The 55,115-nt window shown below is 61.0% G+C and overlaps 5 protein-coding genes across 13 annotated transcripts; 2 read left to right on the top strand and 3 right to left on the bottom strand.

Moving 5' to 3' along the window:
- Nucleotides 1-424: 424 nt before the first annotated feature.
- On the top strand, nt 425-17,973 carry LOC137677278 (E3 ubiquitin-protein ligase BRE1B-like). Its single transcript, XM_068424566.1, has 10 exons — nt 425-932; nt 1,489-1,610; nt 2,874-3,400; nt 5,504-5,621; nt 7,566-7,715; nt 8,444-8,656; nt 10,649-10,774; nt 12,757-12,897; nt 15,128-15,229; nt 16,284-17,973. The coding sequence occupies exons 1-10, from the start codon at nt 425-427 to the stop codon at nt 16,458-16,460; spliced, it is 2,184 nt and encodes a 727-aa protein (XP_068280667.1). The 3' UTR covers nt 16,461-17,973.
- Nucleotides 17,974-18,803: 830 nt separating this feature from the next.
- On the top strand, nt 18,804-34,367 carry RUSF1 (RUS family member 1). 5 transcript variants are annotated; one of them, XM_068424568.1, is made up of 15 exons: nt 18,804-19,040; nt 19,114-19,256; nt 19,635-19,709; nt 21,139-21,253; nt 22,648-22,693; nt 23,526-23,558; nt 23,671-23,776; nt 25,108-25,209; nt 27,279-27,349; nt 28,709-28,962; nt 29,395-29,452; nt 29,665-29,735; nt 30,422-30,586; nt 32,777-32,854; nt 34,152-34,367. In XM_068424568.1, exons 1-15 carry the CDS (start codon nt 19,025-19,027, stop codon nt 34,265-34,267), a joined length of 1,449 nt encoding a protein of 482 aa, XP_068280669.1. In that variant the 5' UTR covers nt 18,804-19,024; the 3' UTR covers nt 34,268-34,367. The 5 variants fall into 5 exon arrangements, with proteins under 5 accessions (XP_068280669.1, XP_068280672.1, XP_068280671.1 ...); XM_068424567.1 differs by having other exon boundaries at nt 18,807-19,040; nt 19,632-19,709; XM_068424572.1 differs by having other exon boundaries at nt 18,808-19,040; nt 19,632-19,709; nt 28,802-28,962.
- LOC137677276 (BUB3-interacting and GLEBS motif-containing protein ZNF207-like) lies at nt 30,726-32,150 on the bottom strand (the record flags this gene model as incomplete). The annotated part of the gene is made up of 3 exons (XM_068424565.1): nt 32,138-32,150; nt 31,668-31,743; nt 30,726-30,792 (listed from the first exon to the last, which is right to left on the bottom strand). Coding segments are annotated over exons 1-3 (156 nt in total), but the record flags the coding sequence as incomplete, so codon positions are not given.
- A 3,087-nt stretch (nt 34,368-37,454) lies between the features above and the next one.
- Nucleotides 37,455-54,676, bottom strand: LOC137677274 (sodium/glucose cotransporter 2-like). 5 transcript variants are annotated; one of them, XM_068424563.1, is made up of 15 exons: nt 54,654-54,676; nt 51,723-51,794; nt 50,133-50,237; nt 49,271-49,330; nt 48,729-48,833; nt 48,088-48,193; nt 47,241-47,321; nt 45,097-45,296; nt 44,212-44,347; nt 42,004-42,111; nt 40,340-40,490; nt 39,631-39,799; nt 39,341-39,556; nt 38,081-38,174; nt 37,455-37,890 (listed from the first exon to the last, which is right to left on the bottom strand). In XM_068424563.1, the coding sequence occupies exons 2-15, from the start codon at nt 51,735-51,737 to the stop codon at nt 37,703-37,705; spliced, it is 1,734 nt and encodes a 577-aa protein (XP_068280664.1). In that variant the 5' UTR covers nt 51,738-51,794; nt 54,654-54,676; the 3' UTR covers nt 37,455-37,702. The 5 variants fall into 5 exon arrangements, with proteins under 5 accessions (XP_068280664.1, XP_068280660.1, XP_068280661.1 ...); XM_068424559.1 differs by lacking the exon at nt 50,133-50,237 and having other exon boundaries at nt 54,654-54,669; XM_068424560.1 differs by lacking the exon at nt 50,133-50,237 and having other exon boundaries at nt 44,212-44,269; nt 54,654-54,669.
- LOC137677275 (uncharacterized) lies at nt 45,817-46,739 on the bottom strand. Its single transcript, XM_068424564.1, has 3 exons — nt 46,359-46,739; nt 46,174-46,243; nt 45,817-45,893 (listed from the first exon to the last, which is right to left on the bottom strand). Exons 1-3 carry the CDS (start codon nt 46,509-46,511, stop codon nt 45,817-45,819), a joined length of 300 nt encoding a protein of 99 aa, XP_068280665.1. The 5' UTR covers nt 46,512-46,739.
- Nucleotides 54,677-55,115: the final 439 nt, after the last annotated feature.

Here is a 55,115-nt window from a genome sequence, read left to right as displayed (position 1 = left end):
GGCTCCCTGGGGTGTCCTGTTGGACGTGGAGGTCATGGGACGTCATGGTGGCCAACTGTTGGCCATCCAAGATGGCCGCCTCAATCTCATGGAGAACATGGAGGTGGGTCAAGGTGTCCCCAAGGTGTCACAAGGGTCCTTGGGGCTCCCTGGGGTGTCATGGAGGTCATGGGACGTCATGGAGGCCAACATGTCCACCATGTTCTCCATGTCCTTCTCGTCCCCCACGTCCTCCACGGTCTCCATGTCCTCCACGTCCTCCACATCTTCCACGTCCTCCACGTCCTCCACGGTCTCCATGTCCTCCACATCTTCCACGTCCTCCACGGTCTCCATGTCCTCCACGTCCTCCACGTCCTCCACGTCCTCCACGTCCTCCATCTCCTCCACGTCCTCCACGTCCTCCACATCTTCCATGTTCTCCATGTCCCCCACGTCCCCCACGTCCCCCACGTCCCCCACGTCCCCCACGTCCCCACGTCCTCCACGTCCTCCACGTCCTTCTCGTCCCCCACGTCCTCCACCTCCTCCACGTTCTCCACATCCTCCATGTCCTCCACATCCTCCATGTCCTCCACATCTTCCATGTTCTCCACGTCCCCCACGTCCCCCACGTCCCCCACGTCCCCCACGTCCCCCACATCTTCCATGTTCTCCACGTTCTCCATGTTCTCCACGTTCTCCATGTCCTCCATGTTCTCTATGTCCTCCATGTTCTCCACATCTTCCATGTCCTCCATGTTCTCCACGTCCTCCATGTCCTCCATCTTCTCCACATCTTCCATGTCCTCCCCAGAGCGACGAGCTGGGGGTGCAGAAGCGCCTGCGCACCGAGGTCATCCAGCTGGAGGACACCTTGGCCCAGGTCCGCAAGGAGTACGAGATGCTGCGCATCGAGTTCGAGCAGAACCTGGCGGCCAACGAGCAGGCGGGTGAGACCTCCTGGGACCTCCACCCACCGGGGCCACCAAACCCCCAGGGAGGACCACGGTGGGGGGTGGGGGCGCTCTGAGATGGTCCTTGTAGACCTTCATGGTGGGTTGGGTGCTCTAGGATGGTCTTCTGAGATCTTCATGGTGGGTTGGGTGCTCTGGGATGGTCCTCCTGGAGCTCCATGGTGGGTTGGGTGCTCTGGGATGGGCCTCCATGGTGGGTTGGGTGCTCTGGGATGGTCCTCCTGGAGCTCCATGGTGGGTTGGGTGCTCTGGGAAGGTCCTCCTGGAGCTCCATGGTGGGTTGGGTGCTCTGGGATGGTCCTCCTGGGCCTCCATGGTGAGTTGGGTGCTCTGGCATGGTCCTCCTGGAGCTCCATGGTGGGTTGGGTGCTCTGGGATGGGCCTCCATGGTGGGTTGGGTGCTCTGGGATGGTCCTCCTGGATCTCCATGGTGGGTTGGGTGCTCTGGGATGGTTCTCCTGGAGCTCCATGGTGGGTTGGGTGCCCCTGGGTGGCTCCGTGGGTCACCTGGGTGCCCCCCACCCACCCCCAGGTCCCATCAACCGGGAGATGCGCCACCTCATCTCCAGCCTCCAGAACCACAACCACCAGCTCAAGGGCGATGTCCAGCGCTACAAGCGGAAGCTGCGGGAGGTGCAGGCCGAGATCAACAAGGTGGGCGGGGCTTCCGGAGGGGGCGGGGCCTCCGGGGAGGGGCGGGGCCTCGAGGGGGTGTGGTCCCTTTAAGAAGGGGCGGGGCAAACCGGACCCCCCCCCCACGTCAGTGGTCAATGAGGAGGTGGTGGCATTGCCCCTTTAAGAGGTGGGGGGGCGTGGGGAGGGGGCGGGGCCTCTAAGGGTGTGGCCCCTTTAAGGGGGTGGGGCCTCTAAGGGCGTGGCCCCTTTAAGAGGAGGGGGCGTGGCAGTTCTAGGCCCACCCTAATGATGAGGGTTTGGCGGCGTGACCCCTTTAAGAGGGCGGGGCTAAGAGGGTGTGGCCACTTTAAGGGGTGGGACCTCCAAGGGTGTGGCCCCTTTAAGGGGTGGGACCTCCAAGGGTGTGGCCCCTTTAAGAGGATGGGGCCTCCAAGGGTATTGCCCCTTTAAGGGGTGGGGCCTCCAAGGGTGTGGCCCCTTTAAGAGGGTGGGGCCTCCAGGGGTGTGGCCCCTTTAAGGGGTGGGGCTAAGAGGGTGTGGCCCCTTTAAGAGGGTGGGGTCTCCAATGGTGTGGCCCCTTTAAGAGGGTGGGGCCTCCAGGGGTGTGGCCCCTTTAAGGGGGTGGGGCCCCCAGAGGTGTGGCCCCTTTAAGAGGGTGGGGCCTCCAGGGGTGTGTCCCCTTTAAGAGTGAGGGGGTGGGGCCTCCAAGGGTATTGCCCCTTTAAGGGGTGGGGCCTCCAAGGGTGTGGCCCCTTTAAGAAAGTGGGGCCTCCAGGGGTGTGGCCCCTTTAAGGGGTGGGGCTAAGAGGGTGTGCCCCTTTAAGAGGGTGGGGTCTCCAATGGTGTGGCCCCTTTAAGAGGGTGGGGCCTCCAGGGGTGTGGCCCCTTTAAGAGTGAGGGGGTGGGGCCTCCAAGGGTATTGCCCCTTTAAGGGATGAGGGGGCGTGGCCCCTTTAAGGGGCGGGGCTAAGAGGGTGTGGCCCCTTTAAGGGGGTGGGGCCTCCAAGGGTGTTGCCCCTTTAAGGGTTGAGGGGGGCGTGGCCCCTTTAAGGGGCGGGGCTAAGCGGCTGTGGCAGCTCTTAAAGGGGCAATGACATCAATGAGGGGGTGGGGCCCACCAAGGGGGCGGAGCTTGTGGGGAGGAGGGCGGGGCCTGGGTGGGGTGTGTCCCATAAGTGGGCGTGGCCTTAAAAGGGCCACACGTGAGTGGGTGGGGCTTGGGAGGGTGGGTGTCTCTTAAAAGGGCAACGCCACCCGCTGACTCCGCCCCCTCCCCTCTAGCTCCGCCTCCAAGCCAGCGGCGCCCCGCCCCCTCAGCCCACCGCCCCGCCCCCTCAGGGCCCCGCCCCGCCCCCTCCCCCCCCCCCAGCAGCTCCCACCCCCCCGGAGGACCCCCCTGGCCCTGGGGGCGGAGCCTCCTCAGCCCCCGCCCCCCTGAAAGAAGAAGAGGGCGGAGCCCCGCCAGGCCCCGCCCCCCCGGACCCCAAGCGCGAGGCGGCCATGACACCCGCCCCCCCCCGACGCCCCCCTCCCCCCCCCCGCAGCGGCGCGACGACGACGAGCCCACCCCCACCCCAACCCCCACCCCTGCCCCTCCCCCCCCCACCCAGCCCCTCCCCCCCCACACCCCCCGCCTTAAGGAGCCCCCCCCGGGGCCCCCCCCACCCCCCCCCCCGCCCCGGGGCGTCCCGGGGGGGGCCCGAGAGGGAGCGGGAACGGCTGCGGGAGCGCGACCGCCCCAAGGGACCCCCCGAGGAGGGCAAGAAGAAGGACTCGGAGGTCCTCAAGCAGCTGCGGGGGGAGCTCAAGTGAGGGGGGGGGGGCTGGGGGCAGTTATGGGGGGGCTGGGGGCAGTTATGGGGGGGCTGGGGGCAGTTATGGGGGATCCTGGGGGGGTTGGGGGCAGTTATGGGGGGTCTGGGGGCTGTTATGGGGGGTCTGGGGGCTGTTATGGAGGGGCTGGGGGCAGTTATGGGGGTCCTGGGGGGGGTTGGGGGCAGTTATGGGGGATTGGGGGCAGTTATGGGGGGTCTTGGGGTTGTTATAAGGGGGTCTGGGGAAGTTATGGAGGGTCTGGGGGCAGTTATGGGGGGGCTGGGGGCAGTTATGGGGGGTCTTGGGGTTGTTATGGGGGGGCTGGAGGTTGTTATGGGGGGTTTTCGGGGGGGCTAGGGGCAGTTATGGGGGAGCTGGGGGCTGTTATGGGGGTGTTGGGGTTGTTATGGGGGGTTGGGGGCAGTTATAGGGGGGCTGGGGGCAGTTATGTGGGGGTCTTGGGGTTGTTATGGGGGGGCTGGGGGTTGTTATGGGGGGTTTTGGGGGGGTTAGGGGCAGTTATCGGGGGGCTGGGGGCAGTTATAGGGGGTCTTGGGGTTGTTATAGGGGGGTTGGGGGCAGTTATGGGGGGCTGGGGGCTGTTATGGGGGGGCTGGGGGTAGTTATGGGGGGTCTTGGGGTTGTTATGGGGGGGCTGGGGGTTGTTATGGGGGTCTTGGGGGTTGGGAGCTGTTATAGGGGGTCTGGGGGCAGTTATGGGGTGCTGGGGGCTGTTATGGGGGGGGTGGGGGCAGTTATAGGGGGTCTTGAGGGGGTTGGGGGCAGTTATGGGGGGGCTGGGGGCTGGTATGGGGGACTGGGGGCAGTTATGGGGGTCTTGGGGGTTGGGGGCTGGTATGGGGGGCTGGAGGTTGTTATAGGGGGGTTGGGGGCAGTTATAGGGGGTCTGGGGGCAGTTATGGGGGGGCTGGGGGCAGTTATGGGGGCTTTGAGGGGGGGTTGGGGGCAGTTATGGGGGGCTGGGGGCAGTTATGGGGGGGCTGGGGGTAGTTATGGGGGGTCTTGGGGGAGTTATGGAGGCGCTGGGGGCAGTTATGGGGGGGCTGGGGCCAGTTATAGGGGGGCTGGGGGTAGTTATGGGGGGTCTTGAGGGGGGTTGGGGGCTGTTATAGAGGGTCTTGGGGTTGTTATGGGGGGGCTGGGGGCTGTTATGGGGGGGCTGGGGGCTGTTATGGAGGGTCTGGGGTTGTTATGGGGGGTTTTGGGGTTGTTATGGGGGGGCTGGGGGCAGTTATGGGGGGTCTTGGGGGGGCTGGGGGCAGTTATGAGGGGTCTTGAGGGGGGCTGGGGGCTGTTATGGGGGGTCTTGAGGGGGGGCTGGGGGCAGTTATGGGGGGCTGGGGGCTGTTATGTGGGGCTGGGGGGGGTTGGGGGCAGTTATGGGGGTCCGGGGGGGGGGTTGGGGGCTGTTATAGGGGGTCTTGGGGCAGTTATGGGGGGGTTGGGGGCAGTTATGGGGGGGCTGGGGGGAGTTTGGGGGGGTTGGGGGCTGTTATGGGGGGTCTTGGGGTTGTTATAAGGGGGTCTGGGGGCAGTTATGGAGGGTCTGGGGGCAGTTATGGGGGGGCTGGGGGCAGTTATGGGGGTCCTGGGGGGGGTTGGGGGCTGTTATAGGGGGGTTGGGGGCTGTTTTGGGGGGCTGGGGGCAGTTATGGGGGGGTTGGGGCAGTTATGGGGGGGCTGGGGGCAATTATGGGGGGTCTTGGGGTTGTTATAGGGGGGCTGGGGGTTGTTATGGGGGGTTTTGGGGGGGTTAGGGGCAGTTATGGGGGGTCTGGGGGCTGTTATAAAGGGGTCTGGGGGCTGTTTTGGGGGGGCTGGGGCAGTTATGGGGGGGCTGGGGGCTGTTATAGGGGGGCTGGGGGCAGTTATGGGGGGGCTGGGGGCAGTTATGGGGGGGCTGGGGGCAGTTAAAGGGCCGTGGGGTACTTGGGGGGGGTGATTTGGGTGGCGGGGGGGGCAGTTAAGGGGGGTTTGGGGGGGGTATTGGGGGTCATTAGGGGAGCTACGGGGGTGCGGGTGTGCGTGTGAAGGGGCGCTATGCAAATGAGATGCAAATGAGGGGGGCGGGGCAGGAAGGCGCAGGAGAGCCAGAAGGAGATGAAGCTGCTGCTGGACATGTACAAGTCGGCGCCCAAGGAGCAGCGGGACAAGGTGCAGCTGATGGCGGCCGAGAGGAAGAGCAAGGCCGAGGTGAGGGACACGCTAATGACACGCTAACGACACGCTAATGACATGCTAATGACATGATGACACACTAATGGCACGATAATAGGGAGATAATGGCGTGAGACCATGCTAAGGGCAGGCTAAGGGCATGATAACGCTGTGATAACATGCTAATGACACGCTAATGACACGCTAATGACACGCTAATGACATGCTAACGACATGCTAATGACATGATAGCATGCTAACGACACGCTAGCGGCACGCTAATGACGTGCTAACGCGCTAACGGCGCGATAATAGGGAGATAATGGCGTGATGACATGCTAAGGGCATGATAGCGCTGTGATAACATGGTAATGACACGCTAACGACACGCTAAGGACACGCTAATGATATGCTAATGATACACTAATGACACAGTAACATGCTAATGGCGAGATGACAGTGATAACATGCTAACAGCACGCCTATGGCATGGTAACGGTGTGATAATGTGCTAACGACACGCTAATGGCATGCTAATGACACGCTAATGACACAGTAATGACATGATAACATGCTAGCGGCACGATAATGGCACGATAACACACTAACGACACGCTAATGGCACGCTAGCAACACGCTAATGACGTGATAAGACGCTAATGGTGCAATAAAAGCGAGATAGTGGCATAATAACATGCTAATGACATGCTACTGCATGCTAACGACACACTAATGGCATGCTAGCATGCTAATGATATGCTAATGGCACAATAACGGCATGCTAATGGCATCCTAGCAACATTAACATACTAATGGCATGCTAATAGCATGCTAACTTGCTAACGACATGCTAATGGCAGACTAACAACACACTAACGACACGCTATATATACGCTATATAACGGTATGATAGGGCATGCTGACATGCTAATGACATGCTAATGACGTGATGACACGGTATGATAACAGCGAGATAACAGCGAGATAACAGCATAAGATACCGGCATGGTAATGGCATGATGACATGCTAACAGCATGCTAACGGCACGCTAATGATATAACATGCTAACAGCATGCTAATGACACTCATAACGGCATGATAACGTGCTGACGGCACAGAAATGGCATGTTAGGGCACGCTAGCATGGTAACGACATGCTAAGGGCACGCTAATGGCATGCTAGGGCACGCTAACATGCTAATTGCACGCTAAGGACACACTAATTCACCCCGTGACCCCACGCCATGACCTCTCATGACCCCACTCCATGACCTCATGACTCCACCCCGTGACCTCTTGTGACCCGGTAACAAGACACGATATGACACAGTAACAACATGCTAATGACATGATAACATGTTAATGACACGCTAATGGCATGATAACACAATAATGGCATGCTGGGGCACACTAACGGCATGCTAACATGCTAATAACATGCTAAAGGAATGATAACGGCACGCTAACGACATAACACTAATGCCACGCTAATGGCATGCTAGGGCACGTTAACATGGTAACGACATGCTAATGACATGCTAGTGACGTGATAACACTAATGGCATGCCAGGGCACGCTAATGACACGCTAATGACTTGCTAAGATACAACATGCTAATGGCAGACTAAAAACACAGTAACATGCTAACGACACGCTAATTGCATGCTAGGGCACACTAAAGACGCTAATGGTATGGTAGGGCACGCTAACATGCTAATGACACGCTAATGATGTGATAACATGCTAATGGTGCAATAACAGCAAGATAACGGCATGATAGCATGCTAATGACATGCTAATGGCACGCTAACAACATGCTAAGGGCGTGGCAGGGCACATTACCACCACTAACGGCGCGGTGGGGCACGCTACCGACACTGATGGCACGTTAGGGCACGGTAATGACACCGACGGTGTGCTAGGAGGTGTTAGCACGTTAATGAGATGCTAATGAGATGCTAATGAGATGCAAATGGCAGGCGGAGGAGCTGCGGGCGCGGGCGCGGGAGCTGGAGGAGCGGGAGCGGCGCGAGAGCAAGAAGCTGGCGGACGAGGAGGCGCTGCGGCGGCTGCGGCACAGCGAGGAGCAGATCGAGCACCTGCGCGGCAAGCTGGCGGCTACCAAACAGGTGGGGGGGGCTACCGGGGGGCGGGGCCTAGAGGGGGCGGGGCCTGGGGGGGCGGGGCCAAACGGGGGGATTTGGGGGCCAAACTGGGGGATTTTAGGGTCAAACTGGGGGATTTTGGGGCCAAACTGGGAGATTTTGGAGCCAAACTGGGGGATTTGGGGTCAAACTGGGGGATTTTGGGTCAAACTGGGGGATTTTGGGGTCAAACTGGGGGATTTTGGGGCTAAACTGGGGGATTTGGGTCAAACTGGGGGATTTTGGGTCAAACTGGGGGATTTTGGGTCAAACTGGGGGATTTGGGGCCAAACTGGGAGATTTTGGGGTCAAACTGGGGGATTTTGGGGCCAAACTGGGGGATTTTGGGGTCAAACTGGGGGATTTTAGGGCCAAACTGGGGGATTTTGGGGCCAAACTGGGGGATTTTGGGTCAAACTGGGGGATTTTGGGGCCAAACTGGGGGATTTTGGGGCCAAACTGGGGGATCGTGGTGGGTCATTGGGTGGTTGGTGATGACGTCACTTATGATGTCACTATGACGTCACGGCGGCCATGTTGTTGTGGGCGTGGTCCATGGGCCTCATAGGCCCATCTTATGACATCACACGTAGGTTGTGGCATCTCAAGGGCGTCGTGGTTGGGTGGTGGGCCCCATCTCGTGGTGGGTCATTGGGCGTTGGGTGATGACGTCACTTATGACGTCCCGGCGGCCATGTTGTGGGCGTGGCCAGGAGGAGGAGGCGCTGCTGTCGGAGATGGACGTGACGGGCCAGGCCTTCGAGGACATGCAGGAGCAGAACCTGCGGCTGCTGCAGCAGCTGCGCGAGAAGGACGACGCCAACTTCAAGCTCATGTCGGAGAGGATCAAGGCCAACCAGATCCACAAGCTCCTGCGCGAGGAGAAGGACGAGTTGGCCGAGCAGGTCCTCGCCCTCAAGGCCCAGGTGGGTGGCCCAGGTGGCCCAGGTGGACCCAGGTGGCCAGGGGAACCCAGATGGTTGAGGGGCTGGAGGAACTCAAGATGTTCTGGAGAAGGTTGAGGTGGTGGAGAAGGTTGAGGTGGTGGAGAAGGTTGAGGTGGTGGAGAAGGTTTTCACCATGAAGGTCCAGGTGGGACCCAGGTGGCCATGGGAACCCAGGTGGTTGAGGGGTTGGAGGAACTCAAGATGTTCTGGAGAAGGTTGAGGTGATGGAGAAGGTTGAGGTGGTGGAGAAGGTTCTCACCATGAAGGTCCAGGTAGGACCCAGGTGGCCAGGGAGGACCCAGGTGGTTGTGGGCTGGAGGAACTCAAGATGTTCTGGAGAAGGTTGAGGTGGTGGAGAAGGTTGAGGTGATGGAGAAGGTTGAGGTGGTGGAGCAGGTTGAGGTGGTGGAGCAGGTTCTCACCATGAAGGTCCAGGTGGGATCCAGGTGGCCAGGGAGGACCCAGGTGGCCATGGGAACCCAGAGGGCTGGAGGAACTCAAGATGTTCTGGAGAAGGTTGAGGTAGTGGAGAAGGTTGAGGTGGTGGAGAAGATTGAGGTGGTGGAGAAGGTTGAGGTGGTGGAGCAGGTTGAGGTGATGGAGCAGGTTGAGGTGGTGGAGAAGGTTCTCACCATGAAGGTCCAGGTGGGACCCAGGTGGCCATGGGAACCCAGGTTGTTGTGGGGCTGGAGGAACTCAAGATGTTCAGGAGCAGGTTGAGGTCGTGGAGCAGGTTGAGGTGGTGGAGCAGGTTGAGGTGGTGGAGCAGGTTGAGGTGGTGGAGCAGGTTGAGGTGGTGGAGAAGGTTGAGGTGATGGAGAAGGTTGAGGTGGTGGAGAAGGTTGAGGTGGTGGAGAAGGTTCTCACCATGAAGGTCCAGGTGGGACCCAGGTGGCCATGGGAACCCAGGTGGTTGAGGGGTTGGAGGAACTCAAGATGTTCTGGAGAAGGTTGAGGTGGTGGAGAAGATTGAGGTGGTGGAGAAGGTTCTCACCATGAAGGTCCAGGTGGGATCCAGGTGGCCATGGGAACCCAGGTGGTTGAGGGGTTGGAGGAACTCAAGATGTTCTGGAGAAGGTTGAGGTGGTAGAGAAGGTTGAGGTGATGGAGAAGGTTGAGGTGATGGAGCAGGTTGAGGTGGTGGAGAAGGTTGAGGTGGTGAAGAAGGTTCTCACCATGAAGGTCCAGGTGGGACCCAGGTGGCCATGGGAACCCAGGTGGTTGGAGGGTTGGAGGAACTCAAGATGTTCTGGAGAAGGTTGAGGTGGTGGAGAAGGTTGAGGTGATGGAGAAGGTTGAGGTGGTGGAGAAGGTTGAGGTGATGGAGAAGGTTGAGGTGGTGGAGAAGGTTCTCACCATGAAGGTCCAGGTGGGACCCAGGTGGCCATGGGAACCCAGGTGGTTGAGGGGTTGGAGGAACTCAAGATGTTCTGGAGAAGGTTGAGGTGATGGAGAAGATTGAGGTGGTGGAGCAGGTTCTCACCATGAAGGTCCAGGTGGGATCCAGGTGGCCAGGGAGGACCCAGGTGGCCATGGGAACCCAGAGGGCTGGAGGAACTCAAGATGTTCTGGAGAAGGTTGAGGTGGTGGAGCAGGTTGAGGTGGTGGAGAAGGTTGAGGTGGTGGAGCAGGTTGAGGTGGTGAAGAAGGTTCTTACCATGAAGGTCCAGGTGGGACCCAGGTGGCCATGGGAACCCAGGTGGTTGAGGGGTTGGAGGAACTCAAGATGTTCTGGAGAAGGTTGAGGTGGTGGAGAAGGTTGAGGTGATGGAGAAGGTTGAGGTGGTGGAGAAGGTTGAGGTGGTGGAGCAGGTTGAGGTGGTGGAGAAGCTTCTCACCATGAAGGTCCAGGTGGGACCTGGGCGTCCGTGGAGGACCCAAGTGTCCAGACCAGGTGGGACCCAGATGTCCAGGTCCATAAAGACCTGGATGTCCAAGATGAGAAGACCCAGGAGGTCGGTTGTCCCCCAGGTGGACGCCCAACTGCTGGTGGTGCAGAAGCTGGAGGAGAAGGAACGAGGCCTTCAGAGCAGCTTGGCCGCGGTGGAGAAGGAGCTGGCCCTGCGCACCCAGGCCTTGGAGCTCAACAAGAGGAAGGTGGGACAAGGGTGGGGGCACCCGAAGGTCCATGGGTGGGGGCACCCAGGTGGCCAGGAGAAGACCTGGGTGGCCAGGAGAAGATCTGGGTGGCCATGACCAAGATGTTGGGGGGGAAGAAGACTTGGTGTTGGGTTGGGGACCTTGGTGGACCTTGATGGTGGGGTGGTGGCACCTCGACGTTGGGTGGTGGCACCTCGATGTTGGGGTGGTGGCACCTTGATGTTGGGGTGGTGGCACCTCCACGTTGGGATGGTTGGACCTTGACGTTGGGGTGGTTGGACCTTGATGTTGGGGTGGTGGCACCTCCACGTTGAGGTGGTTGGACCTTGACGTTGGGGTGGTTGGACCTTGATGTTGGGGTGGTGGCACCTTGACGTTGGGGTGGTGGCACCTTGACGTCGGGGTGGTGGCACCTCCACGTTGGGGTGGTGGCACCTTGACGTTGGGGTGGTTGGACCTTGACGTTGGGGTGGTGGCACCTCAACGTTGGGGTGGTGGCACCTTGACGTTGGGGTGGTGGCATCTCAACGTTGGGGTGGTGTCACCTTGACGTTGAGGTGGTGGCACCTCCACGTTGAGGTGGTTGGACCTTGATGTTGAGATGGTGGCACCTTGATGTTGGGGTGGTGGCACCTTGATGTTGAGGTGGTGGCACCTTGATGTTGGGGTGGTGGCATCTCCACGTTGGGGTGGTGTCACCTCCACGTTGGGGTGGTGGCACCTCGACATTGGGGTGGTGTCACCTCGACGTTGGGGTGGTGGCACCTCGACGTTGGGGTGGTGGCACCTCCACATTGGGGTGGTGGCACCTTGATGTTGAGGTGGTGGTACCTCGACGTTGAGGTGGTGGCACCTTGATGTTGGGGTGGTGGCATCTCAACGTTGGGGTGGTGGCACCTTCACGTTGGGGTGGTGGCACCTTGATGTTGGGGTGGTGGCATCTCAACATTGGGGTGGTGGCACCTCCACGTTGGGGTGGTGGCACCTCCACGTTGGGGTGGTGGCATCTCCACGTTGGGGTGGTGTCACCTCGACGTTGAGGTGGTGGCACCTTGACATTGGGGTGGTGGCACCTTGACGTTGGGGTGGTGCCACCTCGACATTGAGGTGGTTGGACCTTGACGTTGAGGTGGTTGGACCTTGACGTTGGGGTGGTTGGACCTTGATGTTGAGATGGTGGCACCTTGATGTTGGGGTGGTGGCACCTCGATGTTGGGGTGGTGGCACCTCGACGTTGGGGTGGTGTCACCTCCACGTTGGGGTGGTGGCACCTCCACGTTGGGGTGGTGGCACCTCCACGTTGGGGTGGTGGCACCTTGACGTTGGGGTGGTGGCACCTTGATGTTGGGGTGGTGTCATCTCGACGTTGAGGTGGTGGCAGCTTGACGTTGAGGTGGTGGCAGCTTGACGTTGGGGTGGTGTCACCTTGACGTTGGGGTGGTGGCACCTTGACGTTGGGGTGGTGGCACCTTGATGTTGGGGTGGTGTCACCTCGACGTCGGGGTGGTGTCACCTCGATGTTGGGGTGGTGTCACCTCCACGTTGAGGTGTTGTCACCTCGACGTTGGGGTGGTGTCACCTCGACGTTGAGGTGGTGGCACCTCGACGTTGGGGTGGTGGCACCTTGATGTTGGGGTGGTGGTACCTTGACGTTGGGGTGGTGTCATCTCCACGTTGGGGTGGTGGCACCTTGACATTGGGGTGGTGGCACCTTGATGTTGGGGTGGTGTCACCTACACGTTGGGGTGGTGTCACCTTGACGTTGGGGTGGTGTCACCTTGACGTTGGGGTGGTGGCACCTCCACGTTGAGGTGGTTGGACCTTGACGTTGAGGTGGTGGCACCTTGACGTTGGGGTGGTGGCACCTTGATGTTGGAGTGGTGTCATCTCGACGTTGAGGTGGTGGCACCTTGACGTTGGGGTGGTGGCACCTCCACGTTGGGGTGGTGGCACCTCCATGGTGACCCCTCTGGGCGCAGGCGGTGGAGGCGGCCCAGTTGGCCGAGGACCTTCGGGCGCAAGGTGACCACGTCCAAGGGCGTCTCCGGGAGCTCCAGGCCTGCGCCGCCGAGAACCGGGCGGCCAAGGACAAGGAGTCCCTCAGCCTCAAGAGGGCGCAGGTATGGGGTGTCCCCTATGGGGTCTATAGGGTGGGGTGGGTGGGGGAGGTCCTTATGGGGCGCTGTGGGTGCTGGGTGGGTGCTGGGGCACCCTATGGGGTGGTTGGAGGACCCTATGGGGTAGTTGGAGGACCCTATGGGGTGGTTGGAGGACCCTATGGGGTGGTTTGATGACTCTGGAGAAGATTATGGGCACCCTGGGGGGTCTAGAGGGTGGCTGGAGGTCCTTATGGGGTCTATAGGGTGGGTGGGGGTGGCTATAGGGTGGGTGGGGGGACCTATGGGCACCTATGGGGTCTATGGGCACCTATAGGGTCTGTGGGCACCTATGGGGTCTGTGGGCACCTATAGGGTGTCTATAGGCACCTATGGGGTCTACAAGGACCTATAGGGGTCCATGGGGACCTATAGGGTGTCTATGGGCACCTATGGTCACCTATGGGGTCTATGGGCACCTATGGGGTCTACGGGTACCTATAGGGTGTCTACGGGCACCTACGGGGTCTACGGGCACCTATGGGGTCTGTGGGCACCTATAGGGGGTCTCCGGGCACCTATAGGGGGTCTATGGGCACCTATGGGGTCTATGGGGACCTATGGGGTCTACAGGCACCTATAGGGTGTCTATGGGGTCTCCAGGCACCTATAGGGTGTCTATGGGGTCTATGGGGTCTACGGTCACCTATAGGGGGTCTACAAGGACCTATGGGGTCTATGGGCACCTATAGGGTCTGTGGGCACCTATAGAGTGTCTGTGGGCACCTATGGGGTCTGTGGGGGTCTACGGGCACCTATAGGGTGTCTATGGGGTCTATGGGCACCTATGGGGTCTGTGGGCACCTATGGGGTCTACGGGCACCTATAGGGTGTCTATGGGCACCTATGGGGTCTACGAGGACCTATAGGGGTCCATGGGGACATATAGGGTGTCTATGGGGACCTATGGTCACCTATGGGGTCTATGGGCACCTGTGGGGTCTGTGGGCACCTATAGGGTGTCTGTGGGCATCTATGGGGTCTATGGGCACCTATGGGGTCTATGGGCACCTATAGGGGGTCTGTGGGCACCTATGGGGTCTATGGGCACCTATAGGGTGTCTACGGGCACCTGTGGGGTCTATGGGCACCTGTGGGGTCTATGGACACCTATGGGGTCTGTGGGCACCTATAGGGTGTCTATGGGCACCTATGGGGTTTACAAGGACCTATAGGGGTCCATGGGGACCTATAGGGTGTCTGTGGGGACCTATGGTCACCTATGGGGTCTATGGGCACCTATAGGGTGTCTGTGGGCATCTATGGGGTCTATGGGCATCTATAGGGTGTCTATGGGCACCTATGGGGTCTATGGGCACCTATGGGGTCTATGGGCACCTATAGGGTGTCTACGGGCACTTATGGGGTCTACGGGCACCTATGGGGTCTGTGGGCACCTATAGGGTGTCTATGGGCACCTATGGAGTCTGCGGGCACCTATGGGGTCTGTGGGCACCTATGGGGTCTATGGGGACCTATGGGGTCTGTGGGTTTCTATGGGGTCTATGGGCACCTATGGGGTCTGTGGGGGTCTACGGGCACCTATAGGGTGTCTATGGGGTCTGTGGGCACCTATGGGGTGTCCGGGCACCTATAGGGGGTCTATGAGGACCTCTGGGGTCTGTGGGCACCTATGGGGTCTATGGGCACCTATGGGGTCTGTGGGCACCTCTGGGGTCTCCAGGCACCTATAGGGCGTCTGTGGGCACCTATGGGGTCTACGGGCACCTATGGGGTTTGCGGGCACCTATAGGGGTTCTATGAGGACCTATGGGGTCTATGGGCACCTATGGGGGGTCTATGGGCACCTATGGGGTCTGTGGGCACCTATGGGGTCTACGAGGACCTATAGGGGTCCATGGGGACCTATAGGGTGTCTATGGGGACCTATGGTCACCTATGGGGTCTATGGGCACCTATGGGGTCTACGGGCAACTATGGGGTCTGTGGGGGTCTACGGGGTCTCCGGGCACCTATAGGGTGTCTATGGGCACCTATGGGGTCTGTGGGCACCTATGGGGTCTATGGGCACCTATAGGGTGTCTGTGGGCACCTATGGGGTCTACGGGCACCTATAGGGCGTCTATGGGCACCTATGGGGTCTGTGGGCACCTATGGGGTCTGTGGGCACCTATAGGGGGTCTATGGGCACCTATGGGGTCTGCGGGCACCTATAGGGCGTCTCCCCCTGCAGGAGGAGCTGTCGCGGCTGCGGCGGAAGCTGGAGAAGCAGCGGAAGGTGGAGGTCTACGCCGACGCCGACCAGATCCTCCAGGAGGAGATCAAGGAGTATCGGGTGCGGGGGGGGCACCCATGGGTGCTGGGGTGGGGGCTGGTGGACATTGGGTGGGGTTGGAGGACCTTGGAAGGGGCTGGAGGACTTTGGGTGGGGTTGGAGGTCTTTAGATGGGAGTTGGAGAACCTCGGGTGGGTCTTGGAGGACCTTGGGTGGGGTTGGAAGACCCATGGGTGGGTGCTGGAGGACCTTGGGTGGGGTTGGAAGACCTTGGGTGGGGTAGGAGGACCCATGGGTGGGTGCTGGAGGGCTTTGGGTGGGGTTGGAGGTCTTTAGATGGGAGTTGGAGGACCTCGGGTAGCCTTGGAGGACCTTGGGTGGGGTTGGAGGACCCATGGGTGGGTGCTGGAGGGCTTTGGGTGGGGTTAGAGGACCCATGGGTGGGTGCTGGAGGCCTTTGGGTGGGGTTAGAGCACCCATGGGTGGGTGCTGGAGGACCTTGGGTGAGGTTGGAGGACCTTGGGGTGGGGTTGGAGGACCTTGGGTGGGGTTGGAGGTCTTTAGATAGGAGTTGGAGAACCTTGTGTGGAGCTTGGAGGACTTTGGGTGGGGTTGGAGAACCTTGGGTGGGAGTTGGAGAACCTTGGGTGGGGCTTGGAGGACCTTGGGTGGGGCTTGGAGGACCTTGGGTGGGGTTGGAGGACCCATGGGTGGGTGCTGGAGGACCTTGGGTGGGGTTGAAGGTCTTTAGATGGGAGTTGGAGAACCTTGGGTGGGGTTGGAGGACCTCGGGTGGATGTTGGAGGACCTTGGGTGGGGTCTGGAGGACCTTGGGTGGGGTTGGAGCACCTCAGGTGGAGGCTGGAGGACCTTGGGTGGGTGCTGGAGCACCCATGGGTGCTGCAGCTCACCCCACGGAGCCACCAGCCATCTTGTCCCACCATCCCGTTGCCCCTCCACCATCTCCCGTAGGGTTGTAGGCCCTCAAGTTGGGTTTGGAGAACCTCAGGGTGGGTTTAGAAGACCATGGGTGGGTTTAGAAGACCATGGGTGGGCCCGCAGCACCCATGGGTGCCCCCACGAAGCTGACGGCCATCTTGTGTCCCCCCCCCAGGCCCGCCTGACCTGCCCGTGCTGCAACGCCCGCAAGAAGGACGCCGTCCTCACCAAGTGCTTCCACGTCTTCTGCTTCGAGTGCGTGAAGAGCCGCTACGACACCCGCCAGCGGAAGTGTCCCAAGTGCAACGCGGCCTTCGGCGCCCACGACTTCCACCGCGTCTACATCAGCTGAGCACCCACAGCACCCATGGGTGCTCCCCGGCCAACGGCGGCCGCTCTTTGTCCAACCACGGGTCTTGGAGGTGGGTCTACACCACCTTGGAGGACCATGGTTTGCTTTGTGTCTACGTTAGTTGAACCTTGTGATGATTCTTGACCACCCATGGGTGCTCCATGAGACCTATGGGTGCCCCAGAGCAACCCACGTCACCCATGGGTGCTCCATGGTCAACCACAGGTCTTGGAGGTGGATCTACACCACCTTGGAGGACCACAGTTTGCTTTGTGTCTACGTTAGTTGAACCCCGTGGTGATCCTTGACCACCCGTGGGTGCCCCATGAGACCTATGGGTGCCCCAGAGCGACCCCCAGCACCCATGGGTGCTCCATGGTCAACCATGGGTGCTGCTTGTCCAACCACAGGTCTTGGAGGTGGGTCTACACCACCTTGGAGGACCATGGTTTGCTTTGTGTCTATGTTAGTTGAACCCCATGGTGATCCTTGACCACCCATGGGTGCTCCATGAGACCTGTAGGTGCCCCATAGCGACCCACAGCACCCATGGGTGCTCCATGGTCAACCACAGGTCTTGGAGGTGGGTCTACACCACCTTGGAGGACCATGGTTTGCTTTGTGTCTACGTTAGTTGAACCCCATGGTGATCCTTGACCACCCATGGGTGCTCCATGAGACCTGTAGGTGCCCCATAGCGACCCACAGCACCCATGGGTGCTCCATGGTCAACCACAGGTGCTCTTCATCCAACCATGGGTCTTGGAGGTGGATCTACACCACCTTGGAGGACCATGGTTTGCTTTGTGTCTACGTTAGTTGAACCTTGTGATGATCCTTGACCATCCATGGGTGCTCCATGAGACCTGTAGGTGCCCCATAGCGACCCACGGCACCCATGGGTGCTCCCTGCCCAATGGCGGCCACTCTTCATCCAACCATGGGGCTTGGAGGTGGGTCTACACCACCTTGGAGGACCATGGTTTGCTTTGTGTCTACGTTAGTTGAACCCCATGGTCATCCTTGACCACCCATGGGTGCTCCATGAGACCTATGGGTGCCCCAGAGCGACCCCCAGCACCCATGAGTGCTCCATGGCCAACCACAGGTCTTGGAGGTGGGTCTACACCACCTTGGAGGACCATGGTTTGCTTTGTGTCTACGTTAGTTGAACCCCATGGTGATCCTTGACCACCCATGGGTGCTCCATGAGACCTGTAGGTGCCCCATAGCGACCCACAGCACCCATGGGTGCCCCATGGTCAACCACAGGTGCTCTTCATCCAACCATGGGTCTTGGAGGTGGGTCTACACCACCTTGGAGGACCATGGGTTGCTTTGTGTCTACATTAGTTGAACCTTGTGATGATCCTTGACCACCCATGAGTGCCCCATGAGACCTATGGGTGCCCCAGAGCGACCCACGGCACCCATGGGTGCCCCATGGTGACCTATGGGTGGCCCCGCCCCCTTCCCCCCCCTCATCCCACCCAATAAAGTGCTTGGAGCTGTGGCCGTGGTTGCGTGGAGGGTGCTTGGGGGGGGGACACCCAAGGTGGGGGGGGTCACCCAAGGTGGGGGGGGGACACCCAAGGTGGGGTGGGACCATAGAGAGGTGGGGGAGGGGCTCCAGAGGGGCCACGTGACCATAGAGGTGGGGGGAGGTGGCTTGGAGCCACCCCATGGTACCATAGAGATGTGGGGAAGAGGTACCAGAGCGTGACCATAGAGACTGAGGAGGCCTAGAGCGTCCCATGGAGACCATAGAGCGCTGGAGGACCGCCCTCGTAGCCCGCCCCATGGCGACCATAGAGCGCTGGAGGACTTCCCTCCTAGCCCGCCCCATGGAGACCATAGAGAGCTGGAGGACCTCCCTCCTAGCCCGCCCCATGGAGACCATAGAGCTCTGGAGGACCTCCGGCCTAGCCTGCCCCATGGAGACCATAGAGCGCTGGACGACCTCCCTCCTAGCCCGCCCTATGGAGACCATAGAGAGCTGGAGGACCGCCCTCCTAGCCCGCCCCATGGAGACCATAGAGGCGTGGAGGACCTCCCTCCTAGCCCGCCCCATGGAGACCATAGAGAGCTGGAGGACCTCCTCCTAGCCCGCCCCATGGAGACCATAGAGCTCTGGAGGACCTCCGGCCTAGCCTGCCCCATGGAGACCATAGAGCGCTGGAGGACCTCCGGCCTAGCCCGCCCCATGGAGACCATAGAGAGCTGGAGGACCGCCCTCCTAGCCCGCCCCATGGAGACCATAGAGCCCTGGAGGACCTCCCTCCTAGCCCGCCCCATGGAGACCATAGAGAGCTGGAGGACCGCCCTCCTAGCCCGCCCCACGGAGACCATAGAGGCGTGGAGGACCTCCTCCTAGCCTGGACCATGGAGACCATAGAGCGCTGGAGGACCTCCGGCCTAGCCCTCCCCATGGAGACCATAGAGAGCTGGAGGACCGCCCTCCTAGCCCGCCCCATGGCGACCATAGAGAGCTGGAGGACCTGCGGCCTAGCCCGCCTCCACGCCCACCATAGAGTCGCGCCGTCGCAGCGCGCCACCCGGAAGCGATGGCGCAGCCGGACGGTACCAAGGCCGGCCCGGGGGGGGGGGGGGGGGGTATGAGGCGACCCCCGTGACCCCCCTCTGTCCCCCCCAGGCCCCCCCCCGCCCCCCCCGCTCTGCCGCGAGCTTTGGGGTCCCCACGAAGCCGCCCGGTACCGGGGGGACCCTCGGGGGGGGCTCGACCGCTTCGTGCCCCCCGGGGCCTACTCGGGCTCCGGCCTGCGCCGCGCGGCCGCGGTGAGGGGCTTGGGGGGGGGTATTGGGGGTCCTTGGGGGGGTTTAATGGGGTCCGGGGGGGGTATTGGGGGGGTTGGGGGGGGTATTGGGGTGCGGGGGGGGGTTTAATGGGGGTATTTGGGGGGGGGGTTGGGGGGTATTTGGGGTCCTGGGGGGGGGGGGGCATTGGGGTGCTGGGGGGGTCCAATGGGGGTATTTGGGGGGGGTTGGGGGGTATTTGGGGTCCCTGGGGGGGGTTTAATGGGGGTATTTGGGGGGGGTTGGGGGGTATTGGGGTGCTGGGGGGGGTATTTGGGGTCCTGGGGGGGTTGGGGGGTATTTGGGGTCCCTGGGGGGGTATTTGGGGTCCCTGGGGGTATCTGACCCCCCCCCCAGCAGGTGCTGCTGCCCCAGGGGTACCCCGAGAGCGTGAGCCCCGACTACCTGCAGTACCAGTGCTGGGATGGGCTGCAGGTGGGACTGGGAGGGACTGGGAGGGGGCTGGGAGGGACTAAGGGATACTGGGAGGGGACTGGGGGGCACTGGGAGGGACTGGGAGGGGAGTGGGATGGACTGAGGGATACTGGGTGGGGATTGGGAGGGACTGGGAGGGACTGGGTGAGGATTGGGAGCTACTGGGAGGGACTGGGAGGGGGCGGGGGTGAACTGAGGGATACTGGGAGGGGACTGGGATGGACTGGGAGGCACTGGGAGGGCACTGAGAGGCACTGGGAGGGGACTAGGGGGCACTGGGAGGGGACTGGGGGAGAATTGGGAGCTACTGGGCGGGACTGGGAGGGGACTGGAATGGACTGGGAGGGGATTGGGAGGGACTGAGGGATACTGGGAGGGGACTGGTATGGACTGGGAGGGGACTGGGAGGGACTGAGGGATACTGGGAGGGGACTGGTATGGACTGGGAAGGGACTGGGATGGACTGGGGGGCGCTGGGAGGGGACTGGGGGGCACTGGGAGGGAACTGGGAGAGGATTGGGGGTTACTGGGAGATAACTGGGATGGACTGAGGGATACTGGGAGGGGACTGGGGGGCACTGGGAGGGAACTGGGAGAGGATTGGGGGTTACTGGGAGATAACTGGGATGGACTGAGGGATACTGGGAGGGGACTGGGATGGACTGGGAGACATTGAGGGGGGAACTGAGAGGCACTGGGAGGGCAGTGGGGGGCACTGGGAGGGACTGGAAGGGGACTGGGATGGGCTGAGAGATACTGGGAGGTGATTGGGATGGACTGGGAGACATTGAGAGGGGACTGGGGGGCGCTGGGAGGGGACTGGGAGGGGCCTGGGATGGACTGGGAGGGACTGGGGGGCAGTGGGAGGGGACTGGGGGGCAGTGGGAGGGGACTGGGGGCCACTGGGGGGTACTGGGAGAGGATTGGGGGCTACTGGGAGGTAACTGGGATGGACTGAGGGATACTGGGAGGGGATTGGGATGGACTGGGAGGCATTGAGAGAGGACCGGGAGGGGACTGGGGGGCACTGCGAGGGACTGGGAGGGGACTGGGAAAGCATTGGGGGCTACTGGGAGGTAACTGGGATGGACTGAGGGATACTGGGAGGGGACTGGGATGGACTGGGAGGCATTGAGGGGAAACTGAGAGCCGCTGGGAGGGGACTGGGGAGCGCTGGGAGGGACTGGGGGGCACTGGGAGGGGACTGGGGTGGACTGAGGGGTACTGGGAGGGGACTGGGAGGCACTGGGAGTCACTGGGAGGGACTGGGAGAGGATTGGCAGCTACTGGGAGGTGACTGGGAAGGGATTGGGATGGCCTGAGGGATACTGGGAGGGGATTGGGATGGACTGGGAGGCATTGAGAGGGGACTGGGGGGCACTGGGAGGGAACTGGGCTGGACTGGGCGGTAACTGGGCGCACTGGGCAGGCGCTGTGCAGCACCCTGACGGGGGCACTGGCCACCCGGGCCGTGCTCCAGGCCGTGGGGGTGGGCGACGGCGCCGCCACCGTCACCGGGGCCACCCTGACCTGGGTGCTGCGGGGTGAGTGGCACCCACCCCCCCCACCCCAGACCTCCCAGTATGACCCCAAACCTCCCAGTTTGACCCCAAAACCGCCCAGTTTGACCCCAAAACCGCCCAGTTTGACCCCAAATCCCCCAGTTTGGCCCCAAAATTCCCCAGTTTGGCCCAAAATCCCCCAGTTTGGCCCCAAAATTGATGATTTTTGACCCCCAAACCCCAGTTTGACCCAAAATCCCCCAGTTTGGCCCCAAAATCACCCAGTTTGACCCAAAATCCCCCAGTTTGACCCCAAAATCCACCAGTTTGGCCCCAAAATCCCCCAGTTTGACCCCAAATCCCCCAGTTTGGCCCCAAAATCCCCCAGTTTGACCCAAAATCCCCCAGTTTGACCCCAAAATCCCCCAGTTTGACCCAAAATCCCCCAGTTTGACCCCAAAATCCCCCAGTTTGGCCCCAAATCGCCCAGTTTGGCCCCAAAATCCCCCAGTTTGACCCAAAATCCCCCAGTTTGGCCCCAAAATCCCCCAGTTTGACCCAAAATCCCCCAGTTTGGCCCCAAAATCCCCCAGTTTGACCCCAAATCCCCCAGTTTGGCCCCAAAATCCCCCAGTTTGACCCCAAATCCCCCAGTTTGGCCCAAAATCCCCCAGTTTGACCCAAAATCCCCCAGTTTGACCCAAAATCCCCCAGTTTGACCCCAAATCCCCCAGTTTGGCCCCAAAATCCCCCAGTTTGACCCCAAATCCCCCAGTTTGGCCCAAAATCCCCCAGTTTGACCCAAAATCCCCCAGTTTGACCCCAAATCCCCCAGTTTGGCCCAAAATCCCCCAGTTTGACCCAAAATCCCCCAGTTTGACCCCAAATCCCCCAGTTTGGCCCCAAAATCCCCCAGTTTGACCCCAAATCCCCCAGTTTGGCCCAAAATCCCCCAGTTTGACCCAAAATCCCCCAGTTTGGCCCCAAAATCCCCCAGTTTGGCCCAAAATCCCCCAGTTTGACCCAAAATCCCCCAGTTTGGCCCCAAAATCCCCCAGTTTGACCCAAAATCCCCCAGTTTGGCCCCAAATCCCCCAGTTTGACCCAAAATCCCCCAGTTTGGCCCCAAAATCCCCCAGTTTGGCCCCAAAACCTCCCAGTTTGACCCCAAAATCCCCCAGTTTGGCCCCAAAATCCTCCAGTTTGACCCCAAAATCCCCCAGTTTGACCCCAAAATCCCCCAGTTTGGCCTCAAAATCCCCCAGTTTGACCCCAAAATCCCCCAGTTTGACCCCAAATCCCCCAGTTTGACCCCAAAATCCCCCAGTTTGGACCCAAAATCCCCCAGTTTGACCCCAAATCCCCCAGTTTGACCCCAAAATCCCCCAGTTTGGCCCCAAATCCCCCAGTTTGACCCCAAACTGGTTTCCCCGCAGACGGGGTGGGGATCGTGACGCGCATCACCTTCGCCTGGGTGCAGGGGTGAGCACTGGGAGGGACTGGGAGGAACTGGGATGGACTGGGAGGGGATTGGGGGGCACTGGGTGGGTACTGGGAGGAGACTGGGATGGACTGGGAGGAAATTGGGGGGACTGGGAGGCACTGGGAGGGACTTGGTGGGTACTGGGATGGACTGGGAGGCACTGGGATGCACTGGGGTGGGACTGGGATGGACTGGGAGGCACTGGATGGGTACTGGGATGGACTGGGGGGAGACTGGGTGGGTACTGGGAGGGACTGGGATGGACTGGGAGGCACTGGGTAGGTACTGGGAGGATACTGGGATGGACTGGGAGGAGACTGGGAGGGACTGGGAGGAGACTGGGTGGGTACTGGGAGGTACTGGGATGGACTGGGAGGCACTGGGTGGGTAGTGGGAGGCACTGGGATGGACTGGGAGGAGACTGGGTGGGTACTGGGAGGTACTGGGTGGGTACTGGGAGGATACTGGGATGGACTGGGAGGGGACTGGGAGGAGACTGGGTGGGGACTGGGAGGCACTGGGAGATACTGGGACTTACTGGGAGAGTGACTGGGAGTCACTGGGACTTACTGGGAGCACTGGGAAGTGGCTCTGGGAGTCACTGGGACTTACTGGGAGCACTGGGAGGGTGACTGGGAGTTACTGGGACTTACTGGGAGCACTGGGAGGGTGACTGGGAGTCACTGGGAGTTACTGGGAGCACTGGGAAGTGGCACTGGGAGATACTGGGAGTCCCTGGGACTTACTGGGAGCCACTGGGCAGCACCACTGGGAGCTACTGGCTCTTACTGGGAGCTACTGGTTCTTACTGGGATCCCCCCCCCCCACCAGGAGCCGCCTGGACTGCGAGGCCAAGCAATGGCGGTGAGGCCACGCCCACACCCATAAGCTCCGCCCTTTGCGGCGGCAGGCCACGCCCACCCGCGGTGGCAGGCTCCGCCCCCCCCGTCGGTGACGCGCAGGCCCCGCCCCCCAGGCTGGCCGCTGACGTCATCAATGACGCGGCGCTCGCGCTGGAGCTGCTGGCGCCCGCCTGGCCGCGCGCCGGCCCCGCCCTCCTGACGCTGGCGGCCGCCGCCAAGGTACCGCCCGCGGCCACGCCCCTTCCGGCCGAGGCCACGCCCCCCAGCGGCCAGGGCCACGCCCCCCAGCGGAGGCCACGCCCACCGGGGCGGGGCGGGGCGGTGATGGGGGGACTGGGGGATACTGGGAGGGGAGGGGGGGGCACTGGGAGGGACTGGGGTATGCTGGGAGGGACTGGGGTGATACTGGGGGATACTGGGAGGCACTGGGAGGGTTACTGGGAGGGGAGGGAGGGGCACTCCGGGGGACTGGGGGATACTGGGGGGATGCTGGAAGGTGCCAGAAGGGTTACTGGGAGGGACTGGGGGATACTGGGAGGGACTGGGAGATACTGGGAGGCACTGGGAGGGGAGGGAAGGGGACTGGGGGATGCTGGAAGGTGCCAGGAGGGTTGCTGGGAGGGACTGGGGGATACTGGGAGGGACTGGGAGGGTTACTGGGGGGGATTGGGGTGATACTGGGGGATACTGGGAGGCGCTGGGAGGGATTGGGGGATACTGGGAGGGACTGGGGGATACTGGGGGGGACTGGGAGTGGAGTGGGGGATACGGGGAGGGACTGGGGAGATACTGGGAAGGACTGGTGTGGTGCTGGGGGATACTGGGAGGTGTTGGGAGGGTTACTGAGAGGGACTGGGGGATAGTGGGAGGGACTGGGAGGGGAGTGGGGGGCACTGGGAGGGACTGGGGGGATACTGGGGGATACTGGGAGGGTTACTGGGAGGGATTGGGGGATACTGCGGAGGGACTGGGGGGATACTGGAAAGGACTGGGATGGGAGTGGGGGGCACTGGGAGGGACTGGGTGATACTGGGAGGGACTGGGGGGATGCTGGGGGATACTGGGAGGTGTTGGGAGGGTTACTGAGAGGGACTGGGGGATACTGGGAGGGGAGTGGGGGGCACTGGGAGGGACTGGGGGATACTGGGGGATACTGGGAAGGACTGGGGTGATACTGGGAGGCACTGGTGTAATGCTGGGGGACATGGGGTGACAGTGGGAGACACTGGAGTGGCACTGGGTGATACTGGGAGGCACTGGGAGTGGCACTGGGTGATACTGGGAGGCACTGGGGGGATACAGGGAGGGACTGGGAGGCACTGGGGTATACTGGGGGATACTGGGAGGCGCCGGGAGGGTTACTGGGAAGGACTGGGGGCTACTGGGAGGCACTGGGGCATACTGGGAGGGACGGGGGATACTGGGAGGCACTGGGAATGGCACTGGGAGGCACTGGGTTGATACTGGGGGATACTGGGAGGTGCCAGGAGGGTTACTGGGAGGGCCGGGGGGCTACTGGGAGGCACTGGGAGCTACTGGTGCCCCCCCAGTGCGTGGTGGGCGTGGCGGGCGGGGCGACGCGGGCGGCGCTGGCCGTGCACCAGGCGCGGCGGGACAACATGGCCGACGTGGCCGCCAAGGACAGCAGCCAGGTGGGACTGGGAGCACTGGGAGGGACTGGGAGGGCACTGGGAGGGGATTGGGGGGCACTGGGAGGGACTGGAAGGGGATTGGGGGGCACTGGGAGGCACTGGGAGGGGATTGGGAGGGACTGGGAGGGGATTGGGGGGCACTGGGAGGGACTGGGAGGGGATTGGGAGGGACTGGGAGCACTGGGAGGGCAACTGGGATGGACTGGGAGAGATTGGGAGGGACTGGGAGGGGATTGGGGAGCACTGGGAGGGACTGGGAGGGGATTGGGGGACACTGGGAGGGACTGGGAGGGGATTGGGGGGCGCTGGGAGGGGATTGGGGGGCACTGGGAGGGATTGGGGGCACTGGGAGGGCAACTGGGATGGACTGGGAGGGATTGGGAGGGACTGGGAGGGGATTAGGGGGCACTGGGAGGGACTGGGAGGGGATTGGGAGGGACTGGGAGGGGATTAGGGGGCACTGGGAGGGACTGGGAGGGGATTGGGGGGGACTGGGAGGGGATTGGGAGGGACTGGGAGGGGATTAGGGGGCACTGGGAGGGACTGGGAGGGGATTAGGGGGCACTGGGAGAGACTGGGAGCACTGGGAGGGCAACTGGGATGGACTGGGAGCACTGGGAGGGCAAGTGGGATGGACTGGGAGGGCAGCTGGAGTGTACTGGGAGCTCTGGGAGGGCAACTGGGATGTACTGGGAGCACTGGGAGGGCAACTGGGATGGACTAGGAGCACTGGGAGGGTAACTGGGATGTACTGGGAACTCTGGGAGGGCAAGTGGGATGGACTGGGAGGGCAGCTGGAGTAGACTGGGAGCACTGGGAGGGCAACTGGGATGTACTGGGAGCTCTGGGAGGGCAAGTGGGATGGACTGGGAGGACTGGGAGGGCAACTGGAGTGGACTGGGAGGGCAACTGGGATGGACTGGGAGGGCAACTGGGAGTCACTGGAGGGCACTGGGATGTACTGGGAGCTCTGGGAGGGCAACTGGGATGGACTGGGAGGGCAAGTGGGATGGACTGGGAGCACTGGGAGAGCAACTGGGAGCACTGGGAACTCTGGGAGGCCAACTGGAGTGGACTGGGAGCACTGGGAGGGCAACTGGGAGCACTGGGAGCTCTGGGAGGGCAACTGGGATGTACTGGGAGGACTGGGAGGGCAACTGGGACGCACTAGGGGGCAGTGGCGGGCGGTTACTGGGGCTATACTGGTGTTACTGGTGCCATACTGGTGCTATATTGGTGTTACTGGTGCCATACTGGTGTTACTGGGACTATACTGGTGCCATACTGGCGTTACTGGGGCCATACTGGTGCCATACTGGTGTTACTGGGGCCATACTGGTGTTATTGGTGCCATACTGGTGCCATACTGGTGTTACTGGGGCCGTACTGGTGCTATACTGGTGCTACTGGGGCCATACTGGTACCATACTGGTGTTAGTTGGGCCATACTGGTGCCATACTTGTGTTACTGGAGCCATACTGGTGCCATACTGGAGCCATACTGGGGCCATACTGGTGTTACTGGGGCCATACTGGTGTTATTGGTGCCATACTGGGGCCGTACTGGTGTTACTGGGGCCATACTAGTGCCATACGGGTGTTATTGGGGCCATACTGGTGTTACTGGTGCCATACTGGTGTTACTGGTGCCATACTGGCGTTACCGGAGACATACTGGTGCCATATTGGCGTTACTGGTGCCATACTGGCGTTACTGGGGCCATACTGGCGTTACTGGGGCCATACTGGTGCTATACTGGTGTTACTGGGGCCATACTGGTGTTACTGGTGCCATACTGGTGTTGCTGGGGCCATACTGGTGCCATGCGGGTGTTATTGGGGCCATACTGGTGCTACTGGTGCCATACTGGTGTTACTGGGGCCATACTGGTGTTACTGGGGCCATACTGAGGCCATACTGGCGTTACTGGGGGCCATACTGGGGCTATACTGGTGCCATACTGGTGTTACTGGGCCATACTGGGGCCATACTGGTGTTACTGGGGCCATACCGGTGTTACTGGGGCCATACTGGTTCATACTGGTTCATACTGGTTTATACTGGGCAGGAGACGCTGGTGAACGGGGCGGGGCTGCTGCTGGCGCTGCTGCTGCTCCCCCTGCTGGACGGGAGGCCCTGGTGAGCCCCGGGGCATGCTGGGAAGGGGGCGTGGCTTGGGGGGAGGGGGCGTGGCCTGTGAAGGGGGCGTGGCCTGTGGGAAGGGGGCGTGGCCTGGGAAAGGGGGCGTGGCCTGTGGGAAGAGGGTGAATGGGGGCTTGGAGGGGGCGTGGCCTCGGAGGGGGCGTGGCCTCAGAAGGGGGTGGAGCTGCGGGGAGGGGGCGTGGCCTCGTGGGGGCGTGGTTTGGGAAGGGGCGGGGCCTCGGGGGAGGTGGGGGCGGAGCTTAAGGGGAGGGGCGGGGCTTAGGGGGTATATTAAGGGAAGGGGCGGGGCTTAAGAGATGGGCGGGGCTTAAGGGGCTATATTAAGGGAAGGGGCGGGGCTTAAGACGATGTATTAAGGGGGGGTGGAGCTTAAGAGAAGGGGCGGGGCTTAAGGGAAGGGGCGGGGCTTGGGGGGTGGGGCTTAAAGGGGTATAGAAAGGAGGGGGCGGGGCTTAAGGGAATGGGCGGGGCTTAAGATAATGGGCGGGGCTTCTGAGAATGGGCGGGGCTTAAGGGGGCGGGCCTTAAGGTACTATTAAGGGAAGGGGCGGGGCTTAATGGGAGGGGCGGAGCTTAAGGGAAGGGGTGGAGCTTAACTGAAGGGGTTGGGCTTGGGGAGGGGGCGGGGCTTAAGGGGGCGGGGCTTAAGGGAAGGGGCGGGGCTTAAGGGGATGGGGTGGGGCCTGGGGAAGGGGCGGGGCTTAAGGGAAGGGGCGGGGCTCACAGGGATATATAAAGGGGGGCGGGGCTTAAGGGAAGGGGAGGGGCTTAAGGGGAGGGGTGGGGCTTAAGAGAAGGGGCGGGGCTTGAGAGAATGGGCGGGGCTTAAGAGAATGGGCGGGGCTTAAGGGGGCTGGGGTGGGCGGGGCTTAAGGGAAGGGGCGGAGCTTAACTGAAGGTCAGGAATAAAGGGGCGGGACTTAAGGGGTGGAGCTTAAGGGAGGGGGCGTGGCTTAAGAGAGGGGGCGGGGCTTGGGGGCGGGGCTTGGAGGACCTGGGGGGGGCAAAGTCCTCCTGGAGCCTGTTGGGGGGGGGGGGGGGGGGGGGGGCTTTGGGGCGCCCCAGGGGCTGCTGGGATTGGGCCGGCGCCCCCTGGTGGGGGGGGTTGGGGTGTCCCCACCCTCCCGCAGGGGCTGCTGGGAAATTTTTGGGTGTCCCCAAAGGTGGGGGGGTCCCGGGGGGATCCCAAAGGTGGGTGGGGGGGTCCCAAAGGAAGGGGGGGGGGGGGGGGGGCGGGGTTTGGGGCGCCCCAGGGGATGATGGGATTGGGCCGGCGCCCCCTGGTGGGGGGGGTCGGGGTGTCCCCCCCCCGGTGACACCCGTGGGTGGGCGCAGGGTGACGGGGGCGTTGGTGGCGCTGCTGGTGGGCACCCACCTGGGGGCCAACGCGGCGGCCGTGGGCGCCCTGCGGCTGCCCACCCTGAACAGGCCCCGCCTGCGGCTGGCGGTGGGCGGGGCCCTGAGGGGCGGGGCCAGCGCGGGGGGCGGGGCCAGCGCGGGGACACGCCCACAGGGGGAGGGGCTTGGCCAGGGCGTCGTCACCGTGCCCGGGCCCGAGGAGGTGAACCCCCGCGAGCCGCTGCTGCCCGGTGAGTGCCCACCCAGTGCCACCCCCAGTGTCACCCAGTATCACCCAGTGTCACCCAGGGCCACCCCAGTATCACCCAGTATCACTGGATGTCACCCAGTGTCACCCAGTGTCACCCCCAGTGCCACCCCAGTGTCACCCAGTATCACCCAGCATCACTGGGTGTTACCCAGGGTCACCCAGTGTCACCCCAATGTCACCCAAGTGTCACCCCAGTGTCACCCAGTATCACCCAGCATCACCTGGTGCCACCCAGTGTCACCTGACATCACCCAGTGTCACCCAGGGCCACCCTAGTGCCACCCCAGTGTCACCCAGTGCCACCCAGTGCCACCCCAGTGTCACCCCAGTGCCACCCAGTGCCACCCAGGCTCACCCAGTGTCACCCAGTGTCACCCTGACGTCACCCACTGTCCCTCCCCCCCCCCCCCAGGCTTCAGCACCCGCCTCACCCTCCACCTCGGGGCGCCCCTGCACCGCCTGGTGCACAGGTGAGGGGGGGCACCCATGGGTGGGGGGGGCACCCATGGGTGGGGGGGGCACCCAGGGGTGTGGGGGGGGGCACCCAGGGGTCTGGGGGGGCATCTATGGGTGGGGGGGGACCACAGGGGTCTGGGGGGGCACCCATGGGTGGGGGGGGGGACACAGGGGTCTGGGGGGGCACCCATGGGTGGGGGGGCACCCATGGGTGCCCCCCCCCCAGCGAGGCGGAGTTCACGAAGGCGCTGGAGTGCGGCACCCCCGACTACCTCATCGTGCTGCGCCCGTCACGAGGTGGGTGGGGGGGCACCCATGGGTGCAGGGGGGCACCTACCTCTTGGAGGGGCACCCATATCTGGGGGGGGGGGGGGGCACCCACGTCTGGGGGGGGCACCCAAGGGTGTAGAGGGGGCACCCAGGGGTGTGGGGAGGGTCCTAAGGGGGGGGGGCCAGGGGTCTGGGGGGCACCCGGGGTCCTGGGGGGGGGCACCCAAGGGTCTGGGGGGGCACCCAGGGGTCCTGGGGGGCACCCAGGGGTCTGGGGTGGCACTCAGGTGTCTGGGGGGGCACCCAGGGGTGTGGGGAGGGTCCTGAGGGGGGTCCCAGGGGTTTTGGGGGGGCACCCATGGGTGCAGGGGGGGGCACCCACATCTGGGGAGGGCGCCCACACCTGGGGGGGGGGCACCCAAGGGTGTAGGGGGGCACCCAGGGGGTCTGAGGGGGCACCCAGGGGGTCCTGGGGGGGCACCCAGGGGGTCTGGGGGGGCACCCATGGGTGCAGGGTGGGCACCCACATCTGGGGGGGGGCACCCAGGGGTCTTGAGGGGGGGTCCTAGGGGGTCTGGGGGGCACCCAGGGTGTATGGGGGGACACCCAGGGGGTCCTGGGGGGCACCCAGGGGTCTAGGGGGGCACCCAGGGGGTCTTGGGGGGGCACCCAGGTCTTGGGGTGCCCCCCTGACCCCCCCCCCCCACCCTTAGGTTGGGTGGGGGTGGGCCTGCGGCGGGGGTCTCCGCCCGTCACCCCCCTGCTGGCCTGCGCCCACGCGCTGCTGCTGGAGGAGCTGCTGCTGGGCCCCGACGTCCCCCCGGGGGCACCCATGGGTGCTGCCCTGCGCCCGCTCCAGCGCCGCCTGCGCCGCTGCCGTGGGTCCCTGGGGGGGGGTTGGGGGGGGGTTTTGGGGGTCCCTGGGGCAGTTTTGGGGGTCCCAGGGGCAGTTTTGGGCTCCCTGGGGCAGTTCTGGGGTCCCTGGGGCAGTTTTGGGGTCCCTGGGGGCAGTTTTGGGGTCCCCGGGGGCAGTTTTGGGGTCCCTGGGGCAGTTTTGGGGTCCCCGGGGGCAGTTTTGGGGTCCCTGGGGGCAGTTCCGGGGTCCCTGGGGCATTTGGGGCTCCCTGGGGGCAGTTTTGGGCTCCCTGGGGCAGTTCTGGGGTCCCTGGGGCAGTTCTGGGGTCCCTGGGGGGGTTTCTGGGGTCCCTGGGGTCAGTTTAGGGGTCCCTGGGGGCAGTTCTGGGGTCCCTGGGGGCAGTTTTGGGGGTCCCCTGGGGCAGTTTTGGGGTCCCTGGGGGCAGTTCTGGGGGTCCTTGGGGCAGTTTTGGGCTTCCTGGGGGCAGTTCTGGGGCCCCTGGGGGCAGTTTTGGGGTCCCTAGGGGGGGTTTAGGGTCCCCTGGGGCAGTTCTGGGGTCCGTGGGGCAGTTCTGGGCTCCCTGGGGGCAGTTTTGGGGTCCATGGGGGCACTTTGGGGGTCCCCGGGGCAGTTCTGGGGTCCCTGGGGGCAGTTCTGGGGTCCCTGGGGTCACTTTGGGGGTCCCTGGGGCAGTTCTGGGCTCCCTGGGGGCAGTTCTGGGGTCCCTGGGGCAGTTTTGGGGTCCCTGGGGGCAGTTCTGGGGGTCCTTGGGGCAGTTTTGGGCTTCCTGGGGGCAGTTCTGGGGCTCCTGGGGGCAGTTTTGGGGTCCCTAGGGGGGGTTTAGGGTCCCCTGGGGCAGTTCTGGGGTCCCTGGGGCAGTTCTGGGCTCCCTGGGGGCAGTTCTGTGGTCCCTGGGGCAGTTTTGGGGGTCCCTGGGGCAGTTCTGGGGTCCCTGGGGGCAGTTCTGGGGTCCCTGGGGCAGTTTTGGGGTCCCCGGGGGCAGTTCTTGGCTCCCTGGGGTCATTTTGGGGTCCCCTGGGGGCAGTTCTGGGGTCCCTGGGGTCATTTTGGGGTCCCTGGGGCAGTTCTGGGCTCCCTGGGGCAGTTTTGGGCTCCCTGGGGTCATTTTGGGGCTCCCTGGGGGCAGTTTTGGGGTCCCTTGGGGGGGTTTAGGGGTCCCTGGGGCAGTTTTGGGGCCCCTGGGGGCAGTTATGGGGTCCCTGGGGGCAGTTTTGGGGTCCCTGGGGGCACTTTGGGGGTCCCTGGGGGCAGTTTTGGGTCCCCTGGGGCAGTTTTGGGGTCCCTGGGGGCAGTTTGGGGGTCCCTGGGGGCAGTTTTGGGTCCCCTGGGGGCAGTTCTGGGGTCCCTGGGGGCACTTTGGGGGTCCCTGGGGGCAGTTCTGGGCTCCCTGGGGGCAGTTTTGGGGTCCCTGAAGTGGTTCTGGGGGTCCCTGGGGGCAGTTTTGGGGTCCCTGGGGGCAGTTCTGGGCTCCCTGGGGGCAGTTTTGGGGTCCCTGGGGGAGTTTTGGGGGTCCCTGGGGGCAGTTTTGGGTCCCCTGGGGGCAGTTCTGGGCTCCCTGGGGTCATTTTGCGAGTCCCAGGGGCAGTTTTGGGCTCCCTGGGGTCATTTTGGGGGTCCCTGGGGGCAGTTCTGGGGTCCCTGGGGCAGTTCTGGGCTCCCTGGGGGCAGTTTTGGGTCCCCTGGGGCAGTTCTGGGGGTCCCAGGGGCAGTTCTGGGGTCCCTGGTGGGGGTTTGGAGGGTCTCTGGGGCAGTTCTGGGGTCCCTGGGGTGGGTTTGGGGGGGATCTGGGGGCAGTTCTGGGGTCCCTGGGGTCATTTTGGGCTCCCTGGGGGCAGTTCTGGGGTCCCTGGGGTCATTTTGGGGGTCCCAGGGGCAGTTCTGGGCTCCCTGGGGGCAGTTTTGGGGTCCCTAGGGGGGGTTTAGGGTCCCCTGGGGCAGTTCTGGGGTCCGTGGGGCAGTTCTGGGCTCCCTGGGGGCAGTTTTGGGCTCCTTGGGGGCAGTTCTGGTGTCCATGGGGAGCATTTTGGGGTCCCTGGGGGCAGTTCTGGGGTCCCTGGGGGCAGTTCTGGGCTCCCTGGGGCAGTTTTGGGGTCCCTGGGGGCAGTTCTGGGGTCCCCTGGGGCAGTTCTGGGCTCCCTGGGGCAGTTCTGGGTCCCCCCGGGGCAATAACGGCGTCTCCCCCCCCCCCCAGCTCCGGGGTCGGTGCCGTGGGCGGCCATCGCCGAGAGCTCCCGCCTGTGGCGCGCGCTGGGCCCCGCCTTCCTGCGCGGTGCGTCACGCGTGTCGGGGCGTGTCGGCGCGTGTTAGTGCTTGGGTCACCCCAATAGTCCCCTAATAGCCTCCTAATAGCCTCCTAATAGCCACTAATAGCTTTCTAATAGCCCTTAATAACCCGCCAATAGCCTGTTAATAGCCTCTAATAGGCCCTAATAGCCTCTAATAGCTCCTAATAGCCTCCAATAGCCTCCTAATAGCCCCTAATAGACACTAATAGCACCTAATAACCCCCTAATAGGTCCTAATAGTCTCCTAATAGTCCCTAAGAACCCCTAATAACCCCTAATAGCTCCTAATAGCTACTAATAATCTCCTAATAGCCCCTAATAACCCCTAATAACACCCTAATAGGTCCTAATAGCCCCTAATAACCCCCTAATAGCCCCAAATAACCCCCTAATAGCCCCTAATAGCCTCCTAATAGCCTATAATAGCCCCTAATAGCCACTAATAACCCCCTAATAGCCCACTAATAGCCCTTAATAGCCCCCTAATAGGTCCTAATAGCCCCTAATAACCTGCTAATACCCCCTAATTACCCCTAATAGCCCTTAATAGCTCTTAATAGCCTCCTAATAGCTTCCTAATAGCTCCTGATAGCCACTAATAACCCCTAATAGCCCCTAATCCCTAATAACACCCTAATAGGTCCTAATAGCTTCCTAATAGCCCCTAATAGCCCCTAGTAGCCCCCTAATAGCCCGTAATAGCCCCTAATAGCCTCCTAATAGCCCCTAATAGCCACCTAATAGCTTTTAATAGCCCCTAATAGTCTCCTAATAGCTCCTAATAATCCCCTAATAGCCCCTGATATTGCCTCAGTATTGCTCTAACAGCCCTAATAACCTTCTAATAGCCCCTAATAATGCCCTAATAATCCCTTAAATCCCTAACAATGCCCTAATAATCCCCTAATAGCCCTAATATTGTCCTAATAACACCCTTAAATCTCTAATAATGCCCTAATAACCCCCTAATAGCCCTAATAAAGTCCTAATAACACCCTTAAATCCCTAATAATGTCCTAACAACACCCTTAAATTCCTAATAATGCCTTAATAGCCCCTAATAATGCCCTAATAGCCGTAATAATCCCCTAATAGCCCCTAATAATCCCCTAATAGCCCTAATAATCCTCTAGTAGCCCCTAATAATGCCTTAATAGCCCTAATAACGCCCTAATAACACCCTAATACCCCTAATAATGCTCTAATAACACCCTAATAGCCCTAATAATGCCCTAATAACCTCCTAATAGCCCTAATAACGCCCTAATAACGCGTGCCCAGGTCTGACCGCCGCCGGCTGGGAGACGCAGCGCCACCTGCTGGCCCCGGACGAATGGCAGCTGGACTGGGCGGGGCCGGGGGGCGGGGCCTCGGAGGAGAAGCCCCGCCCCCAGTAACCGGCCCCGCCCCCTTCTGGACTGACCCAAAATGGGGCTGCGGGGGGGGGCGGGAGGGGTAAAAATAGCGATTTTTCAACAACGGGACCAAAAAACTCCATTTTTGGGGTCGTTTGTGAAAATGGGCAGTTTGGAGGGGGGGGGAATTGGGGCATTTTGGGGGATTTTGGGGCATTTTGGGGGAATTTGGGGATTTTCGAGAATTTTGAGGCATTTCGGGGAGAATTTGGGGCTTTTTTGGGGGTAATTTGGGGGATTTTGAGGCATTTTGGGGGAATTTGGGACATTTTAGACTCATTTTGGGGCATTTTGGCTCATTTTGGGGAGTTTCAGGCTCATTTTGGGGCATTTTAGTCTAATTTTGGGGCATTTTGGCTCATTTTGGGGAGTTTTGGGGGTTTGGGCTCATTTGGGGGCATTTTAGTCTAATTTTGGCCAATTTTGTCTTATTTTGGGACATTTTGGGGAGTTTTGGGCTCATTTTGGGCCATTTTTGTCTTATTTTGGGGCATTTCAGGCTCATTTTGGGGCATTTTAGTCTCATTTTGGGGCATTTTGGCTCATTTTGGGGCATTTTAGTCTCATTCTGGGGCATTTTGGTTCATTTGGGGGCATTTTAGTCTCATTCTGGGGCATTTTAGCCTCATTTTGTGGCATTTTGGCTCATTTTGGGGAGTTTTGGGGTCATTTTGGGCTCATTTTGGATCATTTTAAACTCATTTTGGGGCATTTTAGCCTCATTTTGGGGCATTTTGGCTCATTTTGGGGAGTTTGGGGGTTGTTTTGGGCTCATTTTGGGGCATTTTAGTCCAATTTTGGCCAATTTTGTCTTATTTTGGGGCATTTTGGCGTCATTTGGGGAGTTTCAGGCTCATTTTAGGGCATTTTAGTCTCATTTTGGGATATTTTGGCTCATTTTAGGGCATTTTGGCGCCATTTGGGGAGTTTTGGGCTCATTTTGGGGCATTTTAATCTCATTTTGGGCCAATTTTGTCTTATTTGGGGGCATTTTGGCGTCATTTCGGGAGTTTCAGGCTCATTTTGGGGCATTTTAGTCTCATTTTGGGACATTTTGGCTCATTTTGGGGAGTTTTGAACTCGTTTTGGGCTCATTTTGGGGCATTTTAGTCTACTTTTGGCCAACTTTGTCTTATTTTGGGGCATTTTGGTGTCATTTGGGGAGTTTCAGGCTCATTTTGGGGGATTTTTGATTCATTTTGGGGAGTTTTGGGCTCATTTTGGGGAATTTTAGTCTCATTTTGGGGAGTTTTGAGGCATTTAATGTTCATTTTGAGGCATTTTAGTCTCATTTTGTGACTTTTTGGCTCATTTTGGCTCATTTTGGGGTCGTTTTGGGGAATTTTTGGGGCATTTTAGTCTAATTTTTGCCAATTTTGTCGTATTTTGGGGCATTTTGGCATCATGGGGTCGTTTTGGGCTCATTTTGGGCATTTTAGTCTAATTTTGGGACATTTTGGCTCATTTTCGCTCATTTTGGGCTCATGTTTGGGGATTTTAGTTAATTTTTGGGCAATTTTGTCTTATTTTGGGGCATTTTGGTGTAATTTGGGGAGTTTCAGACTCATTTTGGGGCATTTTAGTCTAATTTTGGGACATTTTGGCTCATTTTGGGGAGTTTTGGGGTCGGTTTGGGCTCATTTTGGGGCATTTTAGTCCAATTTTGTCTTATTTTGGGGCATTTTGGCTCATTTTGGGGAGTTTTGGGCTCATTTTGGGGCATTTTAGTCTCATTTTGGGGAGTTTTGGGGTTTTGGGCTCATTTTTGGGCATTTTAGTCTATTTTTGGGACATTTTGGTCTAATTTGGGGCATTTTGGCTCATTTTGGGGCATTTTAGTCTACTTTTGGCCAATTTTGTCTTATTTTGGGGCATTTTGGCATCATTTGGGGAGTTTCAGGCTCATTTTGGGGCATTTTAGTCTCATTTTGGGGCATTTTGGTTCATTTTGGGGCATTTTAGTCTCATTCTGGGGCATTTTAGCCTCATTTTGTGGCATTTTGGCTCATTTTGGGGAGTTTTCGGGTCATTTTGGGCTCATTTTGGGGCATTTTAAACTCATTTTGGGGCATTTTAGTCTCATTTTGGGACATTTTGGCTCATTTTGGGGAGTTTTGGGGTCATTTTGGGCTCATTTTTGGTCATTTTAGTCTAATTTTGGCCAATTTTGTCTTATTTTGGGGTATTTTGGCATCATTTCAGGAGTTTCAGGCTCATTTTGGGGCATTTTAGTCTCATTTTGGGACATTTTGGCTCATTTCGGCTCGTTTTGGGGTTGTTTTGGGCTCATTTTTGGGCATTTTAGTCCAATTTTGGGGCATTTTAGACTCATTTTGGGGCATTTTGGCTCATTTTGGGGCATTTTAATCTCATTTTGGGCCAATTTTGTCTTATTTTGGGGCATTTTGTTGTAATTTGGGGAGTTTCAGACTCATTTGGGGCATTTTAGTCTCATTTTGGGATATTTTGGCTCATTTGGGGTATTGTGGCATCATTTTGGGTTCATTTTGGGGCATTTTAGTCTAATTTTGGCCAATTTTGTCTTATTTTGGGGCATTTTGGTGTAATTTGGGGAGTTTCAGGCTCATTTTGGGGCATTTTAGTCTCGTTTGGGGGAGTTTTGAGGCATTTAATGGTCATTTTGGGGCATTTTAGTCTAATTTTGGCCAATTTTATCTTATTTTGGGACATTTTGGGGAGTTTTGGGCTCATTTTGGGGCATTTCAGGCTCATTTTGGGGCATTTTAGTCTCTTTTTGGGGCATTTTGGCTCATTTTGGGGCATTTTAGTCTCATTCTGGGGCATTTTAGCCTCATTTTGGGGCATTTTGGGGAGTTTTGGGGTCATTTTGGGCTCATTTTGGGGCATTTTAAACTCATTCTGGGGCATTTTAGTCTCATTTTGGGACATTTTGACTCATTTGGGGGAGTTTTGGACTCATTTTTGGCTCATTTTTGGTCATTTTACTCTAATTTTGGCCAATTTTGTCTTATTTTGGGGTATTTTCGTGTCATTTCGGGAGTTTCAGGCTCATTCTGGGGCATTTTAGTCTCATTTTGGGACATTTTGGCTCATTTAGGGTCGTTTTGGGCTCATTTGGGGGCATTTTAGTCTCATTTTGGGCCAATTTTGTCTTATTTTGGGGTATTTTGGCATCATTTGGGGAGTTTCAGGTTCATTTTGGGGCATTTTAGTCTCATTTTGGGACATTTTGGGGCATTTTGGCACCATTTGGGGAGTTTCAGGCTCATTTTGGGGCATTTTAGTCTCGTTTTGGGGAGTTTTGAGGCAGTTTTGGCCCATTTCGGAGCATTTTCATCACATTTTGGGCCACTTTGGGTTTATTTTGGGGTGGTTTGGGTCCGTTCGGGGTGTCCCGCGCTCGTTTTGGGGCCGTTTCAGTGCATTTGGGGGGTCTCAGGCGAAGTAACCCCAGAGGAAGACGGCGCCGGCCATGAGGATCAAGGCGTTGACGTCCACCACGCGCTTCCACACCGGGTCTTCGGGGGGCGGGGCTGGGGGCATGGCTCCGCCCCCTGATCTGCATGGCCCCGCCCCTTGGCCAACAGGCTCCACCCCTTGGCCAACAGGCTCCGCCTCCACATCTGGGAAGACCAAGGGAGGAGGGGGATGAGCTCCAGACCCTCCCAAGACCCTTGGGTCAACCTCCAAGACCCTTGGGTGCCCTCCAAGACCCTTGGGTGCCCCCCTAGACCCATAGGTGCCCTCCCTAGACCCATGGGTGCCCTTCCCCGTCACCAGGGTCCCCTCCCTGGTCATTGGGTGGTCCCTTACCCTGAAGTTGAAGGTCCCCAACCCCATCTTTGGGTTGGTCAAGGTCAATGCGTGGCTCTTGGCTATGGCGGAGGCTGAAGACCAAGCGATGGAGCTGGGGGGCAACCAGATGGGTGGGTGTCACCTCCCCTGGTCACCTGGGTCCCCATTGGTCACCTGGGTCCTTCCTGGTCACCTGGGTCCCCACCCTGGTCACCTGGGTCCCTTCCTGGTCACTTGGGTCCCCTCCTGGTCACCTGGGTCCACCCTGGTCACCTGGGTCCCTCCTGGCCACCTGGGTCCACCCTGGTCACCTGGGTCCCTCCTGGCCACCTGGGTCCACTCCTGGTCACCTGGGTCCCTCCTGGTCACCTGGGTCCCCTCCTGGTCACTTGGGTCCCCTCCTGGTCACCTCCTGGTCACCTGGGTCCCTACCCTGGTCACCTGGGTCCCTCCTGGTCACCTGGGTCCCCTCCTGGTCACCTCCTGGTCACCTGGGTCCCCTCCTGGTCACCTGGGTCCCCACCCTGGTCACCTCCTGGTCACCTGGGTCCCTACTGGTCACCAGGGTCCCCACTGGTCACCTGGGTCCACCCTGGTCACCTGGGTCCCTCCTGGCCACCTGGGTCCACTCCTGGTCACCTGGGTCCCCTCCTGGTCACCTCCTGGTCACCTGGGTCCACCCTGGTCACTTGGGTCCCCTCCTGGTCACCTCCTGGTCACCTGGGTCCCCACCCTGGTCACCTCCTGGTCACCTGGGTCCCTACTGGTCACCTGGGTCCACCCTGGTCACCTGGGTCCCTCCTGGCCACCTGGGTCCACTCCTGGTCACCTGGGTCCCCTCCTGGTCACCTCCTGGTCACCTGGGTCCACCCTGGTCACTTGGGTCCCCTCCTGGTCACCTCCTGGTCACCTGGGTCCCCACCCTGGTCACCTCCTGGTCACCTGGGTCCCTACTGGTCACCAGGGTCCCCACTGGTCACCTGGGTCCACCCTGGTCACCTGGGTCCCTCCTGGCCACCTGGGTCCCCTCCTGGTCACCTCCTGGTCACCTGGGTCCACTCCTGGTCACCTGGGTCCTCTCCTGGTCACCTCCTGGTCACCTGGGTCCCTCCTGGCCACCTGGGTCCCCTCCTGGTCACTTGGGTCCCCTCCTGGTCACCTCCTGGTCACCTGGGTCCCTCCTGGCCACCTGGGTCCACTCCTGGTCACCTGGGTGCCCTCATGGTCACTTGGGACCCCCTGTTGCCACCTCGGTGTCCCCCCCCAGCGTTGACTCACGTGTTGCCGGTCAATGGGGGGGTGACAGAGGGACACGACGATGACGATGAGGCCGGTGACGAGGAAGAGGAGGGCGGCGAAGTGGAGATAGTGAAGGCCACAAACGAAGGAGGGACAACGCCCGGGTGACCCACACGTCCCCGTCCCCAAGGCCACTTCGGGGATCAACCGGGCCAACCCCAAGCCAAGACCTCCCAGGAGGCCCCAAAAAGCCCCCTGGGGAGGAAGAGGAGGGGGTGGTCACCCAGACACCCAAGGATGTCCCCACCCCACCCATGGGGGTCACTCACGGGTTCGTTGACGCGGGGGACGAAGACGGCGAGGAAGAAGACGGCGGCCACCGGGGGCGCCAGGTAGCTGGCGATGGCCTGGATGTAGTCGAAGAGTTGCCCACCACGGGCCGCTTCCACCACGGGCAGCCAGGCCAAGCTCAGGCCCACCATGGCCACGATCCACAGCCTGTGGCCACCATGTTTGGGTCACCCAGGGCTCCTGGGAGCCACCCTTGGGTGCCCCAAGACCCCTTGATGCCCATTGACTTGGTTGAGAACTTCATGGCCACCTGGGTCCCAACCTTGACCCACTGGGTGCCCCCCAAGACCCCTTGATGCCCATTGACCTCATTGAGAACCTCATGGACACCTGGGTCACCCCGGACTCCTGGCAACCAACCTTGACCCCTTGGGTGCCCCCCAAGACCCCTTGATGCCCATTGACCTGGTTGAGAACTTCATGGCCACCTGGGTCCCAACCTTGACCCATTGGGTGCCCACCAAGATCCCTTGGGTGCCCCCCAAGACCCCTTGATGCCCATTGACTTGGTTGAGAACTTCATGGCCACCTGGGTCCCAACCTTGACCCATTGGGTGCCCACCAAGATGTTGGGTCCCCATTGACCTGGTTGAGAACCTCATGGCCACCTGGGTCCCCCCAGACTCTTGGCACCCAACCTTGACCCCTTGGGTGCCCCCCCACCCTTGGGTGTCCCCCCCCACCCACCTTCCAGCGATCAGGAGGTGCCGGGGCCCGGCTCGAGGCCGCAGGCGCTGGTAGATGTCGAGGGTGAAGAGGGCCCCGGAGCTGGCGAAGATGGAGGCCAGGGAGGACATGAGGGCGGCCAGGACCACGGCCAGCATCAGCCCGCGCAGGCCTGGGGGGGGGCACGGAGGGAGGGGTCGGAACGGGGAACCCCCTAATAGCCCCCTAATAGCCCCCTAATAGCCCTAATAGCCGCTAATAACCTTCTAATAGCCTTCTAATAGCCTCTAATAACATCCTAATAGCCTTCTAATAGCTCCTAATAGCCCCCTAATAGCCCTAATAGCCGCTAATAACCTTCTGATAGCCTTCTAATAGCCCTAATAGCCGCTAATAACATCCTAATAGCCTTCTAATAGCTCCTAATAGCCCCCTAATAGCCCTAATGGCCGCTAATAACCCCCTAATAGCCCCTAATAGCCCCCTAGTAGCCGCTAATAAGCCCCTAATAGCCTTCTAATAGCTCCTAATAGCCCTAATAGCCGCTAATAACCCCCTAATAGCCCCTAATAGCCTCCTAATAGCCGCTAATAACCCCCTAATAGCCTTCTAGTAGCTCCTAATAGCCCCCTAATAGCCCTAATAGCCGCTAATAACCCCTAATAACCCCCTAATAGCCCCATAATAGCCTCCTAATAGCTCTAATAGCCGCTAATAACCTCCTAATAGCCTTCTAATAGCCCCTAATAACATTCTAATAGCCGCTAATAACCCCCTAATAACCTCCTAATAGCCTTCTAATAGCCGCTAATAACGTTCTAATAGCCCTAATAGCCGCTAATAACCTTCTAGTAACCCTAATAGCTCTAATAACTCCCTAATAGCGCCTAATAACGTCCTAATAAGGCCCTAATGACCCTAATAATGCCCTATTAATGCCCTAATACTTTAATAGCCCAAATAATGCACTAATAGCCCCTAATAATGCCTTAATAGCCACAATATTGCCCTAATAACGCCCTAATAGCCCTGATTAATTCCCTCATAACGCCCTCATGGTCCTAATAATGCCTTAATAGCCCCAATAACGCCCTAATAACGCCTTAATAGCACTTATAACGCCCTAATAGCCCCTAATAATGCCTTAATAGCCCTAATAACGCCCTAATAGCGCCTTAATAGCCCCTAATAATGCCCTAATAACACCCTAATAACCCTAATAGTGCCTTAATAGCCCTAATAATGCCCTAATAACGCCCTAATAGCCCTAATAACGCCTTAATATTCCTAATAACGCCCTAATAACGCCCTAATATCCCTAATAACGCCCTAATAATGCCCTAATAGCCCTAATAATCCTGTAATAAAGCCCTAACAGCCCCTAATAATAATGCCTTAGTAGCCCTAATAACACCCTAATAGCGCCCTAATAGCCCTAATAATGCCTTAATATCCCTAATAATGCCCTAATAACGCCCTAATAGCCCTAATAACGCCTTAATATTCCTAATAACGCCTTAAATTCCCTAATAACGCCCTAATAATGCCCTAATAGCCCTAATAATCCGGTTATAAAGCCCTAATAGCCCCTAATAATGCCTTAATAGCCCTAATAACACCCTAATAACACCCTAATATCCCTAATAACGCCCTAATAATGCCCTAATAACGCCCTAATAGCGTACCGGGGGGCAGGAGGGTGAGCACCAGGCGGGGGTAGGCGACGTTGGAGCATCCCACGGGGGTCCCGCAGGCGCGCTGGCAGCCCTGGGGGTCCGCGCAGCCCACCACCTCTGCGGGATTAGGGGGGATTATGGGATATGGGGGGGCGTTAGGGCGGGATTATGGCGGGATTATGGGATATGGGGGGGAGTTAAGGGAGATTATGGCGGGATTAGGGGGGAATATGGCGGGATTAAGGGGGAATATGGCGGGAATATGGTGGGATTATGGCGGGATTATGGGATATAGGGTGTCGGTATGGGGATTATGGCGGGATTAGGGGGGATTATGGCGGGAATATGGCGGGACTATGGCGGGAATATGGGATATAGGGGGTCGTTATGGGGGATTATGGCGGTATTATGGCGGGATTAGGGGGAATATGGCGGGAATATAGCGGGATTATGGGATATAGGGGGTTGTTATGGGGGATTATGGCGGGATTAGGGAGGATTATGGCGGGATTAAGCGGGAATATGGCGGTATTATGGCGGGAATATGGGATATAGGGGCTGTTATGGGGGATTATGGCGGGAATATGGCGGGATTATGGGAGAATGTGGCGGGAATATGGCGGGATTATGGGATATAGGGGGTTGTTATGGGGGATTATGGCGGGATTAGGGAGGATTATGGCGGGATTAAGCGGGAATATGGCGGGATTATGGCGGGAATATGGGATATAGGGGCTGTTATGGGGGATTATGGCGGGAATATGGCGGGATTATGGGAGAATGTGGCGGGAATATGGCGGGATTATGGGATATAGGGTGTCGCTATGGGGATTATGGCGGGATTAGGGGGGATTATGGCGGGATTAAGGGTAATATGGCGGGAATATGGTGGGATTATGGCGGGAATATGGGATATAGAGGGTCGTTATGGGGGATTATGGCGGGATTAGGGGGGATTATGGCGGGAATATGGCGGGATTATGGCGGGAATATGGGATATAGGGGGTCGTTATGGGGGATTATGGCGGGATTAGGGGGAATATGGCGGGAATATGGCGGGATTATGGGATATAGGGGGTTGCTATGGGGGATTATGGCGGGAAAAGGGGGAATATGGCGGGAATTTGGGGGAATTATGGGATATTGGGGTAGTTATGGGGGATTATGGCGGGATTATGCGGGATTACGGGGAGATATGGCGGGATTATGGGGGATTATGGCGGGATTATGGGGGATTATGGGCTCTAGGGGGCGTTAGGCGGCCATGTTGGACGGCCATCTTGAAGACATGGCGGCCATGTTGGGCGGCCATCTTGGCGGCCATCTTGGCGGCCATATTGAAGATATGGCGGCCATCTTGGCGGCCATCTTGAAGACCTGGCGGCCATCTTGGATTGGCTAAGGAAGGTCAGAGTGACCATGGGGTGGCAGATATGGGTCAAAATGAGTCTCTATGGGGAAGGAGACATGGCGGCCATCTTGGCGACCATCTTGGCGGCCATCTTGGCGGCCATCTTGAAGACCTGGCGGCCATCTTGGATTGGCTAAGGAAGGTCAGGGTGGCCATGGGGTGGCAGATATGGGTCAAGATGAGTCTCTATGGGGCAGGAGGCCTGGCGGCCATCTTGGCGGCCATCTTGGCGGCCATCTTGAAGACCTGGCGGCCATCTTGGATTGGCTAAGGAAGGTCAGGGGGGCCATGGGGTGGCAGTTATGGGTCAAGATGAGTCTCTATGGGGCAGGAGGCCTGGCGGCCATCTTGGCGGCCATCTTGGCGGCCATCTTGAAGACCTGGCGGCCATCTTGGATTGGCTAAGGAAGGTCAGGGGGGCCATAGGGTGGCAGATATGGGTCAAGATGAGTGTCTATGGGGCAGGAGGCCTGGCGGCCATCTTGGCGGCCATCTTGGCGGCCATCTTGGCGGCCATCTTGGATTGTCTAGAGAAGGTTTGGGGACACCAGGGTGGCCATGGGGTGGCAGATATGGGTCAAGATGAGTGTCTATGGGGCAGGAGGCATGGCGGCCATCTTGGCGGCCATCTTGGCGGCATGGCGGCCATCTTGGCGGCCATCTTGAAGACCTGGCGGCCATCTTGGATTGGCTAAGGAAGGTCAGGGTGACCATAGGGTGGCAGATATGGGTCAAGATGAGTGTCTATGGGGAAGGAGGCATGGCGGCCATCTTGGCGGCCATCTTGGGTGGGGGGCGGGGCTGACCCGGGAAGAGGACGCGGGCGGCCATGCCGGGCAGCACCATGAGGAACATGGGCAGGACCTTGAGGTAGCCGCAGACGACGCAGCCGGCGCGGACGTGGGTGAGGGAGCGGCCGGCCAGGCAGCGCTGCACGATCACCTGGGGGCGGCGCCGTGGGCCTCCCAGTGCCGCCCAGTGCCCTCCCAGTACCTCCCAGTACCCTCCCAGTACCATCCCAGTGCCTCCCAGTACCCTCCCAGTGCCTCCCAGTCCAATCCCAGTACTTCCCAGTCCACCCCAGTGTCTCCCAGGCCCTCCTATTGTCCCCCAATCCCCTCCCAGTGCCTCCCCGTACCCTCCCAGTCCCCTTCCAGTGCCTCCCAGTCCAATCCCAGTACTTCCCAGTCCACCCCAGTGTCTCCCAATCCCCTCCCAGTGCCCCCCAGTTCCCCCCAGTGTCTCCCAATCCCCTCCCAGTGCCCCCCAGTTCCCCCCAGTGTCTCCCAATCCCCTCCCAGTGCCATCCAATCCCCTCCCAGTGCCTCCCAGTCCCCGCCCAGTGCCTCCCAATCCCCTTCCAGTGCCTCCCAATCCCCTCCCAGTCCCTTCCCAGTCCCTCCCAGTGCCATCCAATCTCCTCCCAGTGCCTCCCAGTCCCTGTCCAATGTCTCCCAGTCCCTCCCATTGCCTCCCAATCCCCCCCAGTCCCTCCCATTGCCCCCCAATCCCCTCCCAGTGCCTCCCAGTGCCCCCCAGTGCCCCCCAATCCCCTCCCAGTCCCTCCCAGTGCCCCCCAGTCCCCTCCCAGTCCCTCCCAGTGCCCCCCAATCTCCTCCCAGTGCCTCCCAATCCCCTCCCAGTGCCTCCCAGTCACCACCCAGTGTCACCCAGTGCCCTCCCAGTCCCACCTGGTCCGTACACCAGTACCAAGCGGAGATGATGCCCAATCCCAGTAAGAGGCCGGGCCAGGGCAGGTCCCCGGTACTGGGATGGCGCAGGAGGTGGAAGGCGTCGGGGCGGGGGCGCCCGCAGGGGCCCGTCGCGTTGGGGGGCAGCGCCAGGGGGTAGCGCTCCACCAGCCCCTCGTACCCCCCCACGGCACCCAGCGCTGCGGAGTGACCAGTATAGACCAGTAAGGACCAGTATGGACCAGTATGGGGCTTGGGGGAGGCACAATGGGCTTTCCAAGAGCTCCTACTGCCTCCTCCCAGTGTTCCCAGTATGGCCCAGTGCCTCCCCCAGCACTTCCCCGCAAGGTCCAGAACCAGTATGGACCAGTATAGACCAGTATGGACCAGTATAGACCAGTAAGGACCAGTATGAATCAGTCTGGACCAGTATGGGGCTTGGGGGAGGCACAATGGGCCTTCCCAGGGCTCCTGCTGCCTCCTCCCAGTGCTCCCAGTATGGCCCAGTGCCTCCCCCAGTGCTCCCACACAAGGCCCAGCACCAGTGTGGACCAGTATAGACCAGTATGGACCAGTATAGACCAGTAAGAACCAGTATGAATCAGTCTGGACCAGTATGGGGCTCGGGGGAGGCACAATGGGCCTGCCCAGGGCTCCTGCTGCCTCCTCCCAGTGCTCCCAGTATGGTCCAGTGCCTCCCCCAGTTCTTTCCCACAAGGTTCAGAACCAGTATGGACCAGTATGGACCAGTATAGACCAGTATGGACCAGTATGAATCAGTATGGACCAGTATGGAGCTTGGGGGAGGCACAACGGGCCTGCCCAGGGCTCCTACTGCCTCCTCCCAGTGCTCCCAGTATGGCCCAGTGCCTCCCCCAGCACTTCCCCGCAAGGTTCAGAACCAGTATGGACCACTATAGACCAGTATGGACCAGTATAGACCAGTAAGGACCAGTATGGACCAGTATGGGGATTGGGGGAGGCACAATGTGACTTCCCAGGGCTCCTGCTGCCTCCTCCCAGTGCTCCCAGTATGGCCCAGTGCCTCCCCCAGCTCTCCCCCACAAGGCCCAGCACCAGTATGAACCAGTATAGACCAGTATGGACCAGTATGGACCAGTATAGACCAGTAAGGACCAGTATGGGGCTTGGGGGAGGCACAATGGGCCTGCCCAGGGCTCCTGCTGCCTCCTCCCAGTGCTCCCAGTATGGCCCAGTGCCTCCCCCAGCAATTCCCCACAAGGCCCAGCACAACTGTAGACCAGTATAGACCAGTACGGACCAGTATAGACCAGTAAAGACCAGTATGGACCAGTATGGGGCTTGGGGGAGGCACAATGGGCCTTCCCAGGGCTCCTGCTGCCTCCTCCCAGTGCTCCCAGTATGGTCCAGTGCCTTCCCCAGCACTTCCCCATGAGGTCCAGAACCAGTGTGGACCAGTATAGACCAGTATGGACCAGTACAGATCAGTACAGACCAGTAAATACCAGTATGGGGCTCGGAGGAGGCACAATGGGCCTTCCCAGGGTTCCTGCTGCCTCCTCCCAGTGCTCCCAGTATGGCCCAGTGCCTCCCCCAGCAATTCCCCACAAGGCCCAGCACCAGTATGGACCAGTATCAACCAGTACAGACCAGTATGGCTCTGTACATACATTACATTGCTGCCTCCCAGTCCCCCCCAGTCCCCCCCAATCCCCCCCCAATCCCCCCCCAATCCCCTCCCAGTCCCTCCCAGTCCCTCCCAGTGCCCCTCCAATCCCCTCCCAGTTCCTCTCAGTCCCCTCCCAATCCCCTCCCAGTCCCTCCCAGTCCCCCCCAATCCCCTCCCAGTCCCCCCCAGTGCCCCCCAATCCCCTCCCAGTCCCTCCCAGTGCCCACCCAGCCCCTCCCAGTCCCTCCCAGTGCCCTCCCAGTCCCCTCCCAGTCACTCCCAGTGCCCTCCCAGTCCCTCCCAGTCCCCCCCAGTCCCCTCCCAGTCCCCCCCACTCCCCCCCAGCCCCTCCCAATCCCCTCCCAGTCCCCCCCACTCCCCCCCCAGCCCCTCCCAGTCCCTCCCACTCCCTCCCACTCCCCCCCAATCCCCTCCCAGCCCCCCCACTCCCCTCCCAGTCCCTCCCAGTCCCTCCCAGTGCTCCCAGTCCCACCATAACCCGCCAGCACCGACGCCCCCACCACGATGATCAGCGTCTGCACCAGGTCCGCGTACATCAGCGCCGCCAGCCCCCCTGCGGACACGCCCCCTTTAGGCCACGCCCCCTCCCCTTAAGCCACGCCCCCTCCCCTCCAAGCCCCGCCCCTTTAAGCCCCGCCCCCTCCCTTTAACCCCGCCCCCCCGCAGCCCCCCCAGCTCCCAGCAGTGCGGGTCCCCCCTTTGGCCACGCCCCCTCTGGCCACGCCCCCTTTAACCACGCCCCCTCTAACCACGCCCCCTTCAAGCCACGCCCCCTCCCTTTAAGCTCCGCCCCCTCCCTCCAAGTCCCGCCCCCCTTAAGCCCCGCCCCCTCCCTTTAACCCCGCCCCCCGCAGCTCCCCTTAGTGCCAGCAGCCCCCCCTTTAGCCACGCCCCCTCTGGCCACGCCCCCTTTAACCACGCCCCCTCAGGCCCCGCCCCCACCCCTTGCCCCACCCCCTCTAATAGGCTGACCACGCCCCCTTGGCCACGCCCACCCGCCAAGGCCACGCCCCCTCGCCTAAGCCACACCCCCAACCCACGTCCCTTGGGCTCTCCCAAGCCCCGCCCCCATCAGGCCCCGCCCCCTTTGACCCCACCCCTTTGGCCACACCCCCTTTGGCCCCTCCCACCCAGGCCACGCCCCCTCCCCTGTGGCCACGCCCACCCCATCACCATTCCCACCCCCCAGAGCCCCCTTTAACCCCTCCCCCTTTAACCCCGCCCCCTTTGACGCCGCCCCCTTTGGCCCCGCCCCCTCTAACCCCGCCCCCCTTGGCCCCGCCCCCTCTGACCACGCCCCCACGAGGCCCCGCCCCCACCGGTGACGGTGTAGAGGGCGGTGACGCCCAGCAGCGCCCCCACGGCCGCGTACAGGTCCCAGCCCAGCGCCTCCTGGATGAAGATGGCGCCCGAGTACATGTCGACCTATGGGGACGGGGGGGCGGAGCCTATAGGGGACCCCCCGGACCCTATAGGGGACCCTATAGCCCCCTATCGCCCTCTATCGCCCCCTATCGCCCCCTATCGCCCCCATATCGCCCCCTATCGCCCTCTATCGCCCCCATATCGCCCCCTATCGCCCCCTATCGCCCCCCTATCGCCCCCTATCGCCCCCCTATCGCCCTCTATCGCCCCCTATCGCCCCATATCGCCCCCTATCGCCCCCTATCGCCCCCTATCGCCCCCTATCGCCCCCCTATCGCCCCCTATCGCCCCCATATCGCCCTCTATCGCCCCTATCGCCACCCTATTGCCCCCCCATAGCCCCCTATCGCCCCCCTATCGCCCCCTATCGCCCCATATCGCGCCCCTATCGCCCCCCTATCGCCCCATATCGCCCTCTATCGCCCCCTATCGCCCCCTATCGCCCCCCTATCGCCCCCCTATCGCCCCCTATCGCCCCCCTATCGCCCTCTATCGCCCCCCTATCGCCCCCCCTATCGCCCCCACTAGCCCCCACCGAGATCTTGGTGGCCACGTAGAGGCCCAGCGAGAGCAGCGCCAGGTAGAGGCGGATGCGGCGCCCCCCGAAGCGCAGGGCCAGGTACTGCGGCATGGTGGGCACCTGGGGGGGCACCCAGGGGTGGGGGGGGGGCACCCAGGGGTGGGGGGGACACCCATGGGTGGGGGGGGGCACCCATGGGTGCGGGGCACCCACCCCCCGCCCCAATAGCCCCCCCCCTCCCATGGGATCCAGGCACCCAAGGGACCCCCTCCCCACCCCACCCCCCTCAAAGGGACCCCTGAGGCCCCGCCCCCTCCCCGAGGCCCCGCCCCCTCCCCCTAGGCCACGCCCCCTCCCCTCAGGCCCCGCCCCCTCCCCATAGGGCCCCCCCCCCATGGGATCCAGGCACCCGGGGGACTCCCCACCCCCCTCAAAGGGACCGCAGAGGCCCCGCCCCCTCCCGAGGCCCCGCCCCCTCCCCACAGGCCACGCCCCCACAGGCCACTCCCCCTCCCCTAGGACACGCCCCCTCCCACAGGCCACGCCCCCCGACTCACCCCAGCCCGCAGGTAAATGGGGACGAAGACCCAGCCCAGGAGCAGGACGATGAACATCCCCTGCGATAGGGGGCGATAGGGGGCGATAGAGGGCGATAGGGGGCGATAGGGGGGCGATAGGGGGGCGATAGGGGGCCGATAGAGGGCGATAGGGGGCGATAGGGGCGCGATAGGGGGCGATAGGGGGGCGATAGGGGGCGATAGGGGGCGATAGGGAGCGATAGGGGCGCGATAGGGGGCGATAGGGGGCGATAGAGGGCGATAGGGGGCGATAGGGGGGCGATAGGGGGCTCTGTAGGGTTCTATAGGGGTCTGGGGGGGTCTATAGGGGTCTGTGGGGGTCTATAGGGCGCGATAGGGGGCGATAGGGGGGCGATAGGGGGCGATAGGGGCCCGATAGGGGGCGATAGGGGGCGATAGGGGGGTGATAGGGGGCGATAGGGGGCTCTGTAGGGTTCTATAGGGGTCTGTGGGGGTCTATAGGGTGCGATAGGGGGGCGATAGGGGGGCGATAGGGGGGCGATAGGGGGCGATAGGGGGCGATAGGGGGCGATAGAGGGCGATAGGGGGCGATAGGGGGCGATAGAGGGCGATAGGGGGCGATAGGGGGCTCTGTAGGGTTCTATAGGGGTCTGGGGGGGTCTATAGGGCGCGATAGGGGGCGATAGGGGGCGATAGGGGGGCGATAGGGGGCGATAGGGGGCGATAGGGGCCCGACAGGGGGCGATAGGGGGGCGATAGGGGGCGATAGGGGGCTCTGTAGGGTTCTATAGGGGTCTGGGGGGGTCTATAGGGGTCTGGGGGGGTCTATAGGGCGCGATAGGGGGCGATAGAGGGCGATAGGGGGCGCCAGGGGACTCACGCTCCACTCGAAGCCCCCCACGGCGATGCCCCCGGCCGCCCCCGTCCCCGCCAGCCCCACGAAGTGCCCCGAGCCGATGTTGCTGGCGAAGAGCGACGCCCCCACCTGCCCCAGAGGGGACCTATAGGGGCCTATAGGGACCCATAGGGACCCACCTGCCCCATAGCGACCCATAGGAGCTATAGGGACCCATAGGGACCCATAGGGACCCACCTGCCCCATAGCGACCAATAGGGACCCATAGGGACCTATAGGGACCCACCTGCCCCATAGGGACCTATAGGGACCCATAGGGACCCACCTGCCCCATAGCGACCCATAGGGACTTATAGGGACCCATAGGGGCCATAGGGGCCTATAGGGACCCAGCTGCCCCATAGCGACCCATAGGGACCTATAGGGACCCACCTGCCCCATAGGGACTCATAGGGACCCGCCTGCCCCACAGGGACCCACCTGCCCCATAGGGACCCATAGGGACCTATAGGGGCCTATAGGGACCCACCTGCCCCATACGGATCCACCTGCCCCACAGGGACCCATAGGGACTTATAGGGACCCATAGGGGCCATAGGGGACCCATAGGGACCTATAGGGACCCACCTGCCCCATAGGGACTCATAGGGACCCGCCTGCCCCACAGGGACCCACCTGCCCCATAGGGACCCATAGGGACCTATAGGGGCCTATAGGGACCCACCTGCCCCATACGGATCCACCTGCCCCACAGGGACCCATAGGGACTTATAGGGACCCATAGGGGCCATAGGGGACCCATAGGGACCTATAGGGACCCACCTGCCCCATAGCGACCCATAGGAGCTATAGGGACCCATAGGGACCCACCTGCCCCATAGAGACCCACAGGGACCTATAGGGACCCACCTGCCCCATAGGGGCCTATAGGGGACCATAGGGGACCCATAGGGACCCACCTGCCCCATAGGGACCCATAGCGACCATAGGGGACCCATAGGGACCTATAGGGACCCACCTGCCCCATAGCGACCCATAGGGACCTATAGGGACCCACATGCCCCACACCGACCCATAGGGGACCCATAGGGACCCATAGAGGCTATAGGGACCCACCTGCCCCATAGGGACCCGCCTGCCCCATAGAGACCCATAGGGACTTATAGGGACCCACCTGCCCCATAGAGACCCATAGGGACTTATAGGGACCCATAGGAGCCATAGGGGACCTATAGGGACCCATAGGGACACACCTGCCCCATAGGGACCCATAGGGGCCATAGGGGACACATAGGGACCCACCTGCCCCATAGCGACCCATAGGGGACCCATAGGGGCCTATAGGGACCCACCTGCCCCATAGGGACCTATAGGGACCCATAGGGACCCATAAGTCCCCCCCAGTCCCCACCACTCCCCTCCCAGTGCCCCCCAGTCCCTCCCAGTCCCCCCCCAGTCCCCTCCCAGTCCCCCCCAGTCCCCTCCCAGTCCCCTCCCAGTCCCCTCCCAGTCCCCTCCCAGTCCCCTCCCAGTCCCCTCCCAGTATCCCCCCATGTCCCTCCCACTCCCTCCCAGTCCCTCCCAGTCCCTCCCAGTCCCCCCAGTATCACCCACTGGGCCCCAGGCCATGCTCCTCCCGGCCAGGAAGTACCCGCTGATGGTGCTGCGGTTCCCCCGGCGCAGGGACTGGGGGGAAACCAGTGCTCCCAGTATGGGCCACCAGGGCTCCCAGTATGGGGCCACCAGGGCTCCCAGTATGGGGCAACCAGGGCTCCCAGTATGGGGACACCAGGGCTCCCAGTATGGGCCACCAGGGCTCCCAGTATAAGGGCCACCAGGGCTCCCAGTGCTCCCAGTACAGGAGTCCCCAGTTCTCCCAGTATGAGGCCACCAGGGCTCCCAATATAAGGGCAACCAGGGCTCCCAGTATGGGGCCACCAGTTCTCCCAGTATGGGGCCGCCAGGGCTCCCAGTATGGGCCACCAGGGCTCCCAGTATAAGGGCAACCAGGGCTCCCAGTGCTCCCAGTACAGAAGTCACCAGGGCTCCCAGTATGGGCCACCAGTTCTCCCAGTATGGGCCACCAGGGCTCCCAGTATAAGGCAACCAGTGCTCCCAGTATGGGCCAACAGGGCTCCCAGTATGGGGCCACCAGGGCTCCCAGTATGGAGACATGAGTGCTCCCAGTATGGGGCCACCAGGGCTCCCCGTGCTCCCATTATAGGAGTCTCCAGTTCTCCCAGTATGAGGCCACCAGGGCTCCCAGTGCTCCCAGTATGGGGCCACCAGTTCTCCCAGTATGGGGCCAACCAGTGCTCCCAGTATGAGGCCACCAGGGCTCCCAGTATGGGCCACCAGGGCTCCCAGTATGGGGCCAACCAGTGCTCCCAGTATGGGTCACCAGTGCTCCCAGTATGGAGCCACCAGGCCTCCCAGTATGGGCCACCAGTTCTCCCAGTATAAGGCCACCAGGGCTCCCAATATGGGCCACCAGGGCTCCCAGTATGAGGCCACCAGGGCTCCCAGTATGGGGCAACCAGTTCTCCCAGTATGGAGCCACCAGGGCTCCCAGTATAAGGGCCACCAGGGCTCCCAGTGCTCCCAGTACAGGGGTCCCCAGTTCTCCCAGTATGAGGCCACCAGGGCTCCCAGTATAAGGGCAACCAGTGCTCCCAGTATGGGCCACCAGGGCTTCCAGTATGGGGCCACCAGTGCTCCCAGTATAAGGCCACCAGGGCTCCCAGTATGGGCCACCAGGGCTCCCAGTATGGAGCCACCAGTTCTCCCAGTATGGGGCCAACCAGTGCTCCCAGTACGGGCTACCAGGGCTCCCATTATTGGGCCACCAGGGCTCCCAGTATGGGCCACCAGGGCTCCCAGTGCTCCCAGTATGAGGCCACCAGTGCTCCCAGTGCTCCCAGTCACTCATTAACCCCCCTCCCAGTTGACCCGTGCTAATTAGGCCCCCAATTACCAGCCCCGGGGCATTGTGGGTAATGATTAACCCCTCCCCCCCCGCTAGGGGGCAGCGGGGTCAGAAAAACAACCCCGGGGGGGGGGAACTGGGAGCAACTGGGAGGGACTGGGAGGGACTGGGAGGGGGAGAAAAGGGGGCTGGGGGACCAGTTAGGGGGTGGGGGGGGGTAATTAGGGGGCAGAGGGGGCAATTAGGGGGTGGGGGGGTAATTAGGGGGCAGGGGGGGCAGTTGGGGGGGGGGGAACTGGGAGGAACTGGGAGGAACTGGGAGCAACTGGGAGGAACTGGGAGGGGGAGAAAATGGGGGGGGAGGTTGTAGGTAACTCAAGGGGGTCGGGGGGGCAATTAGGGGGCGGGGGGGTAATTAGGAGGCAGGGGGGGTAATTAGGGGCAGAGGGGGCAATTAGGGGGCAGGGGGGGTAATTAGGGGGCAGGGGGGCAATTAGGGGTCGGGGGGCAATTAGGGGCCGGGGGGGGCAATTAGGGGGCAGGGAGGGTAATTAGGGGTCCCGGGGGGGTAATTAGGGGCAGGGGGGTAATTAGGGGGAAGGGGGGGTAATTAGGGGGCAGGGGGGCAATTAGGGCTCGGGGGGGTAATTAGGGGGCAGGGGGAGGTAATTAGGGGGCAGGGGTGTAATTAGGGGCCGGGGGGGTAATTAGGGGGCGGGGGGGGTAATTAGGCGGTGGGAGGGTAATTAGGAGGCAGGGGGGTAAATTAAGGGGTCTGGAGGTAATTAGGGGTCCCGGGGGGGTAATTAGGGGCAGGGGGGTAATTAGGGGGCAGGGGGGGTAATTAGGGGCGGGGGGGCAATTAGGAGGTGGGGAGGGTAATTAGGGGTCGGCGGGGGTAATTAGGGGGCGGGGTGGGGTAATTAGGGGGCAGGGGGGGTAATTAGGGGTCGGGGGGGCAATTACGGGTCGGGGGGGTAATTAGGGGCAGGGGGGGTAATTAGGGGCCGGGGGGGGTAATTAGGGGCCGGGGGGGTAATTAGGCGGTGGGGGGGGCAATTAGGGGTCGGGGGGGGTAATTAGGGGGGGTAATTAAGGGGGGGGGGGTAATTACCCAGAGTCCCACGAGCAGGATGAGGCCGAAGTAGCCCCCGATGACCCCCAGGTCCCAGTTGGTGGCGGCCATGGCCCCGCCCCCTCCTTAAGCCCCGCCCCCTTTTATACCCCCAAGCCACGCCCCCTCCCCTAAGCCCCGCCCACCCCCTAAGCCACGCCCCCTCCCCTAAGCCACGCCCCCTCCATAGGCTCCCTTATATACCCTCAAGCCCCGCCCCCTCCCTAAGCCCCGCCCCCTCCCTATGCCCCCTTAGGCCCCGCCCCCTTTAGGCCCCGCCCCCTTAGGCCACGCCCCCTTAGGCCCCGCCCCCTTTAGGCCACGCCCTTCCCAAGCCCCGCCCCCTTCATGCCTCAGTGCCCCCCAAGTGGCCCCGGTGGACCCGGGGGGGGGGCCATACTGGGGGGTACTGGGAGCACTGGGAGGGGCACTGGGGGGTCACCGAGGTCACCTGGGGTCACTGGGGGGGCACTGGGGTCACTGGGGTCACGCCTCATTTGCATACCGTTGTCCTAAGCGTAACCTTGTGTGACCTAATTAGAGCTTTATATTAGCATAAGCTAATTAGCATAACCAGCGTGCCCCGCCCCCTGTGATGAGTGACGTTAATTAGTGGGTCAGCCCAGCCCCCTCATTAGCATGCGCGCCCCTTATTAGCATATGTGCCTCGTTAGCCTAATCCCACTCGTTCCTTCTCCCTAATTAGCATATCCCATGTGTCATTTGCATAACTCCAGGCGTTCTTCTCTGCCGCCCTCATTAGCCCCGCCCCGTTCATACGCCCCACCTCTAATTAGCCTTAATTAGCATGCCCTGCTCCTAATTAGCATATACTCTTCAGCTCCAGCCCCCATTACCAATCCCCGCCCCTCATTAGCATACACTGCTCATTAGCCTACGCCTTATTAGGCATATAATTAGCCTACGTAGCTCATTAATTAGCATATCCTGCTCCTCGTTAGCATTC

This window comes from Nyctibius grandis, unplaced genomic scaffold (genome assembly GCF_013368605.1).
Source record: "Nyctibius grandis isolate bNycGra1 unplaced genomic scaffold, bNycGra1.pri scaffold_116_arrow_ctg1, whole genome shotgun sequence".
Taxonomy (NCBI): Eukaryota; Metazoa; Chordata; class Aves; order Nyctibiiformes; family Nyctibiidae; genus Nyctibius; species Nyctibius grandis.
The sequence above is the reverse complement of the archived record's forward strand: the minus strand, read 5'-3'. Positions and strand labels throughout refer to the sequence as shown.

Bases quoted from the DNA above. Each gene is read 5' to 3' on its own strand.
- LOC137677275 (XM_068424564.1), bottom strand. From the start codon at position 46,511: ATGGGGAAGTGCTGGGGAAGGCACTGGACCATACTGGGAGCACTGGGA. The intron at 46,244-46,358 runs GTCTACAGTTGT...GCCTCCCCCAAG, and splicing joins GTCCGTACTGGTCTATACTG to CCCCATACTGGTCCTTACTG. The intron at 45,894-46,173 runs GTGCTGGGCCTT...GCCTCCCCCAAG, and splicing joins GTCTATACTGGTTCATACTG to CTCCATACTGGTCCATACTG.
- LOC137677278 (XM_068424566.1), top strand. From the start codon at position 425: ATGTCCCCCACGTCCCCCACGTCCCCCACGTCCCCCACGTCCCCCACG. The intron at 1,611-2,873 runs GTGGGCGGGGCT...CCTCCCCTCTAG, and splicing joins TGCAGGCCGAGATCAACAAG to CTCCGCCTCCAAGCCAGCGG. The intron at 10,775-12,756 runs GTGGGACAAGGG...CTCTGGGCGCAG, and splicing joins TGGAGCTCAACAAGAGGAAG to GCGGTGGAGGCGGCCCAGTT.
- LOC137677274 (XM_068424563.1), bottom strand. The intron at 48,194-48,728 runs GTGGGGGCTAGT...CCGTCCCCATAG, and splicing joins ACGTGGCCACCAAGATCTCG to GTCGACATGTACTCGGGCGC. The intron at 40,491-42,003 runs GTACGCTATTAG...GCCCCCCCCCAG, and splicing joins GCTCACCCTCCTGCCCCCCG to GCCTGCGCGGGCTGATGCTG.
- RUSF1 (XM_068424567.1), top strand. The intron at 23,777-25,107 runs GTACCGCCCGCG...GTGCCCCCCCAG, and splicing joins CGCTGGCGGCCGCCGCCAAG to TGCGTGGTGGGCGTGGCGGG. The intron at 29,736-30,421 runs GTGGGTGGGGGG...CCCCACCCTTAG, and splicing joins CGTGCTGCGCCCGTCACGAG to GTTGGGTGGGGGTGGGCCTG.